Below are 72089 nucleotides of genomic sequence, written 5' to 3'. Positions count from 1 at the left end.
TATTTAAAGTGACCTTCATTTAATTTCACTAGGAAAATGTGCCCCTAACATTGGATTTCACTCTGCTACAGTGCGGTGAGGAAGAAATTAGTTAATGGCTTCAATCCATGAGGCCATTATTTGTCAAAGGAAATAATAGCTTTTAGCAGCATCTTTCTGTTCAATAACAGATGAACTGCAACCCGCCCTGTGTTTGAAGCATTGGTTATGATTTTTTTTGGGCTCGGTCTGTACATTCATTCCTGTTACATTTTCGAATTGCTGAGGACACATGCTGCTAAAATATTAATGGGAATGCAATTGAATAGGCCAACAGGACTTCCTGGAAACGGATTCTATAGCATTAATGTGATTTCTCGTCAAGTGTACTTCTAGTTCCTAAATTACAGTAGAATGAGTTCAAGCTATTGGAGGACATTTTACATGATGCTAAATGCCAACGGATGTCTGAGAGTTAAGCATGTTACAAGCTATAAGGCCAGACCAAAGTGGCCAGATTGATTTCTCTTACAATGAATTTTCACATATAAATATTGATTTTAAAACTGGATACTGTAAATGCATGAGATGTTTGTGCATCACGTCTCGTGATCTTCACTTACCAATCAGAAGAAGGAACCATGTGGAGGTTAAAAAAGAAAATCCACCATTTCTTACAGGTTTTTTTTCCAACGGGACATATGCACTTGTATATATTTCTCTTGTCACTTCCTGCTAGTTCTACATGGTGCAAGATTTAGCTTGTTTGGTTTGGCAATGGGCTTGATAACAGCCAAATACATTCAGAATTATGAACCAATTTTCAGTTTGAACACCTAACAACAACAACAACTTGTATTTATATAGCACCTTTAATATAATAAAACATCCCAAGGCACTTCACAGTCACAGGAGTGCTTCCAAAAAAAATGTAATTGACACCGAGGTACCTGAGATGTTAGGGCAGAAGACCAAAAGCTTGGTCGAAGAGGTAGGTTTTAAGGAGAGTCTTAAAGGAGGAAAGAGATGTGGCGAGGCGGAGAGATTTAGGGAGAGAATTCCAGAGCTTAGGACGTAGTCAGCAGAAGGCACGACCGCCAGTGGTGGAGCATTTAAAATTGGGGATGTTCAGAAGGCCAGAATAGGCAGAGCGCAGAGGTCTAGGGGGAGTATTGGGCTGGAGGAGATTACAGAGATAAGGAGGGGAGAGGCGTTGCTTAACTGGGAGCCAATGTAGGTCAACAAGCACAGGGGTGATGGGTGAGCGGGACTTGGTGCGAGTTAGCACACGGGTGGCAGAATTTGGGATGACCTCAAGTTTATGGAGGGTAGGACTAGGGAGGCTGGCCCGGTGTGAGTTGGTATAATCAAGTCTAGAGGTGATAAAGGCATGGATGAGGATTTCGGCAGCAGTTAAATTGAGGTAAGGGCTGAGACGGGCGATATTACCAAGGGGGAAATGGGCGGTCTTAATGCTGGAAGAAGTACCTATCAGCAAGTCATCCAAAGAATCCATGTCTCAACTTGAAATGGAGCTCATTAGACACGCTCAACCTGCTCTGGATTCCACTTTTTTTAATGACATCCCATCATTCTGGTTCCACAGTAACCCTTCTGTCAGCTATGGTTCAGTTGGTAGCACAAAATCCAGGTTGATGCTTCAGTGCAGTACAGAGGGAGTGCTGCACTGTCAGGGGTGCCATCTTTCAGATGAGATGTTAAACCGAGGCCCTGTCTCAGGTGGACGTAAAAGATCCCACGGCACTATTTGAAGAAGAGCAGGGGAGCTCCCCCTGGTGACCTGACCAATATTTAGTCCTCAACCTACATTACTAATACTATCAGATTACCTGGTCATTAACTCATTGCTGCTGTGCGCATGTTGGTGCCGCGTTTCATAAATTTGCAACAGTGACTGCGCTTCAAAAGTGTTTCATTGACTGCAAAGTGCTTTGGGGTGTCCTGAGGTTATGAAATGTATATAAATGAATGCCTTTTATCCTTTCATTGTATCCTTCAGTGTGAAGTTGAGTTTAAGCAGCAAAAGCTTAAGGTCAGAGATTTTTTTATTCTTTTGGTTCTATAATAGCTACCTCTATGAACTACAGCTAACTCTTCTTGTTTTTCTATAGCTCAGGGGCTATTTTTCACAGGAAAATATCTTCCCTGCTGTATTCTAAGAATCCAGCTATCAGCCTTGGCTCCCTGATGGCGCTCTCACCTCTGAGCCAGAAGGTTGTGGGTTGAAGCCCCAATCTAGTCCCGCACCAATGCGATTTTCTCTGAACTGCCCAACATACCACTCAGTTATATCAAACTAGAAATGGGCAATAAATGCCGACCATGCCAGCGATGCACACATCCCAGGAATTAATTTAAAAAATATTTCAATACATAATAAGATCTCCATTTTACTCTTCATTTAATTTTATGTGTATTTTTACATTGAATTTACTGAATGCCAGACATTTTCTGTAATCTGCATTTTTGGAAAAAAAACTTCACGTGTTTCCATAATGACAACTACAAGAGTGATGTCTAGGCTGACTCTCCAGTGCAGTGCTGAGGGAGTGCTGCACTGTCTGAGGTACCGTCTTTCGGGTGAGACGTTAAACCATTAAACTGTCCTCTCAGGTGGACGTAAAAGGTCCCATGGCACTATTTTGAAGAAATAGCAGAGGGGTCAAAAACCAGGGGGCACTGATTTAAAGTAATTGGGGGAAGGTTTAGAGGGGATTTGAGGGGAAATTTCTCCACCCATAGGGTTGTGGGTGTCTGGAACTCACTGCTTGAAAGGGTGGTAGAGGCAGAAACCCTAACCACATTTAAAAAGTACTTGGCTGTGCACTTGGGATGCTGTAACCTGCAGGGCTATGGACCAAGAGCTGGGAAGTGGGATTAGGCTGGATAGCTCTTTGTTGGCCGGCGCGGACACAATGGGCCGAAATGGCTTCCTTCTGTGCTGTAACTTTCTATGATTCTATGAAGAGCAGGGGAAGGTTGTTATTTCGGATTTCCAACATCTGCAGTATTTTGCTATCGGGGAGTTATCTCTGTTGTCCTAGCCAGTATTTATCCCTCAATCAACATCACATAAAAACAGATGATCTGGTCATTATCACGTTGCTGTTTGTGGAAGCTTGCTGTGTGAAAATTGGCTGTCGCGTTTCCCACATTACCACAGTAACTATATTCCAAAAGCACTTCATTGGCTGTAAAGCGCTTTGAGATGTCTGGTGGTCATGAAAGGCGCTGTATAAATGCAAGTCTTTCTTTCTTTCTATAAATTGCAAGGTGACCTAATTGAAGTCTTCACGGTTATGAATGGAATCGGCAAAGTTGACCCAAGCAAGTTGTCAATAATGTGTAAGGTCTCAAATACAAGGATGCTCAAATTAAAAATTAAGGAGGAAAAAGGGCAAATTACTACAGATGCTGGAAATCTGAAATATAAACAGAAAATGTTGGAAACACTCAGCAGGTCATCCATGGAGAGAGAAACAGAGTCAACGTTTCAGGTCGATGACCTTTCATCAGAACTTCATGCCAGATAGACAGAAATGAAATGGACAGAATAAATGAGTGGCAGTTAGATATGTTTCTGGAGAGAGAAAAGATGGAAGGATATAGAAGTATGTGAGGCTGACACGTCGATAATAGACAGACTCATTCAACATAATAGCCTTATCCTGTTCCAAAATTGTTGTCCTTGTGGCTTTATGTTCTAATGCTGAATATTATGAAGCAGAATGAATAAAATGCGCACACCACTCACTCTTTCTTAATCTACATTGGCCAGGTATCTTGTGCAAGTGAGCAATGAAAACGAGCTGAGATTGGCATTGTCGTTTATAATGTGAAATTACACATACAGTGCTCAAAGGGTTAAGGATGCTTCAATATACTGACAAAAGATCACATTTGAATTAGTAAATCTTTAAGAACTGGTGCCATTTTTGCAAAGCATAACTATTGTGATCGTCTAGAAGTGCATTATGAAACTGACAATGTTGTAATGTGACCTGGGAAAGAATATCCACTGCGCAGTTTGACCATGTTTTCAAAGTGAATTGGTAACGTGTCAGACAGCGCACTAAGCAGTGAAGACGTGCTGAGCATCATGTAAGAGTAAGAAACTAAAAGTAACTGCAATTGGCATTCGACCATATTTTTCTCACAATCACCCCAAAACCATGACTCAAACTGAGAATTTGGTAATACTTTCAGGACGAACCATTTTTCAGGACAAAATTTTGCAACAAAAATTTCTGATAAAACATTTTCTTTCCTCATTGTATTGAAAACAAGACTCAATGCAGCATCTCCTATTCTAAATCATGCTTTCTCAAAACTGTGGCGCTCTTTCGTGTGTTGGCTTTGATATGTTAACAAAGTTAATTGCAAAGCCATTAGTTTTGATTAGGGAGGGAGTTCCAGGATTTTGACTCGGCGACGATGAAGGATCGGCGATTATATTTCACAATCACGATGGTGTGTGACTTGGAGGGGAACTTGGAGGTGGCGGTGTTCCCATGCGCCTGCTGCCCTTGTCCTTCTAGGTGGAAGAGGTCGCAGGATTGGGAGGTTCTGCCGAAGAAGCCTTGGCGAGGTGCTGCAATGCATCTTGTAGAAGGTACACACTGCAGCCACGGTTAGACAAAAACTTACTGCCACATTTCACAATTTTTGCATAATCTTTCCACAGAAAGGATCTGGAAATAAGGATTTTAAATATTGGATTTTTAAAGCAAAGTATATCTCCAACAAGCGAGAGTCTAACCACCGCCCCATGACATTCAATGGCACTACCATCGCCGAATCCCCCACCATCGACATCCTGGAGGTGACCGTTGACCAGAAACTTAACTGGACCAGCCACATAAATACTGTGACAACAAGAGCAGGTCAGAGGCTGGGTATTCTGCGGCGAGTGTCTCACCTCCTGACTCCCCAAATACTTTCCACCATCTACAAGGCACATAAGAACATAAGAAATAGGAGCAGGAGTAGGCCATTCGGCCCTTCAAGCCTGCTCCGCCATTCAATGAGATCATGGCTGATCTTCTGCCTCAACTCCATTCACCGGCCCTATCGCCATATCCCTTGATGCCCTTACTAGTCAGAAATCTATCGACTTCTGTTTTGAATATACCCAATGACTGAGCCTCCACAGCCCTCTGGGGTAGAGAATTCCAAAGATTCACCACCCTCTGTGTGAAGAAATTTCTTCTCATCTCAGTCCTGAATGGCCTACCCTTTATCCTGAGGCTGTGGCCCCTGGTTCTAGGCTCCCCAGCCAAGGGAAACATTCTCCCAGCATCCACCCTATCAAGCCCTGTAATAATTTTGTTAGATTCAATGAGATCCCCTTCATTCTTCTGAATTCAAGAGAATACAGGCCTAGTTTACTCAATCTCTTCTCATACGACAGTCCCGCCATCCCAGGAATCAATCTCGTGAACCTTCATTGCACTCCCTCTATGGCAAGTGTATCCTTCCTTAGGTAAGGAGACCAAAATTGTACACAGTACTCCAGGTGTGGTCTCACCAAGGCCCTTTATAATTGGAGTAAAACATCTTTACTCCTGTACTCAAATCCTCTTGTAATGAAGGCCAGCATATCATTTGCCTTCCTAATGGCTTGCTGCACCTGCACATTCACTTTCAGTGACTCATGTACAAGGATACCCAGGTCCATTTGTGCATCTGCATTGCTGGTCATCTTCCAAAATTCTATAGACTCTGGCACAGTTCCCATGGATTGGAGGGTAGCTAATGTAACCCCACTATTTAAAAAAGGTGGTAGAGAGAAAACGGAGAATTATAGCCTGACATTGGTATTGGGGAAAATGCTAGAGTCCATTATAAAAGATGTAATAGCAGAACACTTGGAAAACAGTGACAGGATCAGACAAAGTCAACATGGATTTACAAAAGGTAAATCGTGCTTGACTAATCTACTGGAATTTTTTGAGGATGTAACTGGTAGAACAGATAAGGGAGAACCAGTGGATGTGGAGTACTTGGACTTTCAGAAGGCTTTCGATAAGGTCCCGCATAAGAGATTAACGTGCAAAGTTAATGCACATGGGATTGGGGGTAAGGTACTGACTTGGATAGAGAACTGGTTGGCAGACAGGAAGCAAAGAGTTGGAATAAACGGGTCTTTTTCCGAGTGGCAGGCAGTGACTAGTGGGGTACCGCAGGGATCGGTGCTAGGACCCCAGATATTCACAATATATATTAATGATCTAGATGAGGGAACTAGATGTAATATCTCCAAGTTTGCAGACGACACAAAGCTGGGTGGGCATGTGTGCTGCGAGGAGGGTGCAGAGAAACTCCAGTATGATTTGGACAGGTTGGGTGATTGGGCAGATGCATGGCAGATGCAGTATAATGTGGATAAATGCAAGGTTATCCACTTTGGTGACAAAAACAGGAAGGCAGATTATTATCTGAATGGCAATAGATTGGGAGAAGGGGAAGTGCAACGAGACCTGGGTGTCCTTGTGCACCAGTTGCTGAAGGTAAGCATGCAGGTGCAGCAGGCGGTTAAGAAGGCAAATGGTATATTGGCCTTCATAGTGAGAGGTTTCGAATACAGGAGCAAGGATGTCTTGCTGCAGTTGTACAGGGCCTTGGTGAGACCACACCTTGAGTATTGTGTGCAGCTTTGGTCACCTTATCTGAGGAAGGATGTTCTTGTCATAGAGGGAGTGCAGCGAAGATTCAGCAGACTGATACCTGGGATGGCAGGAATGACGTATGAGGAGAAATTGGGTCGATTGGGCTTATATTCGCTGGAGTTTAGAAGAATGAGAGAGGATCTCATTGAAATTTATAAAATTCTAACAGGACTAGACAGACTAGATGCAGGAAGGCTGTTCCCGATGGCAGAGGAGTCCAGAACCAGGGGTCACAGTCTAAGGATAAGGGGTAAGCCATTTAGGACAGAGATGAGGAGGAATTTCTTCACCCAGAGAGTGGTGCACCTGTGGAATTCTCTACCACAGAAGGCAGTTGAGGCCAATTCATTAAATATATTCAAGAAGGAGTTAGATATATTTCTTAAGGCTAAAGGGATCAAGGGATATGGGGAGAAAGCAGGGACAGGGTACTGAATTTGGATGATCAGCCATGATCTCACTAAATGGTGGAGCAGGCTCGAGGGGCCAAATGGCCTACTCCTGCTCCTATCTTCTATGTTTCTATGTTTCTTGTGTGGGACCTTATCGCAGGCCTTCTGAAAATCCAAATACACCAAATCTATCGGTTCCCCTTTGTCTACTCCACTAGTTACATCCTCAAAGAACTCCAATAGGTTTGTCAAACAGACTTCCCTTTCATAAATCCATGCTGACTCTGCCCAATCTTACTATTAGTTTCTAAGTGCCCAGTTATTGCATCCTTTATAATAGATTCCAGCATTTTCCCAACTACTGATGTGAGGCTAACAGGTCTGTAATTCCCCGTTTTCTGTCTCCCGCCTTTCTTAAATAGCGGGATTACATTTGCTATCCTCCAATCTGCAGGAACCGTTCCAGAATCTATAGAATTTTGGAAGATGACAAACAATGCATCCACTATCCCACAAGTCAGGAGTGTGATGGAATACTCTCAACTTGCTTGGATGAGTGGAGCTCCAACAACACTCAAGAAGTTTGACAGCATCCAGGACAAAGCAGCACGCTTGATTGGAACCCCATCCACCACCTTAAACATTCACTCCCTCCACCATCGGCATACCATGGCTGCAGTGTGTACCATCTACAAGATGCACTGCAGCAACTCGCCAAGGCTTCTTCGACAGCACCTCCCAAACCCGCAACCTCTTCCACCTAGGAGGACAAGGGCAGCAGGCACATGGGAACACCACCACCTCCAAGTTCCCCTCCAATTCACACACCATCCTGACTTGGGAGTATATCGTTGATCCTTCATCGTCGCTGGGTCAAACTCCTGGAACTCCCTCCCTAACAGCACTGTGGGAGTACCTTCACCGCACGGACTGCAACGGTTCAAGAAGGCGCCTCACCACCGCCTTCTCAAGGACAATCAGGGATCGACAATAAATGCAGGCCTTGCCAGCGATGCCCACATCCTGTACGAATAAATAAAAAAATTTACGCAAGTAAAAAAAAATGATCATAAGCTAAGCTTTGATATTGCTGCTCTGAAGATTGTAAACAATACTTACCTCTTCCACAAAGCAGTCCTCACCTCCCTGGGAAACCCGGCTGGCCAGGGAGAAACCTAGAAGACAGGTTAAATCTGAGGCACACAGCCACATTATATTTAAATGACCAACCCACCTCCTGGGAGCAGTTTGGTTGTCCGCCCCCCCTCCCGCCTCCGCTAAAACTGGAAGTGGGCGGGTTGGTTTTGAGATTTTTAAAATTTTCACATCTCACCCGACCCAAACTCACCAATTTTTGGGTGTTAAAATTCCGCCCTTTGTGTCCATTTGAGAAATCTATTACAGTAACAGGGTTTGTGTTCGATTCCTAGGCAATGTCACATTACCAGATATTGTGCATATTTAGTTACATTCTGGTTCATAGGAAGCGAGGGCTTGCTTACAGGTGTAGTCTTTGATAGTGAGCATGGATGAAAGATCTGATGGAAGCCCAAAGATATAACAGTGTGGTTTAGCTCCTTTAAGTCCCTGTTCATGCAGACGTGGGGAATCCTCTAGGGTGCAATCCAAAATGTTGAATGCTATTTTTTTTTAACCACTGTTTAAAGTTAGGAATAACAAGCTGATGCAGCACCTTGAGATAAAAGCACATTGTGTCATGACTAGGACTCGGGAGTTACTGACAGGAATTCCCACATGATGCTTCCCAGATCTTGGCTATATCAATAAATAGAAGGGCATGCATCCTCAGGAGCAACAACAACAACAACTTGTATTTATATAGCATCTTTAAAGTAGTAAAATGTCCCAAGGCACTTCACAGGAGCGTTATAAAACCAAATTTTGACACCGATAGGAGATATTAGGACAGATGACCAAAAGCTTGGTCAAAGAGGTAGGTATTAAGGAGCGTCTTAAAGGAGGAAAGAGAGGTCGAGGGGCGGACAGGTTTAGGGAGGGGATTCCAGAGCTTCGGGCCTAGGCAGCTGAAGGCACGGCCACCGATGGTTGAGCGATTATAATCAGGGATAGTCAAGAGGGCAGAATTTGAGGAGCGCAGATATCTCGGGGGGGTTGTGGGGCTGAAGGAGATTACAGAGCTAGGGAGAGGGGCGAGGCCATGGAGGGATTTGAAAACAAGGATGAGAACTTTAAAATCGAGGCGTTGCAGAGCAGAGAAAAAATGTCAGAGATCCTTAAAACCTACCTCTTTGACCAAGCTTCTGGTCAACTACCCTAATATCTCCTTAAGTGGCTCAGTGTCAGAATTTGGTTTTATAACGCTCCATGAAGTGCCTTGGGACATTTTACTACTTTAAAGATGCTATATAAATGTCAAATGTCACAAATCTAGTAACTGGTTAAACAGACATGGGCAGCTCACCTGCCCAGCCCTCAGTTGTGCAATAATCTATAGTGATCGAAAGATTTTTTTTTCCCAGTTGTGAAAAAGGTCAGTTGTGTGTGAGTCAGGTGACGTGACCTTTGCCGTGAGTCCCCTGTAAATGCTGCATTATATGTTTTGATCACCACTGCAGCAGCAACATTTGAGGAACATTATCCGATTTTTGACTGAAATGAAATCTCCGTTTGACATTTGGGAGGCATGTCCTGCTGAAAAGCACTCGCTGAAAGACTGCAGAGGCTTTTCCTGTATCTCCATGGCAACACCTGCAAATGACCGCAGCCAGAATAAAACATTCATCCTGTACCTGTCTTCCATTAAACTCAATGAACCCGAGAGTGTGCGGTAACAGTCATGTTGTAATTCTGAAGTAGATCGCATGTACTCAAGAGTCAACAGCATTGCTAGCAGCGGTAGGTAGTCGTCCCGCACTCTATTGATTCAACTTTTCATCTCAGTGTTACACTGTCAAGGCTGCTGTTCAGGATATTTTACGAATAAATTGTTGAAGGAATCCAGTTTGGTGCAAATCATGGTGCACTTAGAGCTACAGCATGTCTAGCAAACAAAAGACATGACATTATCAACTGATTATTGCAAACATTTTGAAAAATTACAGCAGCTGCTATTTCTTAGAGATGGGACTGGACTGGACAATTGCTCCCTTTTACTGTCCGCCTGGTTAATGCTTGCAGGGCAGGCAAGGAGTCATTGAGTTCATTCCAGTCAGCCCAGAATTTTACAGGTTTAATGTATTTTTCAAATATGATCAGCACTGCAAAGAGCAAGAAAATATCAGTAGAAAAAGATGCTAGAAATGTGAAAAAGGAAAAATAAAATGCTGAACATTAATAGCGATTTTGTCAGAATCTGAAAGATAGGCTAATATTTATAATAGGATTCTTCAGAGAGGAATAATCAGATAAATTGCCTCATTCTGATGGAATGCTTCATCTCAAGGAATAGAAGGCAAATCAAATTAATATGGAGATCCCCTGTCATCTGATATGGAGCAGTGTGAAGCACAGCAGTGGAAAGGTCACTCCAGGGAATACAATTCATTCTTTACTTTGAGCCGTTCCAGCCCTGATTTGAACCTAACCCTCCCGGAAGGAATGGGGCGAGATCCGACCAAATGCCCATCTTACAACCCGCCCAAATTTAGTCTCCATTGAAGTCGTGGAATCGGACGGTGTGTAAAACGGGTACCCGACACGAACCCGAACCCGCCCCCTTCCCAATGGACGGCTTAGCTTCAAATCCCGGCCTCATGTCCACCAATTTCATTGCTTTTTGCATCTGTACCTTGTTTTACTTTACATTTCCTTTTCACAGAAAGATTTCTTTCTCTCCTGAGACTTAGACCCATAATCGCATTAACATACAACTGGAAATCTGTCCCATTTCCTCCTCTGTGTCAGCTGTGGCTCAGTGGGCCGCACACTCGCCTGAGTCAGAAGATTGTGGGTTCTACAGTCCCACTCCAGGGACTTGGGCACGTAAAGCTAGGCTGACACTCCCAGTGCAGTGCTGAGGGAGTGCTGCACTGTCGGAGGTGCCGTCTTTCAGGTGGATGTAAAAGATCCCGCGGCACTATTTTGAAGAAGAGCAGTGAGTTCTCCCCGGTGTCCTGGCCAATACTTATCCCTCAATCAACATAACAAAAAACAGATTACCGGGTCATTATCACATTGCTGTTTGTGGGAGCTTGCTGTGCGCAAATTGGCTGCCGCGTTTCCCACATTACAACCGTGACTACACTCCAAAAGTACTTCATTGGCTGTAAAGTGCTTTGAGATGTCCGGTGGTTGTGAAAGGCGCTATAGAAATGTAAATCTTTCTTTCTTCAGCCTCCCCATCCTTCGATCCACAAAGGCTGCCTTGACCTCTGCTGCAGAGTTGTTTGCAGTGAAGTCACTTCTGAAGGTATAAGTTATTAAAGGAGCAAATAAGAGAGGAGTATTTGTTCCCGGCATAGTGCAAATTTGTTCTCTGCTATTAAATAAAAACAGATGGAGCTAAATGGTCTTTGCCTGGGAGAAAGAGGGGTCTGGGTTAGGGTTCAACATTTATAATCCCATAAGGGGTTTGCTTCCATCAATCAATGGTAAAAAAATGAAAAAAAAAATATTTTTAAACAGCTGGAAAGTACTTAGGAAAGGGATAGTGTATCCCAAGTATTTTATTGTATACATTTCCTGTGCCCAAGTCAATCGGAATACAGAAAACTTTTAGCATTTTTCCCATATTTAGTATTGACACACTTTTGAATTTTCTTGCGACTCAACACATCTCACAGGAAGAACAACCTTGTCATTTTTTTAGAAGTCCACCTGCAGTTCAAAGTCTTTTAGGACACAACCAGGAAACGTAATCTACATCAGTAAGCTCGCACTGCATGAGGGGCTGAGTCTCAGTGACCCCTCTGTGGAGTCAGCGCAAATTGGAGTGCTTCCAATTCCAGACACACTCATTCTAGTTTACAGTGAAAACAATAAATACACACAAACTGTCTGCAGAGCAGAATGGGTTCTCCTCGACCCGGCGATCAGCAGTGAGCTGCAGAATCAGCATTGGTTGGATCTGGAATCATGGCAGAATAAATGAGAAGGAAGGTGGACAGTGAACATCTCTTAAAGAAGCATCATTATGCTTCTGGGGAGTTTTCATTTAAAACAATCAGACGAACGCTTGCATTGAAAGAGTAGACGGAGCGATGTTGGCTGAATGCCTTAAATGTTCGTCCACTGACTTCCAGCCTTACATCTCAGAGACACCAATCAGGAACTGTTGCGATACACGTTTTTGTGGGAGTTTATTAAAAATACATTTTCCAGTAGTTTTCAGTGTAGATGTGATCAGTGTTACAATGACACCAATCCACTAATCAAGTCATTTTACAGGGACCGCAGCGGTTCAAGAAGGCGGCTCACCACCACCTTCTCAAGGGCAATTTAGGGATGGGCAATAAATGCTGGCTTTGCCAGCGACGCCCACATCCGTGAATGAATTAAAAAAAATCTGTTTGCATACCCTGTTACTGGGATAATGAGCCACTTTAATGCAGCACAAGGTGAGAAAATTGCTAGCTTTGTTTTAATTGAGGGAAAATGGACTTCTGTTCTCCGCAACTGAAATACTGAATAATTCAGATTGTATTGTCGTCCCTAATACAGTTCCGACAATCCAACAATGGGAGGTTTGTTTATAATGTGAGTTAGCACAAATTCAAAATTAATCAAAATATTTTACACTATTTCAGAAATGTTAACATTCAGATAAATACATGAATTAATAAGAGGTTTTTCTAAGTGAAAGTGGCAAATGAATATAATCTCTAGCAAAAAAACTTTGGAAAATGTGGTACTTCCTTTGCTGTATTTCAACACTGGGAACACTATCACCTCCCGCTGGTCAGATGTCTTGTTCTGACCGGGACTGGGCAGCTTTTTGGTCCTCTCTCAGGTTTCAGATATCTTAGATGGATGGTACCCTGGTGATGCAGCGTGTTGGAGCCACAATGTTGTGTTGTCCTGTGGAGTAGCAGGATGTAGATTCATGGCCTCAACCCTCCATGTGTTCAATTCTTTACTGCTGCTGAAGACTGGCATCTCCCTGACAGAGGTGCTGGATGGAGAGTAAACCCATGTCCCTGCGCACACCTCCTGGTACCTGGTATCAGAGTGGCATTGGTGGGCGGAGGTTGCTCAACCAGCGATGGCATGGGTTGGGGGGGTGCGGAACTCAAGATAAGAGAAACGCAGGGAACACCTTAAAAAAGGACTCCCTCTTTCAAAAAAAAATTGATACATTTAAAGACCCTATTTTAATTTATATTCATGCAAAGGTGGCATTAATAATTGGTTAAAAATTTAGTCTTCATAAACTAATTCATGTGTGATACGAACATTTCCCTTGAGCATGGTGTGAACCAGCCCACAGGTCAAGTGGTTGGCATGCCAACAGGCTGACCTATAGAAAAGAAGCAGCTGAACTCCGCCAGCTTGTGGATATACTCCTCCATCTCAAAAAACCACAGTAGGTACTCCACCTTGCCTTTCCCTGCCCCTTTTACCTAATTTTGAATAATAATAACAAAAAGAACGTTTTTTTATTTGTACCAATTTCCAAAATTGAAAAGAAAGAACTTAACCTCTGGAGTACATGATTCAATTTTGTAAATTTGAACTCAGGCAAGCTTAAAACGTCTGTAAAATCATATTAAGCATGAACGATTACATCGCTTCCAACACACTGCAAGAAGAAAACTAACCCAGACATTCGGGTCGGGGCTTCCCGCGGGCGCAAGCCCCCGACCTGCACTTACCTAGCGCGCCAGCCGTTGTGCTGTGGGCCCCCGTGGAATTCTGATCCGGGGCCTGCTCCAACTGCCGGCGCGCAGTGCTTGCGTATCCCAGGGGCGCAGTTAGTTCGATGCATCCCCTGGGATCATGTGGGCCACGGGGAGCCAATCGGAGCAGGGAATGCTCCATTCATAAGTCTGACAGGAAGAGCTGTCAAGCCTTATAAATACTACGGCCCCAAAACATCACTAAATCTTCAAATAAATTTTTAAAAAACATCAAATTTTTAAAATAAACTATAAATGACATGAAATAACTATTTTAAACAATAATTTAAATTTTTGAAAGAAGTAATTTTATTTTCTAACGGGGCTAAAAATAAACTTACCTTGCTTTAAAGTATTTAAAAATAATAAACCTGTGGAAAAAATGTTTTAATTTTAATTAATTCACCACTTACTTTGTAAAAAGCAGGCCTTACGCCTGCTTTTTAAATGTATAAATTCTGGAGACTTACACTCCTGGGAAAACCTGCAAAAAAAAACGAAGTTCAATGGCATGTGCTGCCTCTCCCGCGCACGCGTTCGAACTCTGAACCCCTTCATTCAGGGGAATAGAAGTGCCGGTTTCCCGCGCATGAGCAGTGCATGCAGGAAACCGGCACTTCCATTGGGCCTACGGGTGAGTACCCCGAGCGTACTCACCCGTGGAAACCCGAATTTCTGGGCCAATATTAAAATAAGGAAAATAAGGAATAAGACTCAATAATCTCTTAGAAACCAAACATCAGATTGGTTACGCTGACATGTTTAACTACCAAACAAATTTTAAACATTGTTTTGGTAAATCATCTATTAAAGGGGCATTTTCTTCTTAAAAACTATTGGCCTTGGGGAATGGATGGTGCAATGGGTTATGCATTGGCCTTTCAGTTCTGAGACCTGGATTTAATTCAAAATCCTTCATGAAAAGAACTGGAGCACTCTCTCAGCCCAATTCCACGGCATACAGACCTATCCAAATTGGTAAACTCCTTCATTGAATCTGCAGGATGGCTGGTGTGTGAAATGGAAAAGGTTTTTCCGCAGGGAAGTGTTCTTCTGAGGTTTGGGACGGGATGTTGGGGCACTGTAGAGGGAACTTTACATCCAACAGTGCTGCACCTGGCCCAGGAGTGTTTAATGCTGACACTGGGTCCCTGAAATGGAAAAAAAAGACGTATTCCCCAGTGCTAATATCCCTTACCTTGGAGAGCACTCACAGAAAACTTAGGCTAAACAAACGGGTATTAGCTGACAATGTAAAAGCACGACCCTGTAAACTACTCCATGAGCAGATTGTATCATGGATGAATGAATGCATTGCTGGCTGTGTTTTTCTTTGCCTTACCATTTTGATTGTTTGTCAGATTCTGCAATATGATGATGGAATTTGTGTCAAAATAGGTCAGGACAACAATGATGCACAGCTGTTCCAGATGCTCTCCCGCCTGCTAATACAGTACCGTTTTAATTGGAACTAGCAGCATTTATTAAGGTTGACAGCTCAACCCAGTTTGTGTGTAAATTGCAGTTCATTCTTCAATTGGTGCATTACACTTAATGGCGGCCGTGAAGCTCTTTTTGGTGGAAAACAATCAACAAATAAACTGTAAGTTAACAAAAAAAATTAAAGGAAACTTAACAACTTAAATTAAAATTTGGTTGCCGGGGGTGATGATGCACTCCAGTCCCTCCAGTGCCCATCGGCCGCGGAAGGCCTCGAGCGTGCCAGCGGACACTGCGTGCTCCATCTCCAGGGCAACCCGGGCGCAAACGTGGCCGCGGAAGAGAGGCAGGCAGTCGGGCCGAATGACCCCCTCGACCGCCCGCTGACTGGACCAGTTAATGGCTGCCTTGGCCAGGCCCAGGAGCAGTCCTACAAGGAGGTCCCCCGACCTGCCCACTCCCCTCCGCACCGGGTGACCAAAGATCAGGAGCGTGGGACTGAAGTGCAGCCAGAAATTGAAGAGCAGCCCCTTCAAATAATGGAAGAGGGAATGCAACCTTTCACACTCTACATAAACGTGGAACACGGACTCCTCCAGACCGCAGAAAAGGCAGGCAGCCTGGGAGTCCGTGAACCTACTTAAAACCTTATTGCACGGGACTGCTCTGTGCAACACCCTCCAGGCCAAGTCCCCAATAGATAAAGGGAGGACTCCCACGTAGAGAGTCCTCCATTGGGGACCCCCACCTCCGCCGGACGGCAAGATGTTGCGCCAAGGCGTGTCCGGACGGCAGGCGAGGATGGCAAAATGGAGGGTGTGCAAGAGCAGCCCGTACAGGAATCCCCTCTGTGCAGAATGAAAAGACACGGCAGGGATTTCCCGGAGACGGCTCAAGTTGTGAGGTGTCGGAAACCCGAGAGGATGGCAGCCGTGTAGTTTTTGTAAGTGATTATTTGTTTGGCATCTATTAGTCTAATAAAGGCCGCAGCCTTATTCCGATCGTTTTTTATTTTCTGCAATGATTAAGCGTAGAGGTCCAATAATCCTAGCTGGATACCAGCTAGAGTAACATTCTTTTAGCCAGGTGTCTACAAAATGAAGCAGGCATGGCTTGTGAGGATCCACAGAGAGCAGGGCCCTCGCTGCCAAAGCTGGATCTGGTTTGTTTCATTACAGTTAGAGTAACAGCAGCATTCCTGCATCAAGGGCTTTCAACGTCCCAAAGATAACAACTTATCAGCACCTTTTGGGACTTCAAGAGTATATACAAATGTCGGAGAATTAAGATACAACGGAGTTTCCAGGCAGCTGCTCCCTGCAGCCTCCAACAAAGAGAGAGACTCTCGCAGTGCAGCTCGCAGCTACAGACAGCTGAAGCAGAGAAAACTAATTGAGCACAAGAGAAAACAGAATGAAAGTTCCCTCTACTGCCCACATCACAATGCTGTCTCATGTTGCACAGTGCACCAATTACCATGCGTATTTTTAACATATGTAGCATGCTTTTAATACATGCAGTACTGTTTTTAATATATACAGCACTGCTTTAGTATATGCATCACTGCTTTTGATATAAGGAACACTGATTTTCATCTATTTAGCATTCATACATATCAACTATGCGTCTGCACTCACTCGGAGGTCGAACTCCAAACCATCGTCAACACCGTCACCGAAGCTTACGAGAGCATGGGCCTTACACTAAACATCCGTAAGACAAAGGTCCTCTACCAACCTGCCCCCGCCACACAGTGCTGCCCCCCCCGTTTATCAAAATCCACGACAAGGCCTTGGACAATGTGGACCACTTTCCATACCTCGGGAGCCTACTGTCAACAAGGGCAGACGTCGACGAGGAAGTCCAACACCACCTTCAGTGTGCCAGTGCAGCCTCCGGTCGCCTGAGGAAGAGAGTGTTTGAAGACCAGGACCTCAAACCCGGCACTATGCTCATGGTCTACAGGGCAGCAGTGATACCCACCCTGCTGTATGCCTCAGAGACATGGACCATATACAGCAGGCACCTCAAAGCACTGGAGAGGTACCACCAACGCTGCCTCCGCAAGATCCTGCAAATCCATTGGCAGGATAGGCGCACCAACGTCAGTGTTCTTGCTCAGGCCAACATCCCCAGCATCGAAGCTTTGACCATGCTCAATCAGCTCCGATGGATGGGTTACATTGTCCGCATGCCCGATACGAGACTCCCAAAACAAGCGCTCTACTCGGAGCTCCGGCACGGCAAGAGAGCCCCAGGTGGGCAGAGGAAACACTTCAAGGACACCCTCAAAGCCTCCTTGAAAAAGTGTAACATCCCCACCGACACCTGGGAATCCCTGGCTCAAGACCGCACAAAGTGGAGGAGAAGCATCCGGGAAGGCGCCAAACACCTCGAGTCTTTTCGCCGGGAGCAAGCGGAAGCCAAGCGCAGGCAGCGCAAGGAGCGCACGTCAACCCAAGCACCCCACCCACCCGCCCCTTCAACCACCGTCTGCCCCACCTGTGACAGAGACTGTAGGTCCTGCATTGGACTCATCAGTCACCTGTAAACTCATTTTTAATGTGGAAGCAAGTTATCCTCGGTTCCAAGGGACTGCCTAAGAAGAAGAAGCAGATATCAACTATCAGCATTTTACACTGACCATCATTGTTTCCCCAGCCTTGTTAATATATCCCGTGCAAGCGCAGGAGATGCAACACCTGCCCTTTTACCTCCTCCCTTCCCACTGTCCATGGCCCCAAACATCCCTTCCAGGTAAAACAGCAATTTACTTATACTTCTTGCAATTTAGTATACTGTATTTGCTGCTCACGATGCAGTCTCCTCTACATTGGGGAGACCAAACGCAGATTGGGCGACCGCTTTCTGGAACACCTCCGTTCAGTCCGTAAGGGTGACCCCGAGCTTCCGCTCGCCTGTCACTTTAATTCTCCGCTTCACTCCCACTCTGATCTCTCTGTCCTCGGCCTCTTACACTGTTCCAATGAAGCTCAACGTAAGCTCGAGGAACAGCACCTCATCTTTCGATTAGGCACTTTATGGCCTTCTGGACTCAACATTGAGTTCAACAATTTCAGACTATAACCCCTGCCCCCATTTTTCAGGCTGTATGATTCTGCCATCCCCATTTGCAACATTTAATCTTTCCTGCCTCCGACCCTAGCACAGGCTGTTCCTTCAGATCCTCCCCTCCACCCACCCCGCCACTCCTTGCCTCTGAACCTGCTTAAAATCTGTTACATCTCTAGCCTTTTCCAGTTCTGAAGAAGGGGCCCAGACCTGAAACGTCAACACTGTTTCTCTCTCCATGAATGCTGCCTGACCTTGTGGTGTATGTGCCTTTAAAAGCAATTGTGGTGTATGTGCCTTTAAGAGCCCCAGGTGTGCGCAATGCTGGTAATTGCCACTTGGGCTATATAAGCCTGTGTATTGTGTATATCCTTTAGAACCCCCCCCAGACTTGCTTAGTAAATACCTATGAACCAACTCCTGTCTTCAGTGTCTTTATCTACACACGGGCACTACAGTGGCGATGAAGTGGAAACGGACTTACCTGCAATTCGGCAGCACCTCAAGGACATCGATTCCTCCAGCGTCCAGAAGACTCAAGGAAGTAATAGAAACTGTGGTTTCACCAGCTGGCCAAGCTGGTGGCAGGTACTGCGCTAATCCTTCCTGGGTGTCAGGCTGGGGCTCCAGCGGCGGGCTCTACAGCTGAGACAGGCAGCGAAATCGGAGGCAAGCAATAACGGACTGGGAGGGTGCACTCGAGAGACGGCTGGCGCGGCAAGCAGGTCAGCGTTTAGACCTCCGTTGGGAACGAGTCTCCAACAGTGAATAAACAGAAACCACAGTAAAACAGCATTGTTATCGGTAGCAGCGGCGGGAAAGCGCAGGAAGCGCCATATCGTTGCTACAGAGAGAAAAAAAAAGCGCGGGAAGCGCCATATCTTTTTTTGAAATGCCTAAGTCTGGCAATATTGATGCTTTTGATAACGAAACAGAGCCTAACTTTGGCAATATTGATGTTTTTGATAACAAGATAGAGGATTGGACCACATATGTAGAAAGAGTGGAGGTGTTTTGCACCGCAAATGGAATAGAAGATGAAAAAAAAGCTTCAGTGCTTCTGGATCTAATGGGCGCAGAAACATACAAGCTGTTACGCAACTTAATCACTCCAGCCGAACCGATGGACAAGAATTTTGAGGAGATTGTTGATACCCTACACTGCCAATTCGAGGCAGGACTGGCAGATTCTCTGCAAGACAAATTCATCTGCGATCCCCTAAGTGTAGAAACACAAAAAAAGGTATCTTCTGGAAAAGATTTAACACTGGACAAGGCTTTCAGTGCAATAGGAGCGGCAAAGATACAGCAAAGGCCACAGGACTTCGGCACCCATGAAATGACACGGGGTTTCAAGAGATGTTATCGCTGCGGCAGATCCAACCATGACCAGAGGGATTGCTGGTTCAAAGAAAAAGCATGCAGGCGATGCGGAAAGATGGGACACATTCCACGTGTATGCCGATCTGAAAATAAAAAATCCACTAATGGGAAAAGAGTCAATAAGGAAAAGCACAGAAAGGTACAAATGATGACGGACAGTAGCTCCAAAGACCAGAAGAGCGATAGCGACTCCGGGAACAAGAGACTAAGCTCTCTCAAATTACATAATGTAATTGCCAATGAAGATTACCAGACCATTTGGGTTACCCTCATAATAGCAGGGTCCCCAGTTAAAATGGAGCTAGATACAGGATCAGCTCTAACCGTAATAAATCGACGAGATTACGAGAGGCTATTTTCGCATATACCTCTAAAAGACACATCCATTATCTTAAAAACATATACGGGGCAGAAAGTATACCCCAAAGGAAAAATAAAGGTTCCTGTGGTATACAACGGCAAAGAAATACAAAAGTTGTATTTATACATTCTACAAGATGGTGGTCCACCGTTGTTGGGACGTGAATGGATAAGGAAGATACGTTTAGACTGGCACTCCATTCAGGCACTGACGGTGACCAGTAAGGAAAAAAACAATGATGACATCATACCTGAACGATTAAAAGACATCTTGGCCAACGCCAAAGAAGTGTTTCAAGAGAAACTAGGAACCTTGAAAGGCATCACCGCCTCAATAAAAGTGGAAGATGCAGCAATACCAAAATTTTTTAAGGCAAGACCGGTGCCATACGCAATACGTCCGGCAGTCGAGGCAGAGCTGGAGAATTTGGAAAAGGCAGGCGTATTATCCAAAATAGATTGGAGCGAATGGGCAACGCCCATCGTTCCAGTCATGAAAAGAGCATTGAAAAATAACTCTGAGGAACAGAGAAAAATTCGCATCTGTGGGGACTTTAAGGTGACTGTAAACCCGGTCCTTCACACGGTACAGTATCCTCTTCCGAGGATAGAAGATATTTTCGCCTCACTATCCGGAGGAAAACGTTTCACAAAAATTGACTTGGCCCAGGCATATCTACAGATGGAGGTTGAGGAGACCTCTAAAAAGTATCTCACAATAAACACACACAAAGGCCTGTACCAGTACAATCGACTGGTTTTTGGAGTAGCATCAGCTCCAGCTATCTGGCAAAGAGCTATGGAGCAAGTCCTGCAAGGGATTCCGGGGACTCAGTGTTACCTAGACGACATCCTTATAACAGGAGAAAACGACAACGAGCACCTTGCCAATTTGGAGCAGGTGCTCACTAGGCTGAAAGAACGGGGCCTACGAGCAAATCGCCCCAAGTGCGAATTTTTCCAAAATCAGATATCATATTGTGGCCACATAATTAATAAGGAAGGGTTGCATAAGTCACCTGAAAAAATTGAAGCAGTTATAAAAGCCCCAGCACCTGAAAATGTTTCACAATTGAGGTCATTCCTGGGATTAATAAATTACTATCATAAATTTTTACCGAACTTATCAACTATTCTACACCCTCTTAATGATCTTCTACGCACAGGAGTGATTTGGAAATGGAACGAAGACTGTAAACGTGCCTTCCATAAATGTAAAGACTTAATCACATCCGAGAAAGTTTTGGCTCATTACAACCCATCACTACCAATCAGACTGGCGTGCGATGCATCCCCTTACGGCATAGGAGCGGTATTGTCCCATAGATTCCCTGATGGCTCGGAACGGCCGATAGCTTTTGCGTCACGCTCATTGAACTCAGCTGAGCGTAACTATTCCCAGATAGACAGGGAAGCCCTCAGCCTGGTATGGGGAGTGAAGAAATTCAACCATTACCTACACGGACAAAAATTTACCTTGCTGACTGACCATCAACCCCTCATCTCCATATTCAACCCTAAGAAAGGTGTCCCCATTATGACGGCACAAAGACTACAGAGGTGGTCCCTTTTTCTAGGGGCACACCAATACAACATTGAATACAAAGGGTCAAAACAGCATGGGAATGCTGACGGTTTATCGCGCCTGCCATTGCCAACGATAGAAGAGGCACCTACAGTAGACCCAGTAGAGATATTCCACTCTACCATAGTGGAATGTCTACCGGTGACAAATTCTGCCATTGAAAGGGAGACCAGAAATGACCCTACTCTCTCACGGGTCTACGATTTAACAATGAAGGGATGGCCAGCACACGGCGAACCACTGTTGCCAGCATTCTCGCAAAGAAGAGAACAGCTGTCAGTGTGCCGAGGAACCTTGATGTGTGGATCCAGAGTGGTGATTCCACCCAAACTCCAGGATAAAGTGCTAAAGGAGCTTCACGAGGGGCATCTGGGTGGAGTGAAAATGAAGAACCTAGCTAGGGCGTTTGTATGGTGGCCAGGTATCGATGGAGACATCGAAGACATGACCAAGAGCTGCCTAGGATGCCAGAAGGTCCAAAATGCTCCGCCACAGGCCCCTCTACATCCATGGGAGTGGCCCTCATCTCCCTGGCAAAGGGTGCACATCGACTTTGCTGGTCCATTTATGGACTCAATGTTCTTAATCGCAGTTGATGCACACTCCAAGTGGCCGGAGGTAATAAAGATGTCCTCCACCACCACGGAAAAAACCATCACAGTATTAAGGACCATATTTACCAGGAATGGGCTGCCGGAACAGATATGTTCTGATAATGGACCGCAATTTGTGTCCGAAGAATTCAGAAAGTTCTTAAAGAACAATGGGGTAAAGCACTACACGTCCGCCCCATACCATCCCACCACCAATGGATTGGCTGAAAGGTTTGTCCAGACCTTTAAGAAGGCCATAAAGGCCATGGGTAATGAAAACATAAAACTTCAGCACAAGGTGGATAACTTCTTATTTGCATATAGGAATGCAACACATATGGTTACAAACCAAACTCCCGCCATGATGTTCTACAATAGAAACCTAAGATGCCGGCTGGATTTGGTCAAGCCCAACATCCGAAGGGACGTGGAGAACCGGCAGTTTCAGGGCATGAATGAAAGGCCAACTAGGGCCTTCCAGATAGGCCAACCGGTTTTGGCCCGGGACTACCGTACCGAGAAATGGCAGCCTGGAACTATCTGCACACGACTAGGACCACTGATGTATACCGTGGACATCGGAGAAAGCATAATAAGGCGCCATGCTGACCAAATCATCAAGTCATCCGAAAAGGGACAACCTACACCACCACGCTATACATCTAACGATGAAGTAGAGATACCCATATCTACCTCCGATCCGGTGATACTGGAACCCGATGAACCCGACACTGGCCTTCAAGCTGAATCAGCCTTACCAGAAGAGCCTACTACACCACCAGAAACTACTACACCCCCGAGGCGTTATCCGGACCGAGTCAGGAAGCCTCCTGAGAGACTAACTTATAATTAATTAATACAGCAATGTATATTATTTTGCATATAACATGTAATTAATAATTACTTAAAATATGATGTACTAGTTAGCTAGAAGGGGAGGAATTGTGGTGTATGTGCCTTTAAAAGCAATTGTGGGGTATGTGCCTTTAAGAGCCCCAGGTGTGCGCAATGCCGGTAATTGCCACTTGGGCTATATAAGCCTGTGTATTGTGTATATCCTTTAGAACCCCCCCCAGACTTGCTTAGTAAATACCTATGAACCAACTCCTGTCTTCAGTGTCTTTATCTACACACGGACACTACAGACCTGCTGAGTGTTTTCAGCATTTTCTGTTGTTATTTCTGGTTAATATGTCAGTGTTTGCTGACAGAAACCAGTGGTTTTACTGTCTGAGGCACTTTCGGTTAACTCACTAAGCAGCTTCTTCTGCACACGTCCCCCCCTGGTTCTGGTTCTCTACCGGTTGTTGCAAGCCAGCTTCTCCCGCACCAAGAGTGGAGGGTGAGCTGGTGTGTGTGGTTCTTGTTAAGGGTCTGTGGAGATGTGTGAGGCAGCTTCCTATAGTGTGCATGCTGAGAGGGAGAAGCAGCAAGCTGTGAGCAGGATGGGGAGATGGGTCATGTGCAAAAAAAAAAGAAGTGGCTCCAGAGTGAAAGCGGTCGGCGGAGGAGTGAAATACTTTCCAGTTTGTTACCAGGTAAAGGCAGAATGCTGGTTGTGCCTGTTCTGAGGGCGGCAGCAACAGCAGGTGAGTATGTGAATATAACAAGTAGGAGAGTTGGTGCAGTGTCTCCTTGTGATCGGAGGAGAATTTCTACAGCTCCATTGGAGAACCGGGCCATTCCATAAACGAATCCACTCCTTGTTGCCTCTTTTAGTGCTCCGAAGCTTGCTGCTTTGCAATTTTCCAAATAATTGGTTTCCTGCCCCTTGTAAGCTGCTACCAGACTTTAAATCCTGCAGTGAGGCATGGATTCCCAACCCGCAATGGGCGAGCTCCCAATGAGAGGTCGTTTCCCATGCCTGGAGCTCGTCCATCACATTTAACAGAGGCTGACCCTGAAATACATGTGGGGCTGGCCAGGTGCGATTTGTGCCATGCGCCTAACGACCAGTTGAAAATCGAGGCTATTGTGTCTCCGGAATAGCTAAACATGCTAGTCTGGGTTCCAGCTGCAGAATGTGCTCTTGGATATCACGGCAGGTGACTGAGGGTAGAGCAAGAATGAAAATGACCACCCACACCAACTAACCACAGGGAGTAGTTGAGACGATTAGCATAGATGCATTTAAGGGGAAGCTAGATAAACACATGAAGGAACAAAGAAAGACTTGCATTTGTACGGCGCCTTTCACGACCACCGGACGTCCCAAAGCGCTTTACAGCCAATGAAGTAATTTTGAACCTCCGTTCAGTTCGTACGGGTGACCCGAGCTTCCGGTCGCCTGTCATTTTAATTCGCCGCCCCATTCCCACTCAGACCTCACCATACTCGGGCCCTTGCATTGTTCCACGGAAACCCAGCGTAAGCTTGAGGAACAGCACCTCATCTTCCGATTAGGCACTTTACAGCCTTCTGGACTCAATATCGAGTTCAACAATTTCAGATCAGAACCTCGGCCCCTATTACATTTTTATATATATTTTTTATCCACGCCTTTGTTTTGTGCCCTTCCCCCTTTTTTTCTCTCCCACATGGCAGCTGTCTCCCATTCTGCCTGCGCATTTCACACCTAATCTAGAGCCGTTTTTTGTCTCTTTACTTGTCCTATCACCATCTCGTCTGGTTTTGAATACCTCTTAATGTCTCTTCACTTCTCTTTTGTTCTTTCATACCCATTTCCCAGCCCCCAAACTGGCCTTTTCATCTGTTTCGTTTCCTGTGTTTCTTCAGTCCTGATGAAGGGTATCGACCTGAAACGTTGACTCTGTTTTTTTTCACACGGATGTTGCCCTGGCCTGCTGAGTTTTTCCAGCATTTTCTGTTGTTAAGTAATTTTGAACCTTAGTCACTGTTGTAATCAACATCTCTAAGGAGAAAGGAACAGAAGGTTATGTTGATAGGGTTAGATGAAGTAGGGTGGGAGGAGACTCATGTGGAACACAAACACCAGCATGGAACAGTTGGGCCGAATGGCCTGTTTCTGTGCTGTAAATTCTATGTAATTTTATGCAACCATGGAGCCACGCACCCAGGACAAACAACAGCTACTAACGGCAGAGCTTTAGCTGAGTGCAATGACTAAGGACTAAGGTTACCGGCTTCTGCCATCTCTTGAACAATGAGTTCCAGGGACAGTCTTCAGCCAGCACTAATGCCAGTCAATAAAATGGCAGCCGTCACTTTTTATTCCGCTGGTAGCATTCCGGAAATACTCAATTGTCCTCGTGTTGCTAGTCAGGCTCCATGTTGCACTGCAGGGAACAAATACTGTATATTGAAAGGCCTTTCATGCCTTTATTGTCCAGATGGTACGTGAGCACCAAGTTAGAATTGTGCATGTTAATGTCTGCTTCCCCAGGAATGTCCATGATTCACACATCTTGCACCAGTCCAACTTTTGCCGAGTTCTTCCAAGAGGTGGAAAGACTCGACGAATGGTGCCTGGAAGATGTGGCTCGTGTGGTGCATTCGCTTCCTTTGGCCTCCCTCCTCAGACACATCTGAGAGAAGGCTCAAAGTGCCTGGGCCTTTGTTCCTCACCTCAGAACCTTTCTAAAGACTTCCCATGTTCAGCCCCTTGCCAATTGTGCTGCGAACTTACCAAGGGACTGCTCTCTGCTGTGTGAATTAGGTAAGTGTGACTTAGTGTCAGCTGTGGCTCAGTGGGTAGCACTCTCTAACTAGGAGGGGCTAGGAGTGAGCAGGTGCTGCTGGTTGCTTGATTACTGCAGGGAGTTGGTGTGAGTTTGTAAAAAGTTGTTGGTGTTTTTTTTCAGGTTTTAGGGCCTTTTTGGTCCATAAACAGTAGCCAGATGGCTGCTGAGGGGTCCAGAGTGCCGGGTCCCTCAGAAGACAATGTTCCCATAGGAATTTAATCAGAGAGAAAATGTTGGGGGAAGGGAGCAAAAAAGGCCCAAAGATTTGGGCCGGGACCCCAGGAGGTTTGGAAAAGAAAACACGGTGGTGGTTCAGTGCGACGATAAGGAGATACGAGCTTGGTATATTATCCAGGCGGTACATGAGGACTGTGGCGAGGGAAGCTGCTTTGCCTGCCGACCAAAGCCGAATGTTGAGTTCGAGGTGACGGTCAGTGGCAGAGAGGAGGTGGAAAGACTTTTACTCAGTTTGAAGGTTGGTGATAAGTTCTCTGCTATATTCTGAAGAGGCGGTGGTCTCATTCTTAAACCTGCCAGTTTATATTGAGGACGGTGTGCTTATCAAAAAGTTGGCGTCGTGGGGCATTAAAATTTGCTCGGCATAAAGAGGGTACTATCCAGGAACACGGGTAGCAGATGGAACCCGTTACGTAAAGGTGCGGTTCCCAGAGGGGGTGAAGTCATTGCCGTATAGCATGAAATTTGAGGTAATGGAAGGAGTACTGCATGATAACCAGGTGAAAGTTTGTTATTATTGTCTTGGACACGACCATCTTGTAAGAAACTGAAAGGGAGGTTATGGGCTGGATTTTCATTCAGGTGCGGGTTGGTGTCGTGTAATCTGCATTTCGTGTTATCCACACGAATCTAAATGGATGTGAGAGACTGATGCAATTTTAACTTAATTGTCCAATTGACTTCCAATGTGCAGGAACCCTTGGCAAATGAGTTTCTCCAGACAGAAAATTGCCTCCGATGACTGTTATGTTCATTAATAAATAGACATTCTTATTATGAACACAACTAGCTTTTGCTAGTTACTTTATTGAGCACATGTGGACTTGTACAGCATCTTGTAGAGGCTTCCATCTTGACTGTTGCCTTGTGGGCAGCCTAGCCTCATGGGTAATGTAGTCTTAATATATATACAGCTGGGTAGTGTAGTCTTAATACATACAGCTATATACAGCTCTACACAGCTCTATGGCTCCACCTAGTGTCCACTATAGAATGACATGTTATTGATCGTTACATCCCCCTTTCTTTGAGGTTTAACAAAATCAATATCAATCAACTTTCAAGAAAACAATAAAGATAATATCAGTAACACTTTTGTTAGTGCTCTATAAACATAAACATTTTCAAAACAGTCAACACATTTTCAAAGCTTTACATTGTACTCAAAGATTAAGTCTATCAGGCTTTTTTACTTCACGTGTAGATCTTCTCAACACGGGTAAGTCTGATGTGTCTTCATGAGATTGTTCTGGCGGTGAATGACAAGATGCAGTTGCGGCATTGTCATCAATCTGCTCTTGTATAGATCGAGGTCTCCTTGCGATCTTTGCTTGGAGAGGGTTTCAGTGTTTCCTTCACTCTTCATGCCATAACTCTCAATGTAATCAATGCACTCTCGAAAAACTGCTGGCAGCTGGATCCCATCATACAGCATAGTCCTCTCAGCAGCCTGCTTCCTGCTCTGGTGCAGGCTTCTTCTTTTTCTTTTTCTCTTTCCACTGCTTAACAACATCTGCTGCGGTTATATCTTTGGACTTTTTCTCCTTGTGTTTTTCCTCTTTGTGCTTTTCTTCCTTTGGCTTCTCTTTGACCTTAAAGTCTTTTTCTTTCTTCTTGGAGAAACTAGGCTTTTTGAAGACATGGATACCCTTTGGCCTTTTCACCCTTGATGGGCTCCCTGCTTCATCACCTGAGTCATCTGGTCTGCTTATGGCACAGTTTATATGGTAGACTCTCTTGACCAGTTCTAAGTCTTCACAAGCTTTGTCACCTAGTATCGAATCAAGTCTTTCATCCACAACAGAAAACATGAGATAATGCACTTTGTCTTTGACTGTCACTTTAAGTCTGCATACACCTAAGCTATCTATTTTCTGTCCATTATAGCTCTTCAGTAGTACTGACTTTTTCTGTATTTTGGGCTTTTCTTTCATATTTTTTATGTCACTCATACTGATTAAGTTTGCTTTTGCCCCAGTGTCCAGTTTCAATGTAACTAATGCTCCATTTATCTGCAGTGGGATCATCCATTTGTCCACTTTTACTGCATTGACTTTATGTTCAGCATTGTCCATTTCTGAGGGCTGCACATTTTCTGTATCTTTTTTGATATCGTCACATGACACCATTCCTACAAAAAATGTCTCACTTAAATCAGTGTCCTCAATCACATTAACTTGTTGTCCTTTCGTTGTTTTTACTTTCAAAAAGCATTGTTTGGCAAAGTGATTCTTTCCATTACACTTTGTGCACATTTTTCCAAATGCTGGGCATTGTCTTAACTGGTGTTTGTAACCACAGCGTTTACAATTAAAAATTTCATCCTCTGATTGCTTTTCATTTCTGTTCTGCCCATGTCTCTTCCCCTTATAGGACACAGCACTGACAGCAGCATTATCACTCATTACAATCGCATCATTATTGATTTCACTGAAAGTCTGCGCGTGCTTTCAAGCTAGCTTGCTGGCTTGGCATATTTTCACCGCATTTTCCAAATTTAGTTTGGTTTCTCTCAACAGACGTTCCCTGACTTTTTTATCCTGAATACCAAACACAATCTGGTCACGAATCATGGATGCTTTGAGCTCAGAGAAATTACATGTCTGTGCTTTCAGTTTCAGATCAGTTATAAAGCTATCAAAAGTCTCATTTTGTTGCTGTGTCCGAGAACGGAAGATGTATCTTTCATACGTCTCATTCTTTTTGGGAGAACAATGTGCATCAAATTTCTGTAGCACATCGTCTAATTTGTCTCTGTTCTCCGCTGGATTAAATACAAATGTATTAAATACCTCTATCGCCTGTGGGCCTGCAACCGTAAGCAGCAACGCTATCTTCCTTGCGTCTGGCTTCGTACCGAATCCGATGGCTGCAATGTAGAGTTCGAATTGCTGTTTAAAAGTCTGCCAATTGTAGTCGATTTTTTCTGTGAGTTTCAAACGCTCTGGTGTCTTCAAATTCTCCATGTCGCTTTTCACAATTTTCAGCAGATCTTCACCACCCTGGTACCATGTTATGTTTATTAATAACTAGACATTCTTATTATGAACACAGCTAGCTTTGCTAGTTACTTTATTGAGCACATGTCAACTTGTACAGCATCTTGTAGAGGCTTCCATCTTGACTGTTGCCTTGTGGGCAGCCTAGCCTCATGGGTAATGTAGTCTTAATATATATACAGCTGGGTAGTGTAGTCTTAATACATACAGCTATATACAGCTCTACACAGCTCTACGGCTCCACCTAGTGTCCACTATAGAATGACATGTTTTTGATCGTTACAATGATGTCATCATTGTTGCTGCATTTAAGGTGTACAGCAAGACTTGCGTCTTCTGCAGACTGCCAAGCTTTTTGACTGTGGAATGAGAGGGACCTGGAGGCACCATGAGCAGCGGGAGACCCAGATCAGCTCCTCGTTTTGACGAGGTGGCCTTGCAGGCTTTAGTAGATGGGGCTGCAGCCAACAGGGAGGTGCTCTTCCCTTCTACAGGGAGGAAGAGACCTCCCAAGCAGACCAAGGCAGTGTGGATGCAGGTAGCTGAGGAGGTCAACTCCTTGGGAGTCACCCGCAGAACTTGGATCCAGTGCCGCAAGAGATTTCATGACTTTCTCTGCACTGGAAAAGTGGGTATGATTTTCCCATCACCCTCAATCTGATCCCCATTGCCTTTCCTCACCAGCACTCAGCTTCAGCAATCGCTTCCTCCACATCCCACTTGACACCGACATCCATGCACCATTACCCATTCTCTTTCTCTCTATGGTCACATTCACATAACTATTCGACTATGCAGCCCTCACACTCCCTATCACTCTGATGCTTTGCGAACAACTGACAACACACAGTGAGGGCCCTTGGTCTTGCCACCTCACTCCATCTTTGTCTCCTTCTAAGTATTGATGCTATGGAATCTCTACACTCACTCCTTCATTCTCACTTTGTTACAGCATTGCGCAGATTCACTCACTACCTCTCACGAAAGTCGGAGCCGCCTTTGGCACTGCTGCTCAGACATGTTGAGGTAGCTGACCCTGTGTCTGTAGACCCTGTTTGGGGGGTATCTCCTGCGCCGACGGGCTTCCAAGTGCTGGCCCCTTCTGGCCTGTGCAGCTTCAGGTGGGTGAGCAGCAGCCTGGTTCTCCTGTTGGTGCTGCTGCTGTTGGTGCTGCTGTTGTTCCTGGTTCTGCTGGTGCCACGGCTGGTGCTCGAGCTAATCTAATGCCCAGAAGGAAAGGAAATAAATGGCTCCCATGCTTCTGGTATATGCCTCAGTTGAGGAAGCGCTCAGTGAGGGTGGCGAGAGGGATTTCCCAGGAGTTCACACTGGAGATGGGTGTCAGGCTCCAAACTTCCACAGCTATGGTTATGCCTTCTAAAAGTTCCCCCAGACCTGAGACAACAAAGTCCTGCCACCTGCAAATGATGGCTGATCAAATCTCCTCTTTAATGGTTGACCTGCAGCTGATAGTCAGCAATCCAATAGTGCTCCCACCAGGTTTCACCATCGTGTTTCCCACCAGGCATGTTTCATGTGGGAAAAAGGTTAAATTCGCAAGGGCCTTTCAAAATAGGATTATAGAGGCTATTTAGTACTTGTTAAGGGCCTTAATGACCTATCCCGCCTGTTGGAGGCGGGACGGAGTCGGGACCATTAGACACGACTGAGTTAAAGTTGCTCGGAGTCGGGAACCAGGCGGGGGGGGGGGTTCCGACCACCAGTTTTCGCAATTTTAACCCCCCACACGCCTCCAATCATGCCTCCACGGCCCAATAAAAATCCTGGCCTATGTATCTGACGGGGAGCAGGAACAGAAGGTTACAGAAGAGCTCGAGAGTTAGGAATCAGAGGGGGACAGAGACATGGAAGTGGGGGGTGGGGTGGTATCATGTAGAAAGGGAGGGACAGAAGGAGGGGAAGGGGCAGCTCCTCGGCCCAAACCTAATGCAAGGAAGAGGCTGAAACAGCAGGGAAGGTTCAAACAGGAGGTGAAAAAGAGCCAGAGGCTGCAGGAAAAAGCAACAGCTGCCCGAAAAGTTGGGAAGGAGCATGAGAGGAGGGAAGGGCCAGAGATTAAAAGATGGGCAGATTATCAGGCATACTTCTCATATTCAGAGCCATGATTACATTGGTCTCGATTAATGTGAACGGACTGAGAGGTGAGAAGAAATTGCAGCAATTGTTGCAGTGTTTTAAAGGCACTGACTTGTTGGGCTCGATTTTGTCATTGGGGAACTTTTGGAGGCGGGACTCCCACTTTTTGGGTTGTAGTCCCGCCTCCATCGACTTGTGGCCAACCCACGCTACTTTCCCTTGATTGACCTTGTTAAGCCCGCCCAGCGGGCTCAGCAGGCCAATTAAGGGACACCTGGTTACTGGTGACTGTCAAGAGCTTTTACCCGTAGAGGGGTGGCTGTTTTGGTGAGTCCGTCCGTAAAAGAGAACGTTGCCTTGGTGGGCAAGGACACCGAGGGGAGATTTTTACAGCTAAAAGTAAAAATGGCGGAATTTAATTGCGATCCCTTTAATATCTATGCACCAAACAACCATTGCAAGCGTCGCAAGTTTTTTCGGTGGTTATTCACTGAAGTGGCAGAGGTGGAAAACCCTTGTATAGTGGGGGATTTTAAAGTATTTTTATCTCGGATAGACATTTCAGCCCAGATGACCTTTAAGGATAACTCCAGAGGGATGATTGTAAAAATGATGGTAAATTTAAATTTGAGAGACTTAAGGAGGGATCGGAACCCCATAAAAAGGGAGTTCTCCAGAACATGTTGGGTGGGTGATGTTTTAAAACAGAGCCGAATAGATTTTGTGTTAATGCGGGAAGGGTTAATTTCTGAGGTGATGGAAATTTATTACAAAAAAGTATTTTTTAGTGACCACTCGGCATTGACTCTTAGAATTAGTAACAGCAGAGTTAAGATCGGTCCAGGGGTGTGGAGTTTAAACAATCAATAAAGAAGGGATTTTAAATATAATAAAGAATGCTCGGAAGGAACCTTTGTTCTTGCAAGAAAGAAGAGTTTGGTGGGACAATTTCAAATATGAGGTAAAAGTTTTTTCGGTACATTATGGGAAAGAGAGAGCAGCAACTAACCGGCGTCGAGAAGAGAATATAAACAAAAGGTTTACGGATGTCTGTAAAGCAGTTGATGGAGGGGATAGGGGAGCTGAGACTAAGGCCCTAATTTTCTGGCAGCCGTCGGGCGGCTTTTCATGCGGCCGGGGGCCGAAAATCGCCGAAAAAGCGGGTCGCAACCACCGCCCCCGCCTGATTCCTCACCCCGTCCGACTTTCGGACCGCTGTTTCTCCGCGACCCGCTTCAGTCCCACCCGCCACTGGCGGGACTGGCCGTCGGAACAGTAATGATCAATTATCACCTTGTTTAAGCCGATTTTAGGGTGCCCTTGCGACGTTCAGGGGTTCCCCACGCTAAACACGCCTACGGGGAACCCCGCTGATGAAACCTGGCGTGAAGCTTGCTGGCTTGCTAGCTGTCAGCTGCAGGTCAGGGAAAGCTGCGATTTAAAGGGACAGCATTTGTATGTTGAAGGACCTTGTTGTTGCAGGTTTGGGGCTACTTCTTCAAGGCTTGGGCACAGCTGTGGAAGGTTGGAGCCTCACACACTTCTCCAATGCGATCTCCTGGGAAGCCCCTCTCGCCACCCTCACTCAGCGCTTCCTCAGCGGAGGCATCTACGAGAAGCATGGGACGCCTTTTTTTCCTTCCCTTCTTGCCATTAGAGGATCTCCAGCAGCAGAGGCGGCAGCAGCAGAACCAGGAACAGCATGATGAGCACCAGGAGCACCAGGCTGCTGCTCACTCACCTGAAGCTGCACAGGCCAGAAGGGACCAGCGCTTGGAAGTGGCTTGAGAGCACCTTGCTGCGCTTTAGGGGGCCATGGGGACCTGTTTCTGCACTGGCAGTCCTACTCAGAAGGACTTCCATGAAGATCTGGTTTCTCTGTTCAATAGATGGCCAACGCTGCTCAAGAGATGTCATTCTCTTATGAGCACTCGCCATGTTTTCTGTACCCTGGCGAGTTATCTCTTCCATGGAGGTTGCCAACCTTTCCATAGTGATGCGTTCATGCGCCAATGACTCCACAAAGGCTCTGCTCATGGTCGCTATGGACTCCTCCATTCGCTCCACACTCGCAGCGACCCTGGAGACAAAACCTGCCAGAGACTCCTGCATCTGTGCATGGAGATCCATCACCTCTTCTCTTGTGGATGGACCCAGAGGCAGAGGGTCGACATGCAGCGCAGCTGAGCTGAGCTGGCAGAGTCCTGCGCCCTCCGATGAGGACTCTCCACTGCTGTCCTTGTCTCCAGAATCTGCTGAGGCTCACTTGTGAGCTGTGAAACACCAGGTGACAACACTACTCTATGTCCCGAAGGTCCCCCCGAGGTGTGAGTGTCTGCACTGGTGCTGGGTGCGCTTACTTCTGCTGACGCTGCGCCCTCAGAGGTTGGAGCTTCCTCTGAGGAGTCTGGCTGCACAGCCTCTTCCTCCTCCACAGTGAGAACGGGGGCTCTGGATGGTACTGTGGGGGAGTAAAGGAAGGAGTTAGAGATGTAATGCCAAGGTTCTTCTGGTGACTCCCAGCGAGTTGGCATCTGCTGACACCTGCATCCATGCAGCATTGGTCTCAGTGGGAGGCCTCTTCCTCCCTGACCTAGGGAAGAGGACCTCCCTGTGGGCCCTAACCCCATCCAATAATGCCTGCAGTGAAGCCTCGTCGAATTTGAAGGCAGCTCGGGGTCTGGCACTGGCCACAGCTGCTGCAGGCTCCTCTGCCATCCTGTATGGTTCGTTTGGAAGCCCTCAGAGGATGCAGTGCTTGCTATGGACTTTGAAAGCACCACGAATGATGACATCATACTGTGGGGCTTTCTGACTAGAAATGGACAATTAGCAAGGCTGCCCACATGCTAGGAATTAATTGGCCACTTGAGGGAAAATTGCGTGGAGCTGGCTGACGCATTTTTATGTGTGTCAGAAACCCCACATTCGGGGAAACCCGACCATTTCCCACACAAGCCGAAAATCGGGGCCTAAGTTCCTGGTTTTAAAGGAAGAGTGGGAATTATTGCAAGCTGAAAAATGCAAGGGGCCATTCTCCCTGCAAAGGCTAAAGATGCATTGGAGGGCGAAAGATGCACTAGATATTTTCTAGAGCAAGAGAAGCTGCGACAGAGATTATCATTAATTGGAGAGTTGAAGGTTGGGGAGAAGATCATTAATGAAAGTGGGGAGATTTTAGAGGCGGCTAGCAGCTTTTATCAAGAGTTATATACAAAAGAAGACGTTTCCAAATTGGCGGTGGAGAAGGTTAGTGCTTTTATTGAAGAGGGTTTAAAGGAGGATGAGAGAAGCATGTGTGACAAAGAAGTAAAAGTAGCAATAAGTGGAATGAAGGGGTGGTGGGCGAAGCCCAGGGTCCGATGGACTAAGTGCAGAATTTTATAAAGAACTTTGAGGGATTTTAAGTCCATTGCTCTTAGAGGTTTTTAAGGAGATTAAAATTGAGGGAAGCCTGGCCCCATCTATGAGGAGCGGTGTAATAAGCTTAGCTTATAAAAATAAAGGGGATAGAAGGGATCTGAAGAATTGGAGGCCCATCACATTATTAAATGTGGATTGTAAGGTTTTAGCGAGGGTTATGGCAAATCGTATGAAGGAGGTGATGCCGCAGATAGTTTTGCCCTTTCAGTCCCATGGAGTAATAGGCCGGGACATCGCAGACTCTGTGGTCTCAATCCGAGATGCGATAGAGCTCATGGAAGAGAGTGGGAGGGAGGCTTATGTATTAAAGATAGATCAAGAGAAAGCCTTTGATAGGGTCTCTCATGAGCTTTTAATGATGGTTTTGGAAGCATTTGGTTTTGGGGGAAAATTTAATTCAGTGGATAAGGATTTTTTATTCAAACATATTTAGCTGTGTTAAATGTAATGGGCCTAGAAATTCAGTTTGGGGCGGCCAGCTCGCTCGCGCCCAGAAAGTACCGCTGCGCGCGGAGCCACTTGCGCCCGCCGGAAATTCAGTTTCAGCGCCCCAACTCGAAGGCGGCCACTATTCAAGGGTTTCGGCGCCCCCGCTTGGGGTGCTGAAACTGAATATCGGCGCGCTAGGTGCCGCAGCGCCACCCGCTGCGGAGCGGCAGGCTGCGGTACTGCAGGCCTTCCTCCCTCTCTTAAGGGGGAGGTGCCTGCAACAGCGAGATCGCCGCTCGCTAGTGCCGGCAAATGAGCCCGGCACCACGGAGAAGTGCCGGGCTCCCGGAAAACAGCCGGCAATGCCGCGGGGGGGGGGGGGTGGCGTGGAGGAGGCCGGGGAAGGAGGTGCGGGCAGGCGGCCGCCGAAAAAGCGGCCGACCGCACCTCCGCCTTAACTCGCCCCACTAACGCTACAGGACGGCCCCGTTTTCTGATCGCTGTTTGCGGCCGCTGCGGAAGAGGCGGCCGCAACTAAATATGGCGGTCGGGCCGGTAGTGGGGCGGTAGCGGGGCACTGCGCACACCGATGACGTCACCGGTGGCGGCGCAGCGCTACTGGCTAACGCCGCCATTACCGCAGCGCTGAATATCGGCGAAAGCTCAGCAAGTGGCGCAAAAGCCCTCTTTGGGCGAAAACTGGGCGCAAAGCCTACTGAATTTCTTATCCAAGTATTTTCCGATACAGAGATCAGTGAGACAGGGTTGTCCCCTGTCCCCATTGTGTACACATTGGTAGCAGAACCATTAGGTTACATGATGCAAAAGAAACAAGGTGTAGTTGGGATTGCGGTTCCCAGTTCTGGGCTGGTGTCGGTGATACACCAATATGCAGATGACACAATCTTAACATTGAGAAATGGAGAGTCAGTGAGGAAAGCTATGGATGTAGTGGAGGAATATTGTAGAGCTTCAGGAGCCAGAGTGAATTATAGTAAGTCCCAATGCCTGGTTGCAGGGAGGGGTAGGGGGGAATGGTTGGAGGAATGTCCCTTTAAGGTGGTGGAGGTTTTGGAAGTTCCAGAGGTGCATATGGGGTGCAAGAAAGACAGGGATGAAGTGGATCAATTAAATTGGGAACCGAAGGTTATGAAAATTAAAAAGATTTTGGGAAGATGGGAAAGAAGGTGGTTGAAAGTGCAAGGAAGAGTGACAGTGGTGTCCGCTCTCTTGCTATCTAAGCTATGTTACGTATTGACGGTGGAGGATATTCCTGATTGGTGGAAGAGTCCATCCGAGAGGCTTGTGTGAGGTTTTTATGGGAAAGGAAACCAGCCTTGGTGGCTTACAATACCATCATTGGACAGAGAAATCAGGGAGGACTCAATTTCCCAGATATTGATTTGAAGAAAAAATCCTTTAGAATCAAGTGGATTTCTTCAGAAGTCAAATACAAGTTTTTGGAAGAGTTGTTTTGAGCATTTTTTAAAATGAAGTGGGATAGGAGGGCAGGGGATATTGTATATGGAATACAATAATATGTTTTTGAAATCAATTAAACCTCTCCCTAGGTTTTATAAGGGGATTGTAGAGACTTGGGCCCAATTTTTAAAAAGTGTGCAGTTTATGCCCAAGGGTGCTGAGGAATTTTTAGAACAGCCCTTATTTTTGAACAGGTGGGTCAACATTGAAGGAGAGGTATTATTTAATCAAGCTTTTATAAAAGCTGGTATTATATGTGTGAAAGATGTATTATACGAGGTAATTCCAGGTTGGTTGCCGGAAGCGATAGTGAGGGGCATGGTGTGGGAGGAGGATCAGGAGGTAGAGGAAAAAGCAATTATGATCATGTATGAGAAGATTGTGAGGGCAATGTCACAGGATTGGATGGAAGAAATAAATGCGGAAATCTCCAAAGGAAGTAAAATGCGTCCCGCTATTCCAAGCTTTCTGCTGGAGAAAGGGGGAGAGTTGGTCCAATTTGACAACTGTAATACTCGAGATTTCTATGGGGTATTTAGAGAATGGAGGTTCAAGACACCTGCTGGTCAGGAGTTTTGGCAGAGTATATACCCACAGCTGGACTTCAACAGGATTTGGAAGGGAGTGTGGGCGAATTTTAAATGTCCAGAATGGATTGAACTGGATTTCAAATTGGCTCATAACCGGATTTTTACCATGACGGTCTTGTGTAAGATTGGGCGAGTGGAGGCGGCAACTTGCCCAGTGTGTGGGACACGGGATGAGACTGTGTCCCATTTACTGGTGTTATGTCCGCAGTTAAATGATTTTAAGTACTACGTTCGACAGTTGTGTGAGTTTTTTTTGCTGGGTGGGGACCGAAGAGCGAGAATGGGAATCCCGTGGGACTCAATTTTGAGATGGGGATTGCAGGAGAGTCTGCCCGAGTCTAGCGGAGCGGCAATTAATTTAATGTTCAGTTTCGCTAGATTCGTGATTGTGCAAAGAAGGAATGCTCTGTTTTTTAAGGGGAGGGGAATCGATCTAAAAGAGTATTTTAAATATAAGCTGAAAGATCATTATAAGGCTCTGTGGATGTTTTATTCAGAAAGGAATTTAAAGATAGTATTTTATGATCAATTTTTAAAGTACAATCGATTAATATATGTTATGTGAAGCAAATTAAACTTCAGGTTTTAATGTAACTTTGTGGTGGAGGAATGGCTGTGCAGAGTGGCAGAATGGATTTGAATGATACAATGGAATGATCATGATGTTGTAAATGTTCTTAATGTTCAATAAATAATATAATACAAAAAAAAGTGGGTAGCACTCTCGCCTCTGAGTAAGAAGGTTGTGGGTTCAAGTCCCACTCCAGAGTCTTGACCACAGAAAGTCTAGGCTGACACTCCAGTGCAGTAATGAGGGAGTGCTGCACTGCCAGAGGTGCTGTCTTTTGGATGAGACGTTAAACTGAAACCGCCTATGAAGGAATAAGCAATATAACCTATTCAGAAAAAGACACCATTCTATGAAAGACTTCTGGCCTTATTAAAACATGACAAACTGGGTCTGAAAATCTAGAAACCTAATGAGGAAAAAGCTGTGATAGCATTCTGGCTACAGAGATAAGATAAGTTGTTGACACTGAATCAATAACCCTATTGAAACAGAAGGTTAAAGGCTCCTGACAGTCTGAATATTTGGGAACAAGACAATAGTTACCCGGTACAAGGTGTTCTAATTTACACCTCGTAAAGAAGCACATAAAAGCAACAAACACCTGCCTTTATAAAAATGATACCAAGTAAAGCGCACCTGCTGATTACACCATTTTTTATGATAAGCTTAGCACACCTAGAGGAGAGACACGGTTCTGTAGTGGTACCAGCTGAGGTGACTAAGAACTGCAGGGGTCAGCAGAAAAATGACTGGAGATAATTAGCTTACATCAGCAGAAAACCTTAAAGGAAATACCACTGTAAAAGGGTGTAAATATTGAACTCTCAAATGGGATAATAGACTCGCTTAAAGGGGCAAAGCGATTCTTGGCTTCAGAGCTAGCTCTGTAAGTCTACAACTCTTGGGGATCAAGGTACTGTATTTGATTTTGGTGGATATCCTGAATAAACTTTAAGAACTGTAAAACTATAGCGAAGTTAAGATTTGAAAGTAAGGATCTCTGATAAGATTGTAAAGCTTTCTCTTTTTGGAACTGTTAATGTTGCAATTGACTCACCAACTGTAAATTATATGTCGGTTCTTTAATAAATCTATATATTTTTAGAATTGTCTCACATAATACTTCTGTATCAAACTCGCGAACTCAATCTCTGTACACTCTTTGGTGAGGAGTTGCAGAATTCTGGGGGAGTTTTCTGGACCCTCATAATATTCATAACGTTACAGTCTAGCTAAACTTATTAAAACTGCTATCTGGAGGATGGTAACATTTTCAGGTTGTTCCTTTCCTTTAGGGAGAGATAGTCCAGACCTTTAGACCCAATTAAGTGTCTTTAGGATTCAAACTTTAGTTGAAAGTGAACGCCTGAGGAATACGCCTGATCCGGGGTAGCCCTAAAGGGGCTAGGACTAGTAATTATCCTTTCATGCCCTCTCAGGTAGACATGAAAAAATCCCATGCCACTATTTTGAAGAAGAGCAGGGGAGATATCCCCGGTGTCCTGGCCAATATTTATCCCTCAATCAACATCACTAAAACAGATTATCTGGTCATTATCACGTTGCTGTTTGTGGAAGCTTGCTGCATGTAAATTGACTGCTGCGTTTCCTACATTACAACAGTGACTATACTGGAAAAGTACTTCATTGGCTGTAAAGCGCTTTGGAATGTCTTGAGATCATGAAAGGCGCTATATAGATGCAAATCTTTCTTTATTTCTAGGTCTACACCACTAGAATGTATGGAGGAGAATCGTTCTTGTTGCTCTTGCTCCTCCACCATCTGCCATTTGGATCTTTCATCTGTGAAGGCAGCAACTGTGGGAAGAGAGAGCATGTTAATATTATTGTGTCACCACGGCACTACAAGCTGCATGGAATTTTTTCTGTGATACTTGCCATTTTCTTGCCCGGCATATGACTAGCAGGTACACAAGAAGCTCGACACCATCCAGGACAAAGCAGCCTGCCTGACTGGCACCCCATCCACCACCTTAAACAGTCACTTCCTCCACCACCGGCATACCGTGGCTGCAGTGTGTACCATCTACACGATGCACTGCAGCAACTCGCCAAGGCTTCTTCGGCAGCACCTCCCAAACCCGCGACCTCTTCCACCTAGAAGGAGAAGGGCAGCAGGCGCATGGGAACACCTCCAAGTTCCCCTCCAAATCACACACCATCCTGACTTGGAAATATATCGCCGTTCCTTCATCGTCGCTGGGTCAAAATCCTGGAACTCCCTCCCTAACAGCACTGTGGGAGTACCTTCACCACAAGGACTGCAGCGGTTCAAGAAGGCAGCTCACCAGCACCTTCGCAAGGGCAACTAGGAATGGACAATAAATGCTGGCCTTGCCAGCGACGCCCACATCCCAGCAACGAATTAAAAAAAACACTAGAGCATATCAATGTAGTGGTTGGATTTAATAACATTTTGAAGATCTCAATGCTTCTCACTGAGGGATTTAATTCCCTCGGGTGTGCTATTTTTAGCAACGGTTAAGAACATAAGAACATAAGAAATAGGAGCAGGAGTAGGCCAATTGGCCCCTCGAGCCTGCTCCGCCATTCAATACTTCGTCACTCTTCTATTTTAATGCAGTTGGCAATTTATTTACTTTAAGTGTGTTCATGACTGTTAAGACAGCGAAAATATATTAACCTGTCTGCAATAAAAAATAGCACACACAGCAAATTAAACCCCTGAGAGTTTTCCATTTTGATTCTTCAATTCTGTTGGGCTGCACACTGTTCATCACAAATTTACAGTGTCAATAATCTTCAGTTTAAAGCTGTGAGCTTAGGATTTGCTTCATGCCAAGCTAGTTGTTGGCACAGTAAAGCAACCCTGCCCACTGGTGCCCCTACAAAAACTGATGTACGCTCATGTAAATGTGGGACGCCCGGCTTGGCCTTGATGGACCTGAAACGTACAGGGTCAGAACTAACATTTTTATAAATATGAACTTGGAAAAATCCGCTTCTGGAATATTACCATTACAGTAATCATGGTTACTAAAACTGCAGAGAGTCAAATATCTTGTTTACTTTATATGAAACTTAGTAGCAGTAAAATAAGCAAATATTTGTAATATTTGGAGATGGTGCAGCAAAAATATTTAGCCAAAGTGTAAAAAGAGCACCATATAAAGATTAGAAGAGAAGTACTTTGTTTGTGTGACACTAGTTTACATAGGCTGAAATATACAAAGGATCTGGTCTCCGATGTTTTTAACATTTCACCATATTTTTAATGTTAATTATCTTGTATATTTTTGCATTCATGTTCTTGCTGACTCCAGTTTTTTTCTTATAAAATCCCTGCCACCTATATATAGTAAAGGAGGTAATGAAGTGGACTCCAGAATATCTATCCATACTGGTATCTCCAGAGCCAACAGCCCTCACCCACCCCTTGCTCCAGCAGCATGGGAACCGACGTAACCTGTGGGGCAACGCGGCTGGGAATCTCTTCAGAGCTGTACCCGCTCCGCCGCCGTAACTTTGCCGGAAGCTTGTGCGTGTAAGCGGGGTTTCCGCCGCACTTACGGCAAAGTTACGGTGACAGAGAGGGAGCGGCTCTTAAGAAATTCCCGGCCACGATCATCTTAGTCTACACGACAAATCCCGTTGCCAAGATATATATCCCCAGCTCCTTTTGTTTTATACGAATTAGTTAACATGCTATCATCTGCTTTTGTTGAGAATCCTCACACATCCACTGCTGTGCGGGGGACAGAATCTAATCTCTACTCTCGCTTCAGGCTGTTAACTGTGAATCTGGGTTCTCTCACTCTACGCTAACAGTTCAAGTCAAACAGTCTGCTTACACACACGTCAAGTTTGCCGCTTCTAATTTTTAAAAAAAGATTTGAATCATGTGCCACTTCACTTTCTTTTCTCCAATAAAAACGAGTTCAGCGGTTTTTTTTACCACAAGGGTGAGGAAAGACCATCGAGCTCATCAACCCCACCCACTCAGACAGCACTGCAACCTCATTCATCACTGACCCACTCTCTAACCATTCAATCTCCTGGGACACGGAATTCCAGAGAAGGAACCTGGAAAAACTCAGGGAAATTCTTCTTCAATTCTACTCCATATCTCCTGTAGTCACAGCTACTTAATAACCCAGAGGCCAGATTAATAATCCAGAGAATGTGATATCAATTCAAAGAATCATAGAATGGTTACAGCACAGAAGGAGGCCATTCAGCCCTTCAAGCCCTTACCGGTTCTCTGCAAGAGCACTTCAGCTAGTCCCACTCCCCTGCCCTTTCCCCGTAGCCCTGCAAAAAATGTTTTCCTTCAGGTACTTATCCAATTCCCTTCAAAAGCCACGATTGAATCTGCCTCAACCACCCTTTCAGGCAGTGCATTCCAGATGATAACTACTCGCTGTGTAAACAGCTTTTCCTCATATCGCCTTTGATTCTTTTGCTAATCACCTTAAATCTGTGTCCTCTGGTTCTTGACCCTTCCACCAATGGGAACAGTTTCTCTCTATCTACTCTGTCCAGACCCCTCATGATTTTGAACACTTCTATCAAATCTCCTCTCAACCTTCTCTGCTCTAAGGAGAACAACCCCAGCTTCTCCAGTCTATCCACGTAACTGAAGCCCCTCATCCCTGGAATCATTCTCGTAAATTTTTTCTGCACTCTCTCTAAGGCCTTCACATCCTTCCTAAATTGCTGTGCCCAGAATTGGACACAGTACTGCAGTTTTATACAGGTTCATCAGATTCATGAAGCCCAGGATCCCGTATGCTTTTTTAACTGCTTTCTCAACCTGCCCTGCCACCTTCAACGATTTGTGCACACATACCCCCAGGTCTCTCTGTTCATGCACCCCCTTTAGGATTGTACCCTTTAGTTTATATTGCCTCTCCTCGTTCTTCCTACCAAAATGTATCACTTCGCACTTTTCGGCGTTAAATTTCATCTGCCAGGTGTCCGCCCATTCCACCAGCCTGTCTATGTCCTCTTGAAGTCTATCACTATCCTCCTCACTGTTCACTATACTTCCAAGTTTTGTGTCATCTGCAAATTTTGAAATTGTGCCCTGTACACCCACATCCAAGTCATTAATATATATCAAGAAAAGCAGTGATCCTAGAACCGGCCCCTGGGGAACACCACTGTGTACCTTCCTTCAGTCCAAAAAACAACCGTTTGTGGCGGAGCCACTGAATGACTCTGGGCAACTGTACATAATTCCCTTTAACGATGTTCTAACACCAGCCTAAGTCTGCACCATTGTGTTGGACATTACTGCATTTTGTATATAGTGTTTATATGCACGGGGCGTGGCCCCTTTAAGAGCGCGGGAAAATGCAGGTAAACGCGATGATGTCATGTCGCAAACCACGTGACTGCCCAGGCAGTCCTCGTGGAAGCTCCATCTTGTACAGACCTGTTTTCGTGGTTCTCCTGTATCGATCTTAACAAACTGTTTAAACTCGTTTAGTTTTACATTAAAAGCCTATTTGTTTGATCGCCTGAGTCGACCTCAGTTCTTAGTTAGGAATTCGTCAATTCCTACATTGGTGACCCCGTCTTTTGTGAATGTTTTTCGCAAAAAGAACACAACATGGAGGCCAACGCCGTTTCGTTGAAGCTACCGCAGTTCTGGGAGCAGCAAGCAACCTCGTGGTTCATTCAGGTCGAGGCACAATTCGCACTGAGGGACATCGTTGCGAATCAGACCCGATATCTCTATGTGGTCTCCGCCCTCGACGGCTCTACCGCCTCACGGATTGTCAGCCTTCTCGAGAACCCTCCAACAGAGCGCAAGTACGAAACCCTCAAGGCGCAGTTGCTGCAAGTTTTCGGGCTCACTAAATCGGAGCGCGCCCATCGACTGCTCGCTATGCCCGGGCTTGGGGACTCCAAGCCTTTGGAGTTAATGAGCCAAATGCTCGCCCTCCTTGTTAGGTCCGTGTGTTAATGGAGACACGGAATGCAGGAGTTGATTTAACAAGTGTTTACTGAACAAAGTCTGGAGGTGAACTAACTACACAAGACGCTATACAGGCTTATATACCCGAGTGGTTACTACCGGTACTACAGTATACAGGGGCTTCAAAAACATAGTTCCTCTTAAAGGTACATACACTACAATTCCTCCCCTTTTAGATAAATAGTACATAACATTTTAAGTAATCATTAAATAACATTTTTACAAGAACAATAATATACACATTTGCTGAAGTTAATCAATTACAAATTCAGTCTCTCTGGAGGCTTCCTGACTCGGTCCGGATAACGCCTCGGTGGTGTAGTAGGTTCTTTTGGCAAGGTCGATTCGGCTTCAATGCCAGTGTCGGGTTCATCTGGTTCCAGTATCACCGGATCGGAGGTAGATACTATGGGTATCTCTGTTTCATCACTAGGCGTATAGAGTTGTGGTGTAGGTTGTCCTTTTTCGGATGACTCTATGATCTGGTCAGCATGGCGCCTTATTATGCTTTCTCTAATGTCCACGGTATACATCAGCGGTCCTAGTCGTGTGCAAGTAGTTCCAGGCTGCCATTTCTTGGTACGGTAGTCCCGGGCCAAAACTGGTTGACCTATCTGGAGAGAGTATCGGTGATAAACAGCAGCTTGCCCGCATTGCCGATCGCCATCTCGGCCGCGGGGCGCCCGTTAGACCCGGTCCTCAGTGGTCGTAGTTGTTTTTTTGGGGGGGAAACTGCAGGGAGGGCGGCAACGTCTCGCTTTTGCGCCGAACCGCGCATGGTAGGGACACAGCTCAGCAGGCTGACGAGCTGGGGCGGCGTCTGTGGGGGATGGACGCCTCGTGGCGGTGCAGTACTGCTGAGTAACGGCGAATATTTTGTCCGCCTCTGCCGTGAGTGCTGCGCAGTCCTCAACTTCGGATCTGGCCAGGGCAGCTTGCACCTGTTCCGGTAGCTGGCTGAGGAATAATTCCCGGAATAGGAAGCATTCCAGTTCGGAGCCAAGGAGTGTAGTGTATGTACCTTTAAGAGGCGGACAAAATATTCGCCGTTACTCAGCAGTACTGCACCGCCATGAGGGATTCACGGTCTCGCCCTTGAAGTGGCCAATGGCGCGGCAATTCAGACCTTTGGCAGATGGCGGGTGCAGTTGTGTTTCGGAGGCCAGCGTTTCCACTGGGAGTTTGTGACGGCCAAGGTTTCGCAACCCATTCTCGGCACGGATTTCCTGTGCGCCAACAGCCTCCTGGTTGACGTGAGGAACCGGCAGCTGATCAACGCGGCAACTTTTCATTCTATCCCTTGTTAACGCAGCAACACTACGTTGCACACCGTTCCCTGTGCTTTTCCGGCTCTGGATGAGTTTGCTCGCCTGCTCGGCGAATTCCCCGACCTGACAAGGCCCACTTTCTCCTCCACAGCCACGAAACATGGTGTTGAACACCACATCACCACCAACGGCCCCCCGGTCTACGCGCGGGCCCGACGCCTGGAACCTGGCAAGCTGGCGGTCGCGAAAGCGGAGTTCGTGACCATGGAACGGTTAGGGATTATTCGCTGGTCGAATAGTCCCTGGTCTTCACCCCTCCACATCGTCCCGAAGCCTGGCGGCGGATGGCGGCCATGCGGCGACTATCGACGCCTAAACGACGCCTAAACGACGCCACCACTCCTGATCGGTACCCGATCCCCCATATTCAGGATTTCTCCGCCCATTTGGCAGGGAACACTGTTTTCTCGAAATTCGACCTCGTCCGGGGCTACCACTAGGTCCCCGTTCATCCCCAAGACGTTCAGAAGACCGCAGTCATCACCCCATTCGGCCTTTTCAAGTTCTTAAGAATGCCATTTGGCTTAAAGAACGCCGCCCAGGCTTTCCAACGCCTGATGGACTCCATGCTGCGGGACCTCAAGTTCCTCTTTGTCCACTTAGACGACATCCTCATTTCCAGTCCCACCAAAGCAGAACACATCTGTCACCTACGCACCCTTTTTCAGCGTCTCAGCCAACACGGCGTGATTATCAACCTGGCCAAGTGTCAGTTTGGCCTGCAGCAAATTGATTTCCTGGGGCATCGCATCACTTCACAGGGAGCGGTTCCTTTACAAGCGAAGGTAGAGGCGGTGACATCCTTTCCACGCCCGCAAACCATTAAGGCCCTGCAGGAATTCCTAGGCATGGTAAACTTTTACCACCGTTTCGTGCCTAAGGCAGCACTGCTCATGCAGCCCCTGTACGAGGCCCTCAAGGGCAGGACTGGCAAAGATATGGTAGACTGGACGGAGGACATGGCCCGGGCGTTCACCGACACAAAAAGAGCCTTGGCCAATGCGACTATGCTGGCGCACCCGCTGCCAGGAGCCACCATCGCCCTCACCACCGACGCATCAGACTACGCAATCGGCGCCGTGCAAGAGCAGTGGGTGAATGGGACCTGGCAGCCATTGGCATTCTTCAGCTGTCAACTACGGCGGAACGAGAGGAAGTATAGCACATTCGACCGGGAGTTGCTCGCTCTTTTTCTGGCCATCCGACATTTTCGCTTCCTCCTGGAAGGACGTCCCTTCACCGCCTTCGTGGACCATAAGCCGCTCACCTTCGCCATGTCCAAGACCGCCGAACCGTGGTCATCCCGACAGCAACATCACCTGACGTACATATCCGAGTTCACCACGGATATACAGCACGTGGCTGGTAAGGACAACCTGGTGGCCGACTGTCTCTCCTGCGCGACCGTCAATACGGTTCATTTAGGCATCGATTACGTCCTCATGGCAGCGGATCAAGCCTCGGACCCAGAAGTCCAAGCCTACAGAACCACCGTCACTGGCCTCCAGTTGGCCGACGTCAAGTTCCATGCGGCAGGTGCCACGCTCTTGTGTGACGTCTCCATTCAGGACCCTCGCCCTGTCGTACCGGCCGTCTGGCGCCGCAAATTGTTCGACACCATACATGGGTTATCACACCCAGGAATGAAGGCCTCCCAGAAGCTGATGTCGAGGAAATTCGTATGGCACAGCATGCACAAGGATGTCCGCGACTGGACCAAAACCTGCGCGGTCTGCCAAAAGGCCAAAGTACAGCGTCACATCAAAGCTCCGTTGGCCACCTTCACAGTGCCGGAGCGACGGTTTGACCATGTCAATGTGGACCTGATGGGTCCACTCCCACCCTCCCATGGTTGTTCACACATCCTGACCATGGTTGACCGCACCACCAGATGGCCGGAGGCGGTTTCCCTATCATCCACTACTTCGGCGGACGTGGCCAGGACGTTCATTTCCACCTGGGTCACCCGTTTCGGAGTGCCCGCTGATATTTCTTCAGACAGGGACCACAGTTTTCCTCCGAACTCTGGAATGCAGTGGCCCAAGGGCTCGGTGTCAAATTACACCGCACCACAGCCTACCACCCACAGGCGAATGGTCTCTGTGAACGTTTCCACTGGTCACTAAAAGCCTCTCTGAGGGCCAGCCTCCAGGACGCTGGATGGGCAGACAAGCTACCATGGGTCCTGTTGGGCCTTCGCACGGCCCCCAAAGAAGACCTTCACTCTTCATCCGCGGAGCTGGTGTACGGACAACCGTTGCGAGTCCCAGGAGACTTCCTACCAGAATCAACGAAGCCTTGGTCCACATCTGACCAGCTGACTAGTCACCGGGAGGCGGCCAGCTGTTTCGCGCCGGTGCCCACTTTGCACCACGGGCTGCAGAGTTCGCACGTTCCAACGGGGCTTCACAAGGCAGAATATGTCTTTATTCGCCACGATGCTCACCGGAATCCACTCAAGGCCCCATATACTGGTCCCTTCCGCGTGTTGGAAGCAGGGGACAAAACCTTCACCGTAGATGTCAGTGGTAAGCCGGACCACATTTCAGTCGATCGATTGAAGCCGGCGCATCTGGACCTCGACCGCCCCATCGAGACAGCACTACCACCGAGACGAGGTTGGCCACCCAGCGCCATTCCGGCAGACCAAGCGCAACCGCCCGCCAGACCGCCAGCTGCCCAGCAGCCTCCACCTCAGGAGTACAGGAGTCGTTCCGACAGGCTGATCAGACCCCCTCGCCATTTGACTTTGTCTGTTAAAGCGAATCCTGGGGGGGCGCATGTGGCAGAGCCACTGAATGACTCTGGGCAACTGTATATAATTCCCTTTAACGATGTTCTAACACCAGCCTAAGTCTGTACCATTGTGTTAGACATTAATTCGTAGTGTTTGTATGCACGGGGCGTGGCCCCTTTAAGAGCGCGGGAAAACGCGGGTAAACGCGATGACGTCATGTCGCAAACCATGTGACTGCCCAGGCAGTCCTCGTGGAAGCTCCATCTTGTACAGACCTGTTTTCGTGGTTCTTGTTGTATCCGTGTGTTAATGGAGACACGGAATGCAGGAGTTGATTTAACAAGTGTTTACTGAACAAAGTCTGGAGGTGAACTAAAACATACAAGACGCTATACAGGCTTATATACCCGAGTGGTCACTACCGGTACTACAGTACACAAGGGCTTAAAAAAAAGCATAGTTCCTCTTAAAGGTACATACACTACAGTTCTCCTGTATCGATCTTAACAAACTGTTTAAACTCGTTTAGTTTTACATTAAAAGCCTGTTTGTTTGATCGCCTGAGTCAACCTCAGTTCTTAGGTAGGAATTCGTCAATTCCTATACGTTCACCACTACTCTCTGCTTCCTGTCACTTAGCCAATTTCTTATCCATACTGCCACTGTCCCTTTTATTCCATGGGCTTCAACTTTGCTGGCAAGCCTATTAAGTGGCACTTTGTCGAATGCCTTTTGGAAATCCATGTACACCACGTCAATCGCATTACCCTCATCAACCCTCTCTGCTACCTCATCAAAAAATTCAATCAAGTTGGTTAAACACGATTTGCCTTTAACAAATCTGTGCTGGATTTCCTTAATTAATCCACACTTGCCCAAGTGACTGTTAATTTTGTCCCTGATTATTGTTTCTAAAAGCTTCCCCACTACCGAGGTTAAACTGACTGGCCTGTAGTTGCTGGGTTTATCTTTGCACCCTTTTTTGAACAAGGGTGTAACATTTGCAATTCTCCAGTCCTCTGGTACCACCCCTGTAGTGTATGTACTTTGCAGAAGGAACTATATTCTGCAGCCCCTGTATACTGCAGTACCAGTAGTGACCACCCCTGTATATAAGCCTGTGTAGTAACTTTTGCATAGTAGTTCCAGGTTGTCTCCACTCAGTAAAGACCTGTTATAACCAACTCCTGCAGTCCGTGTCTCAATTACACACGGACATAATACTGGCGACGAGCAGATCCGAACTTACCTACAGTCTGCACCACCTCATGGGGATCCATCCCTGAAGCGAAGTTATCAGAGGTCGAGGCCAGAAGAAAAAAAAAATCAAATGAACAGAAGAAATGGGCGTCGACCGTGGGCATCCGCCTCTGATTCATCAGAGTTGAAGATTTGCAGGAGAGGCTGTCGAGAGCGGGGCTTGGTTATCCTGTCGATGGTGTTTCAGCTAATCGGGCTGGTGGCAGGTAGTACACTGATCCTTCCTGGGCTGCGGCGGTCTAGAGCTTGATCAGGTGGCTTTTCAACGGGGCCGAGCAGCGTTGTCGGGAAGAGGAGAGAGAGAGAGGGTGGAGCACACAGGGCGCAGCCGGTACTACGAAGCCGGGCAGTGTACAGACCCGAGAAGAGGGAGGCAAGTGTCCCACAGGGTTGCTCCGACGACGGGGAAATAATAAAAATTAGAAGCACAGAAAGCCGCGAGGAGCTGCAGTTTGCTACGGGAACCGCGGAGAGTGGCGTTAGCAGCAGCACGGGGGGAAGTGCGCGAAGACCATAGGGCGTCACCATCAAGGCATAAAACGCCAGCAACAGCGCTAGCAGCAGCGGAGAAGACAGAAAGCGCGGGAGGCGCCATCTTAATCCAGCAGGGAAGAAGGCAAAGCGCAGGAGGCGCCATTTTGTTAAATCAGGGAAGAAGGCAAAGCGTGGGAGGCGCCATCTTAGATTTCCAAGATGCCGAAGACTGGCAATATCACTGCCTTTGATAATGCAATAGAAGGCTGGACCACGTATGTGGAAAGAGTCGAGGTATATTGCGAGGCAAACGAAGTAGCCGATGAGAAAAAGGCATCGGTACTACTAAACTTAATGGGCGCAAGAACGTACGGCCTATTGCGGAACCTGATTACTCCAGCCAAACCGAAGGTGAAGAGTTTTAACGAAATTGTTGATATCCTACAGGAACACCTAAATCCTACACCACTGCTGATAGCAGAAAGATTTAAATTCCACAGGAGAAATCAGCATAAAGATGAGAGCAATGCTGATTACCTTACGGAACTACGCAAGCTATCAAAGCACTGTCAGTTCGGAGCAGGACTGGCAGATACCCTACGGGACAAATTTGTCTGTGGACTCCTGAGTGAAGGAACCCAGAAGAGGTTACTCTCAGAAAAAGAGCTGACGCTAGATAAGGCTTTCAGCGTGGCAGTATCGTATGAAGCAGCAGCAAGGGGAGCTGCGGAAATTCAGCAAAAGCCACAGGAATACAGCACCCACGAAATGACACGGGGATTTGAAAAATGTTATCGCTGCGGCAGAACAACCCATGACCAGAAGGACTGCTGGTCCAAGGACAAAATATGCAGGCAATGCGGAAAGATGGGACACATTGCACGAGTTTGCAGGTCTGGGAAGAAGACTAACGACAACAAAAAGGCTACTAAGGAACAGTACAGGAAAGTACAAAAGATGACGGACAGTAGTTCCGAAGACCAGGTTAGCGATAGTGAATCCGGGAACAAGAGACTAAGCTGTCTCAAACTTCACAACGTAATCGCAAAAGAGGATCACCGAACCATTTGGGTCACCCTCACGATAGCAGGGTCCCAAGTCAAAATGGAATTGGATACAGGATCAGCTCTGACCGTCATGAATCAACGAGACTACGAGCGGCTATTCTCACACATACCCTTGAAAGAGACATCCATTGTCTTGAAGACGTATACGGGGCAAAAAGTATACCCCAGAGGAAAAATAAGGCTGCCTGTCGAATACAACGGCAAGGAAATACAGAAATTGTATCTGTACATACTGCAAGATGGTGGACCACCGTTATTGGGACGTGAATGGATCAGAAAGATAAGTTTAGACTGGCACTCCATTCAGGCACTGACGGTGGCTGGTAAAAAGGATGACAACGTCACTCCTGGACGATTGTCAACAATCTTAGCTAACGCCAAAGAGGTATTTCAACAAGAACTGGGAACTCTTAAAGGCATAACCGCCTCGATAAAAATAGAAGAGAATGCAATTCCCAAGTTTTTCAAAGCAAGACCGGTACCATATGCAATTCGCCCAGCTGTCGAGGCAGAGCTGGAGAATCTGGAGAATGCAGCCATGTTATCTAAGGTAGACTGGAGCGAGTGGGCAACACCCATCATTCCTGTCATGAAGAAAACGTTAAACAATAAGTCTGAGGAGCCAAGGAAGGTTCGCATCTGTGGGGACTTCAAGGTGACGGTGAATCCAGTCCTTCACACAGTACAATATCCTCTTCCGAGGATAGAAGATATTTTCGCCTCACTATCTGGAGGGAAGCGTTTTACAAAAATTGACCTAGCACAAGCATATTTGCAGATGGAGGTTCAAGAATCCTCTAGGAAGTATCTCACGATAAACACTCACAAAGGTCTTTACCAGTATAATCGACTGGCATTCGGAGTAGCATCAGCTCTGGCGATATGGCAAAGAGCAATGGAACAAGTCCTGCAAGGGATTCCGGGGACTCAGTGTTACTTGGACGACATCCTAGTGACAGGTGAAGATAACAGTGAACACCTTGCCAAACTAGAGCAGGTGCTCACTAGACTAAGAGAACATGGGCTACGAGCCAATCGCCCTAAGTGTGAGTTTTTTAAGAAACAGATATCGTATTGTGGCCGCGTGATTGATGAAGAGGGGTTACATAAGTCCCCTGACAAAATTGAAGCGGTAGTTAAGGCTCCAGCACCTGAAAATGTGTCGCAACTGAGGTCATTCCTCGGATTGGTGAATTACTACCATAAGTTTTTGCCGAATTTCCCCGAACGCCCTACTACAAACTGGAGTAGCATGGAAATGGAGCGATGAATGTAAGTGGGCCTTTCAGAAGAGTAAGGACCTCATCACTTCAAGAGAAGTATTGGCTCACTACAACCCATCACTACCGATAAGACTGGCGTGTGATGCGTCTCCCTACGGCATTGGAGCGGTACTGTCACATAAATTCCTTGATGGTTCAGAGAGGCCGATAGCTTTTGCGTCACGCTCGTTAACTTCAGCCGAGCGTAACTATGCCCAGATTGACAGAAAGGCCCTCAGCCTGGTGTGGGGGGTGAAGAAGTTCAATCACTACCTGCACGGTCAGAAATTTACTCTACTAACTGATCATCAACCTCTTGTCTCCATTTTCAACCCTCAGAAGGGCGTACCGATAATGACAGCACAATGGCTACAGAGGTGGTCCCTTTTCCTAGGGGCACACCAATATGACATCGAGTACAAAGGAACTAAACAGCATGGGAATGCTGATGGATTGTCATGCCTACCGTTGCCAACGGTGGAAGAAGCACCTGCAGTGGATCCAGTGGAGATATTCCACTCGACCATAGTCGAATGTCTCCCTGTGACGAATGCAAACATAGAAAAGGAAACACGAAATGACCCGACACTCTCCTGGGTCTATGATTTAACGGTGAAGGGATGGCCAGCACATGGCGAACCACTGCTGCCAGCATTCTCGCCAAGAAGAGAACAGCTGTCAGTGTGCAGAGGAACCTTGATGTGTAGATCCAGAGTAGTAATTCCACCCAAATTGAAGGATAGAGTGCTCAATGAGCTTCATGAGGGTCATCTGGGAGGGGTAAAAATGAAGAACTTAGCCAGAGCGTTTGTGTGGTGGCCGGGAATCGATAGAGAAATCGAAGAGATGACCAAGAGCTGTACAGGATGCCAGAAGGTCCAAAACGCCCCACCACAAAGCCCTCTACATCCATGGGAGTGGCCCTCATCTCCATGGCAAAGGGTGCACATTGATTTTGCTGGTCCATTTATGGACTCGATGTTTTTAATTGCGGTGGATGCACATTCAAAGTGGCCAGAGGTAATAAAAATGTCCTCAACCACCACAGAAAAAACTATCACAGTCTTACGAACCATATTCGCCAGAAATGGGCTGCCTGAACAGATTTGCTCCGACAATGGACCACAGTTTGTGTCTGAAGAGTTCTGGAGGTTCTTAAAGAACAATGGTGTTAAGCATTATACATCCGCCCCATATCATCCAGCCACCAATGGATTGGCTGAGAGGTTCGTTCAAACATTCAAGAAGGCTATCAAGGCAATGTGTAATGAAGACATACCCCTACAACACAAGGTGGACAACTTCTTGTTTGCCTACCGGAATGCGACACATGCGGTTACCAACCAAACTCCAGCCATGATGTTCTTCAATCGAAGACTACGATGCTGCTTGGATTTGGTTAAGCCAAACATCAGAAGAGATGTGGAGAACAGGCAGTTTCAGAATATGAATGAAAGGACGACCAGGAGTTTTAAGATAGGTCAACCAGTTTTGGCCCGGGACTACCGCACAGAGAAATGGCAGCCAGGAACGATCTGTACACGGCAAGGACCTCTAATGTATACCGTGGACGTTGGAGAGAGCATTGTAAGACGCCATCCTGACCAGATTGTAGAGTCACTGGAAAACGTCAATTCCACACCACGATCCGATACACCTGGTGATGAAACCGAAGTACCAATTGCATCTACCTCAGAATCGGTGGCATTAGAAGCAGACGAACCAAACAACGACGTTAATCCCGAATCAACTTTGCCAGAAGAACCTGATACCCCAAAGGGGCGTTATCCAGACAGAATCAGGAAGCCTCCTCAAAGACTGAACTTATAATTGCTTAACTTCAACTAATGTATCTAGCAACTGTAATTGTAAATATGTTATTTAATTGTTAATCGAATGTTATGTACTGTTTAGCTAAAAGGGGAGGAATTGTAGTGTATGTACTTTGCAGAAGCAACTATATTCTGCAGCCCCTGTATACTGCAGTACCAGTAGTGACCACCCCTGTATATAAGCCTGTGTAGTAACTTTTGCATAGTAGTTCCAGGTTGTCTCCACTCAGTAAAGACCTGTTATAACCAACTCCTGCAGTCCGTGTCTCAATTATACACGGACATAATAACCCCCGCCTTCTAAGGAGGATTGGAAGATTATGGCCAGTACCTCTGCGATTTACATAGAAACATAGAAGATAGGAGCAGGAGTAGGCCATTCGGCCCCTCGAGCCTGTTCCGCCATTTAATGAGATCATGGCTGATCATCCAAATTCAGTACGCTGTCCTTGCTTTCTCCCCATATCCCTAGATCCCTTTAGCCTTAAGCCTTCTTGAATATATTTAATGAATTGGCCTCAACTGCCTTCTGTGGTAGAGAATTCCACAGGTTCACCACTCTCTGGGTGAAGAAATTCCTCCTCGTCTCAGTCCTAAATGGCTTACCCCTTATCCTTAGACTGTGACCCCTGGTTCTGGACTCCATGGCCATTGGGAACATCCTTCCTGCATCTAGTCTGTCTAGTCCTGTTAGAATTTTATAAGTTTCAATGAGATCCCCTCTCATTCTTCTAAACTCCAGCGAGTATAAGCCTAATCGACCCAACCGCTCCTCATATGTCATTCCTGCCATCCCAGGTATCAGTCTGGTGTATCTTCGCTGCACTCTCCCAATGGCAAGAACATCCTTCCTCAGATAAGGCGACTAAAACTGCACAGAATATTCAAGGTGTGGTCTCACCAAGGCCCTGTACAACTGCAGCAAGACATCCTTGCTCCTGTACTCGAATCCTCTCGCTATGAAGGCCAACATACCATTTGCCTTCTTAACCGCCTGTCGCACCTGCATGCTTACCTTCAGCGACTGGTGCACAAGGACACCCAGGTCACGTTGCACTTCCCCTTTTCCCAATCTATTGCCGTTCAGATAATAATCTGTCTTCCTGTTTTTGCCACCGAAGTGGATAACCTCGCATTTATCCACATTTTACTGCATCTGCCATGCATCTACCCAATCACCCAACCTGTCCAAATCATACTGAAGTTTCTCTGCATCCTCCTCACAGCACACATGCCCACCCAGCTTTGTGTCATCTGCAAACTTGGAGATATTACATGTAGTCCCCTTGTCTAGATCATTAATATATATTGTGAATAGCTGGGGTCCTAGCACTGTAGTGGCGCTTCTTAGTTTCCAAACAGGCAGCCGCTGAGCTGTGGGGCTGTTAACAACGAGTAGACGTGTGTCGAAATAAAACGTTCCCAAACGTAGCTTTGTCTTTTAAACTGTTTACTATAACACTTCACAAACGGAATTACAAAGCAAACACGTATAAACGAACACGGTCAAAAACTGTATTGCTCCAAACCTCACAACTTCTGCCTCCTTCAGCCACGTGGAGTTTAAACTGTAAAATGGCTGCATACCATGTGTGGCTTAGGGACTGTACCATTGTGGCAAGAATGAAGGGGGTGTCTCGGACTATACTACTGGAGCAAGAAAATAGGGGGTTTCTTAATACAATAAGTCAATCAGGTAAATTAACTGTATTATGCTATTTAACCAATATTTTAAAGTATTTTCTTAAGCTTTTATGGCTCTTACATTCCAGCCCCTAATTGACTAGGCACATGAAGCGTATCAATTACTCAAACATTAAGAGTCATAAACTAATGAGTTCAACATATTTACAATATAAGTGTCCACTTTTTTCGTTCAGGAGCTTTTCACGCTGCTTCTTGTAGCAGGCAGAGCTTTGTGATCGGTCTTTCCAGGGTACTGGTCTTGGTTTGCAAACAAACGCGACGAACGACGCCTCTGGAGTCTGGCATGGTCTTAATTATTTTTCCCATCAACCAAGAATTTCTAGGGGCTGAATCATCCACGATTAAGACAATGTCTCCGACAATGAAGTTCCTCTTTATTTTGGACCATTTTTGACGCTCCTGTAGCAGAGGTAAGTATTCTCTTGTCCATCTGGTCCAGAAAAGGTCTGACATATACTGAACTTGCCTCCACTTCCGACGGGCATACAGATCTTCCTTTTTGAAGACTCCCAGGGGCATGGCTGGCTGTGTTTTCAACAACAACAGGTGGTTCGGAGTCAGGGCTTCGAGGTCATTGGGATCATCTGATGTCTTAGTTATCGGTCGGTCATTAATGATGGCTTCGACCTCGCACAGAACGGTTTGGAGTCCCTCGTCGTCGAGCGCTTGCTGCTTCAGTACAGAACTGAGTAGTTTTCTTACGGTGCGTATCTGTCTTTCCCAGACACCTCCATGGTGGGATGCAGCCGGAGGATTGAAGATCCACTTAATTCCTGTTTGCATCATGGCTTCCTGTATTTTAAGCCGATTCCAACCTTCAATAGCTTCCCGTAGTTCTGTCTCCGCTCCGACGAAATTAGTGCCATTATCAGAACGCATAATGGACACCTGACCTCTTCTACAGACAAAGCGCCGCAAGGCGTTAATACAGGAATCAGTGTCAAGCGTGTGTGCCACCTCAATATGAACTGCTCTGATGGTCAAACAAGTGAAAAGCACACCATATCTCTTGACAAGGCTCCGTCCTCGCTTTACCTCGAAAGGCCCGAAATAGTCCACCCCTACGTTTGTAAATGGGGGCTTGTCTGGTAACAAACGGTCTTCAGGCAGGTCTGCCATTTTCTGCTCCCCAGCTCTAGCGTGTAACCGTCTGCAAACAATGCATTCAGAGAGTATTTTTCTTATTACAGAATTAGCTCCTGGAATCCAGTATCTTTGTCTTAGCTTCGCAAGCACGTGATTCCTCCCACTGTGTCCAATACTCTGGTGTATATGCTGAAGAATGAGAGTAGTAACCCGGAGGTCCTTAGAAGGGATAGCAGGATGCTTGGCCTCCTCTGGCATAGCAGATTTGTTTAGTCTCCCTCCCACCCTCAGTACTCCATCTTGCAGTGTAGGATCCAGCTTGTAGATATGACTACCTTTCTTGATTGGAGTATTTCGCTGTAAAGCTTCGATTTCTTCTAGGTATCTTTGTCTTTGACTGAAGCAAACTATCTCCATCTCAGCCTTGGCCAAATCCTCCACGGTCAATGAATTCTTACCCAATGTGGTCTTGTGCTGATGCATATACTGCTGTAGAAGCATTCTCTGCTTATCGGGGTTACTTTCAGACTGACTGATAGTGGCTCGGTACTCTTTTCTCTTACCGCTCAGGTGTAGCAGCAACTCTTTCAACCTTAGAAACCATGCAACTGCTTTCCTCAACTGGTGCCATCCTGAGAAATGGTTAACAAGCTTGTTCACTGTGTCAAAGTTCTCTTTCGTAGTTATGAGATTTACTGTGACTGATCTCTTGACTTCGACGTCGTCTTCAGCAATCTGACTTGGCATATCTGGTCTTTCTGGCCATGATCTCTCTGTTTCCAGCAGATAACTTGGGCCTTGTATCCAAGTTTCACTCCTCATGAAGTTTTCAGCCTTCAATCCCCGTGAGGCTTGATCTGCTGGGTTTAATGAGGTGTTTACATACCTCCATTGAGATGGTTGTGTAGCTTCTCTAATGGATGAGATTCTGTTTGCTACGAAGGTCTTGAAGCGTATCTTCTCATTCTCTATATACTTCAGCACCGTCGTGCTATCCGTCCAGAAGACAGATTCTTCTAGTGGGAGCTGTAACTCTTTCCGCATCGCCTGGTCAACTTTAACTGCAACAACTGCTGCCGTCAATTCCAGTCTCGGGATGGTGACCTGCTTCAGCGGAGCCACCCTGGATTTCCCCATGAGGAAGGCACAATGTTTCTGGCCCTGTTGATTTGTCAGCAAGAGGTAAGTAGCCGTGCCATAGCCGTCCTCACTGGCGTCCGAGAAATGATGCAGTTGAGCCGTCTTTGTAACTCCAAAACTCACGGGCTTGATGCATCTACTGACGTTGAAGCTAGAAAGTTGTTGCAAATCTGTCAACCATCTGTGCCATCTCTGAGCTTGACCCTCTGGGATATCTTCATCCCATCCTCTCTTGTCTCTACACAGCTCTCGTAGCATCAGCTTCACCGGCAGAATGAGTGGTGCCAGGAATCCAAGAGGGTCGTAGATGGAACTGACCACGGAGAGAATCCCTCGTCTTGTGGATGGTCTTTCGTTCGCCATTATCCTGAAGTTGAACGTGTCTGACTCAATGCACCATTGTACACCAAGAGCTCTCTCGATAGGAAGGACATCGTGGCTCAGGTCCAGATCTTTGACTTCAGTGGCTCTTTCCTTTTCTGGGATAGAAGCTAGAGCTGCTCTGCTGTTGCTTATCCACTTAGTCAGATGGAATCCTCCATTCGAACACAGAGTTCTAAGGTCTCTTGACAGTGCGATGGCATCGTCTTCTGTTGACACGGACTTCAGACAGTCATCGACATAAAAGTTTCTGAAGATTGTCTCCACAGCCTCTGATGGTGCTTTGCCTTTGCCATCTTCTGCAGTTTTTCTGAGAGTGTAGCTTGCACAGCTGGGAGATGATGTGGCTCCGAACAAGTGTACGGCCATTCTACATTCCACCATCGCTTGACTAACGTCGCCATCTGGCCACCAAAGGAAACGCAGAAGATCAGCATCTTCATCAGGGATTCTGACTTGGTAGAACATTGATTCTATGTCTGCCATCATGGCAACGAGCTCTTGTCTAAACCTAGTCAAGACGCCAATGAGGGTATTAGTAAGATCAGGACCTTGAAGCAGCTGGTCATTCAGTGAAGTTCCTCTGAATGAGGCGGCGCAGTCAAACACTACACGGATCTTTTTCTTCTTTGGGTGATACACACCGTGATGAGGAATGTACCAGACCCTTCCATCGTCTCTGTTCAACTGTTCCTCGGGCACTTTTACAGCATAGCCTTTCGCTATGATGTTTCTCATGAAGCCTTTGTAGTCTTCGTGAAAGTCGGGGTTCTTGTTCAGCTTTCTCTTTAGACTGATGGCGCGTTGCTCTGCTATGCAGCGATTGTTCGGCATCTTCGCGGTCTGTCTTCTCAGTGGCAAACCAATGTGATAGTGGCTATCAATGAACTGTGTAGACCTTGTCATCAAATCCATGAACTGATGGTCTTCTTGTGACATCTCTGTCTTTTCCTCACAGCTGCGTTCTGAAAAGTCTGCGTTGAACTGCTGTATCAACAGCTCTTCAATGCTTGCGATAGAGATGCGATTAACTGTGACATTTTGTCGTTCCTCCTTGTTCGACTTGTTGCCATCATCTCTCCTTACCGGTCCATTGACTACCCATCCAAGGGCTGTCCTGACGGCGTAGGGTCCGTCATCCTTGCTGTTTATCACCTGCCATGGCTCCATAGTTTTGTAGGCATTGGTTCCAATTAATAGGCCAATTTCTGCTTCAATGTATGGGAGACGCACCTTTTCTAGGTAAGGCCATCTATCCACATCCTTCTGCAGGGCTAAGTTCCCTATTCTAACAGGAATCTCCCTCTGTGTGAAAACATTAGGCAGGTCTATGAAGTCCTTCTCTTCAAGTCCACACACTTCTAAGTCTGACAGGATATAACTTTGCATTGACTTCTCATGACCCATGGTGCGTAATAGGATTTCTGTTCTTCTGCCTCTAACGTTCAGCTGTCGCATGAGTGATTCTGTGCAGAACGTTGCTGAACTACCTGGATCCATGAAGGCGTAAGTCTCCACAAGCTTCTCGCTCCTCTTAGACTTGATCTTTACTGGTACGATGGCAAGAATACAATCACTGTCACCGGCCCCAGTGAGTCCACAAGTCTCTGGTTCTAGCGACACCAGAGCACTTGAAACAACCTTCTCGTCGGTATTGTTTTCTTCACTCTTCTTAGAGACTTGTTCTTCTTTATGGATATGCAGCAGACTGGGATGTTTCCGAGTGCACTCTCTGCATGTTGTTCTTTGCTTACAGTTTCTACTCAGGTGCCCCTGAGAGAGACATCCAAAACATAGGCCGTTGTACTTCAGCATTTCGATTCTGTCCTTATGTGGCTGTGCTTTGATGTCGCTGCAGAAATCCAATGTATGATTCTTCTGGCAGAATAAGCATGGCTTCTGAAAGGCATTAGCAGGCGTCACTGTGCTGCTCTTTTTGGGAGATGAGTTCTGGGGCCTTTCTTCCTCGGCCTGAGTGACGATAGTTGCAAAGCTGCTTCCCCTGGAACCACCTTTCCTGAGAGTCTTTGATTCAACAGGCTTGGCTTTCACTCTTCCATCGGTGGTCGGGCTGGCATCCTGGATGTTTCCAAACAATGGGTCCCTAGCAATTTTAGCCTGTTTGTCTATGAAATTCACTAAGTCTGCAAACCTGGCTCTACTTTTCCGTCTCTCCATTATCTCAAAGGCTGTTCTTCTCCATTGTTCTCTCATCCTGTAAGGAAGCTTAGAGATGATGATTCTCATAGTCGTAGGATTGTCCATCTCTTCCATGAATTCAACATCCTCCATGGTGTTGCGACATCCTATGAGGAAAAGAACATATGCGTTCAATGCCTCTCCGTCCTCCGATCTGATCTGTGGCCACTTGGTAGCCTTTTCAATATATGCAGTGGCTATCTTCAGCTCGTTACCATAGTGCTCCTGCAGCAACTTCCTGGCTTCTATGTATCCCCGGTCCGGTCTCATGTGTTCACAGCTTCTGACCAGGTCTTGTGGTTTACCACTGGTGTACTGTCCCAGGTAGTACAACTTATCACTGCTGCTCTCTGTTTTGGAGTCAATGGCTTGTTCAAAGGATCTGATGAAGGGCTTATACTTGAGTGGGTCGCCTTGGAACACTGGTATGTCTCTTTGAGGGAGTCGAAACAGATTCTGTTGTTTTACAAGCATCTCTGTAATTTCGTTCTGACATTGCATCACTCGGTATAGGCTTCTCCCTGTGTCTTCAGGCCTCTGGTGGTCATCAGCAGGGTCTAGTCTAGACCGTCTGACGTCTGGGGTAGCATCACGTGCTCCTGTTAGTGGAGAGGCCACTCTTCCACGCTGTAATGCCAGGGGATTGCCTTCGGACTCTCTTGTAACTCTTGAAGGTGCCCTGGATCCAACTCTATGTGACAACATTGACTGGCAGTATTCGCTCCCGCCGTCCCATGAGCCTTCATAATCTTCATACGCACTCAACCTGGCGTCTGAGACCGCGATAGCTGTTTTTATCTCCAGCTGTTCTTTCTTTGCCTGCACCTGGGCCTGTTGGGCCTGCAGTTGGGCCTGTTGGGCCTGCACTTGGGCCTGCAGTTGGGCCTGTTGGGCCTCTTGGACCTGCAGTTGGGCCTCTTCCCGTTCAAGAGCTTGCTTCTCCGCTAAAGATGCTGCGCGCGCCATCAACGCCGCCCGTTCAACCTCCTCTCTCATGCGTCGCGACGAGCTTGTGGTAGAAGCGACTGACCTGCATCCAGAAACAGAGCTACCTTCTTTTCGATTTTTGCTCGGTCTGGCGGAAGTCTCTGAAATGCTATCGTCTGGTCCGACTTCATCGTCAACCTTATCTTTCTCTGCTGTATCAGCATCTTGACGAATCTTTAACATCCACTGTTCTGTGGCCTTGATATAGTCCTTAATGCTGGTTGATTTAAGATCAAACCAGTTGTGCTGATCAGCGTTTCCCTCTTCTTCAGACAGAAGTGCTAATACATCTTCATTGAGTACATTAAATTCTTCATGCAGCTTGGAGAAATCGTAATACATTATGTCTTCAGCTTTCTTAATATTAGCATTATCTTCCATGAGACGATCAATTATCTTCATTTTTCCAGTTATCTGAGCTAATTTAGCCTTCCTTGCACCTATGCTTCTATGTAACTTCTCTTCCATTGCCTTTGGGGGGAGCTTTATTTCCCTCTTTTGGCCAGCAATCCTTCTGGCTGGGGGAAGCTCCTGGCTCCGTAAGGCCTCGGCCATTTTACCCGCAGCTCTTATTTAGCTTCTCAATAGAATGAACAAAGCAAGTAACAGTCACTGTACCTTCGCTTTCTTATATTGTCGTCTGGCTCCGTGACCATTCATGTATACGTTCGCCGACGATTCCGTCCTTTCCTTCTTAGGGAGCAAGTTTTTGACTAATGTAGTGGCGCTTCTTAGTTTCCAAACAGGCAGCCACTGAGCTGTGGGGCTGTTAACAACGAGTAGACACGTGTCGAAATAAAACGTTCCCAAACGTAGCTTTGTCTTTTAAACTGTTTACTATAACACTCCACAAACGGAATTACAAAGCAAACACGTATAAACGAACACGGTCAAAAACTGTATTGCTCCAAACCTCACAACTTCTGCCTCCTTCAGCCACGTGGAGTTTAAACTGTAAAATGGCTGCATACCATGTGTGGCTTAGGGACTGTACCATTGTGGCAAGAATGAAGGGGGTGTCTCGGACTATACTACTGGAGCAAGAAAATAGGGGGTTTCTTAATACAATAAGTCAATCAGGTAAATTAACTGTATTATGCTATTTAACCAATATTTTAAAGTATTTTCTTAAGCTTTTATGGCTCTTACAAGCACCGATACCTGCAGTACCCCACTAGTCACTGCCTGCCACTCGGAAAAAGACCCATTTATTCCAACTCTTTGCTTCCTGTCTGCCAACCAGTTCTCTATCCAAGTCAGTACCTTACCCCCAATCCCATGTGCTTTAACTTTACATGCTAATCTCTTATGCGGGACCTTATCGAAAGCCTTCTGAAAGTCCAAATACACCACATCCACTGGTTCTCCCTTATCTATTCTACCAGTTACATCCTCAAAATATACCAGTAGATTAGTCAAGCATGATTTACCTTTCAATTCAATTTTATTTGCCATATGTAACCAGTACAAGTAAAATTACAATGGAATGCTTACTCCGCGTAGGGACGCGTCAGCTATTCATACAGCGCCGCGTTCAGAAAGTCAATACAATGGCTTCCAGTGGCAGTGGGAGCACGATGTCCCTCAGCCGCTCCGTCCTCCTTGTCACTGCGGCCTCCTCCTCACTGTTGCCGGCACCAAGTGGTGGCCTGCTTTCCCGCTCATGCTCCGACCTCTGGCCGCCATGCCCGGCTCCCCTCCTCCCAGTCGGACTGCGAGCTTCCCGCCATGGAGCTGCCGGCCGACGTGCTGCAGCGGGACATCGTGGCTGCTGCTGCTGCTCGTTGCGCTGCGCTGCGCTGCCTCCGCCCGACTCGCCGAACACATCGTCGGGATGTGCATGCTCCGGTCGCCGCGGCCTCCTCCTCACCGTCGCCGGCTCCACAGTCCAACGGCCCGGGGCCCGCTTCTCCCTCTCACGGTTCAGCCTCTGGCCGCCATGCTCGGCTCCCCTCCTCCCAGTCGGAATGCCTTCCCGCCGAGGAGCTGCCGGCCGACGTGCTCCAGCGGGTCGTGGTGGCTGCTTTTGTAAATCCATGTTGACTTTGTCCGATCCGGTCACTGTTTTCCAAGTGCTCTGCTATTATATCTTTTATAATGGACTCTAGCATTTTCCCCACTACCGATGTCAGGCTTACCAGTCTATAATTCCCCGTTTTCTCTCTACCACCTTTTTTAAATAGTGGGGTTACATTAGCTATCCTCCAATCCATGGGAACTGTTCCAGAGTCTATCGAATTTTGGAAGATGACCAGCAATGCATCTACTATTTCTAGGGCCACTTCCTTAAGTACTCTAGGATGTCGATTATCAGGCCCTGGGGATTTATTGGCCTTCAATCCCATCAATTTCCCTAACACCATTTCCCTACAAATACTGATTTCATTCAATTCCTCCCTCTCATTAGACCCTATGTTCCCCGACATCTCTGGGAGGTTATTTCTGTCCTCCTTTGTGAAGGCAGAACCAAAGCATGTATTTAATTGGTCTGCCTTTCTTTGTTCCCCATTATAAATTCCCCTGATTCTAACTGCAAGGGACCTACACTTGACTTCACCACTATTTTTCTCTTCACATATCTATAGAAGCTTTTACAGTCAGTTTTTATGTTCCCTCCAAGCTTACTCCCAAAATCTATTTCCCCCCTCTTAATTAATCCCTTTGTCCTCCTTTGTGCATTCTAAACTGCTCCCAATCCTCAGGTTTACTGTTTTTTCTGGCCAAATTATATGTCCTCTCCTTGGATCTTTTGCTATCCCTAATTTCCCTTGTTAGCCACGATTGAGTCACCTTTTTTGTTTTATTTTTATGCCAAACAGGGATGAACAAATTCTGTCATTCATCCATGCGATCTTTAACTGTAAGCCATTGCCTATCCACCGTCAACCCTTTAAGTAACATTCCCCAATCTATCCTAGCCAACTCGTGCCTCATACCATCGTAGTTTCCTTTATTTAATTTCAGGACCCTAGTCTCTGAGTCAACTACTTCACTCTCCATCTTAATGAAGAATTCTATCATATTATGATTGCTCCTCCCCAAGGGGCCTCACACAACAAGATTGCTAATTAATCCTTTCTCATTACATAATACCCAGTCTAAGATGGCCTGATCTCTAGTTGGTTCCTCGACATATTAGTCCACTCTAGGAATTCCTCCTCCACAGTATTGTTACTAATTTGGTTAGCCCAATCTATATGTAGATTAAAGTCACCCATGATAACTGCCGTGTCCTTATTGTACTCATCTCTAATTTCCCATTTAATGCCATCCCCAACCTCAGCATTACTGTTTGGGGGTCTGTATACAACTCCCACTAACGTTTTCTCAGCTCTGCCCATACAGATTCCACATCATCAGTGCAAATATCCTTCCTTACTATTGTGTTAATCTCCTCTTTAACCAGCAATGCTACCCCACCTCCTTTCCCTTTTTTCCTGTCCTTCCTGAATATTGAATACCCCTGGATGTTGAATTTCCAGTCTTGTTAACCCTGGAGCCATGTCTCCGTAATCCCAATTATATCATATCCGTTTACATCTATTTGCGCAGCTAATTCATCCACCTTATTATGAATGCTCCTTGCATTAAGACACAAAGGGGGAGAAATTTGGTTGGTTGCGCCACCGATTAACGCCTAAAGAGGCCGAGAAGTGGGGCGCTAGCCAATTTCCGGGCAGGCGCAGGGAGCCTAGTGCCTCGCTCCATATTGAGCATGCATCTAGCGCCGGCGCAAACTCTTAGCGTCCGCTCACGGGCGCAGGTTGATCATGACGTCATTTCAGTGTGCAACGCCTTTTTGGCGCCCCGGACCGGAAATTGAGTGGCGCCCGCCTCCGTTCCGCCTGGCGCTAATAGTGACAGCTCACTGGAACGTTCCCCAGGCACTCTCGGGCTAGGGGGGGGTGCTCTTTAAAGGGGACTGCACTGTTATCAAAGCGTCAGCTATTTCGAGAGCGCAACTTGTTGGTTGGTTTCAGAGAGTTGCAGAGCTGCAGTGGGAGGGCCTTATTGCCATTCAGCCAGCGGTGCCAGAGGACCGTCAGCCCTGTGAACATTACCTTGCTGCTGGTGAGACATTACAACCTTTACCTTGTTCGCTCTTATTATGGGGGCTGCTCTGGAGGGGAACGTCCTGCTGGTCGCCTCCAGAGTCAGTGGCACTGGCAGCTTGAGGGCCCGTCTCCTGAGCTGGTGATGCAGCATCTGAAAGCAGGGAGGTTGAAGAGTGGCTTTAGCGAAAGGACAGGGTGGCAGCAAGGGATGCAAGATTGCTGCAATGCTATGACATGGGTCCAGAGTGAAAAGCATGCTGGTGGGGGGAACAAGTGGAAGGAGACAGATCAAAAAGGTGATGACCTTACCATCGCTGTGCACAATGGGGTCGGCAGCTCCAGTGGTGACAGGTCCAGTCATCCGGCCTCCAACAATCTGGTGAACTCTCTCCTCGAGGTCCGTGAGGGTCTGGAGGCGAGGAGGTTCTCCTCCGGTCCGAAGCTGCTCTTTGCGGTTCCTGGCCAACTTGGCCTGCAGGAGAAAGGACGGGAAGTGATGATACATGATGCCCTGAGCTGTCATCTCATGCCCCCCATGGTGGACTAGCCCTTACATGATGCCCTGAGTTTAATGTGCATGTGTGTTCCCAGAAAGGGCCATGGGTGCTTGCTGACAGATGGCCAATGGGGCACCACGCACCCTCTGGCCATAAACTCAGGATCAGATGGAGGGATGAAGAAGATTGCCGAAACACCACTCACCCTGACGACCAGAAGGCAGAGAGTTGGGATAAATGGTTCATTCTCAGACTGGCAATCAGTAACTAGTGGTGTTCCGCAGGGGTCAGTGCTGGGTCCCCAACTCTTTACAATCTATATTAACGATTTGGAGGAGGGGACCGAGTGTAACATATCAAAGTTTGCAGATGATACTAAGATGGGAGGGAAAGTAGTGAGTGAGGAGGACATAAAAAACCTGCAAGGGGACATAGACAGGCTAAGTAAGTGGGCAGAGATTTGGCAGATGGAATACAATACTGGAAAGTGTGAGGTTATGCACTTTGGCAGGAAAAATCGTAGAGCAAGTTATTATCTTAATGGCAAGAAACTGGAAAGTACTGAAGTACAAAGGGATCTGGGGGTCCTGGTGCACAAAACTCAAAAGGTTAGTATGCAGGTGCAGCAAGTGATTAAGAAGGCCAATGGAATGTTGGCTTTCATTGCTAGGGGGATAGAATATAAAAATAGGGAGGTATTGCTTCAGTTGTACAAGGTATTGGTGAGACCGCACCTGGAATACTGCGTACAGTTTTGGTGTCCATACTTAAGAAAGGACATACTTGCTCTCGAGTCAGTACAAAGAAGGTTCACTCGGTTAATCCCGGGGATGAGGGGATGGACATATGAGGAGAGGTTGAGTAGATTGGGACTCTACTCATTGGAGTTCAGGAGAATGAGAGGCGATCTTATTGAAACATATAAGATTGTGAAGGGGTTGGATCGGGTGGATGCGGGGAGGATGTTCCCAATGATGGGTGAAACTAGAACTGGGGGCATAGTCTTAGAATAAGGGGCTGCTCTTTCAAAACTGAGATGAGGAGGAACTACTTCGCTCAGAGGGTGGTAGGTCCATGGAATATGCTGCCCCAAAAAGCTGTAGAAGCTACATCATTACATAAATTTAAAACAGAAATAGACAGTTTCCTAGAAGTAAAGGGAATTAAGGGTTATGGGGAGCGGGCAGGAATTTGGACATGAGTCTAGGTTCGGATCGGTCATGGCCCTGTGGGTAGCGGAGCGGGCCCAGGGGCCGTATAGCCTGATCCTGCTCCTATTTCATGTGTCTAATTCTGTTAGATTCAGGAGATGGTACTGTGATAGTGGATTGGCGGTTAGGATCAGATCAGCCATGATCTTATTGAATGGCGGAGCAGGCTCGAGGGGCCGATTGGACTACTCCTGCTCCTATTTCTTATGTTCTTATGTTCTTATGACCCGAGTGTGGTCGTTGAATTTCTTCCTGCATTACACAGGGCTCCTGGTCACCATGCTGTTGGAGTTGACCTTTTGAGAAACTTCCCTCCAAGCTCTGCGGTATTCCTTCTGATTAGGCCTCCTGCCATTGTCGGGGTACAGCACAGCTCGCCGGCGCTCCACTGCGCCCACCAAAGCATCCAATGCCCCATTGGTAAAGCGCTCCGTTCTCTGCCTCACCCTCTCCATCTTCTCAAAGTTTTTAACGCCACAGAATGCCCAGCGCCGATTTTGAGGCCTACAAGTCACAGAGTGTGGCTGCTGATCCTTACTGACCCACCCCTTTAAGAGCTGGCCGGCGCCTGAAAGTCTCGTGGTCATCGATTATTGACAGCACCTGCGCTGCGCCCGCCCGTGCCGATATTGAGTAGCGCCGCCGAGTTAGCGCCTTAGGAGCCCCGTGTAACGCCTGATTTTGCGCCGCAATCACCTTTAGGGACGCTGCAACCCAATATCGCGCGAGGTGGCGATAAGTTGCGTCTGGCTATAAAATTTGTGCAGCACCAATTCTACCGCCCCAAGCGGGGCTATACCCAATTTCTAGGCCAAAGCCTTCAGGCTTGTTTTTTTTTTAACACTCTTAGACCTTTTAGAATTATTATTTACTGTAGCCCTGTTTGATTTACTGTAGCCCTGGGAAATTAGGGATAGCATAAGGTCCAAGGAGAGGGCATATAAATTGGCCAGAAAAAGCATTAATCCTGATGATTGGGAGCAGTTTAGGATTCAACAAAGGAGGACAAAGGGATTCATTAAGAAAGGGAAAATAGAATATGAGAGTAAGCTTTCAGGGAACATAAAAACTGACTGTAAAAGCTTTTATAGATATGTGAAGAGAAAAAGATTGGTGAAGTCAAGCGTAGGTCCCTTGCAGTCAGAATCGGGGGAATTTATAATGGGGAACAAAGCAATGGCAGACCAACTAAATACATATTTTGGTTCTGTCTTCACAAAGGAGGGCACAAATAACCTCCCAGAGATGCCGGGGAACATAGGGTCTGATGAAAGGGTGGAACTGAAAGAAATCAGTATTTGTAGGGAAATGGTGTTCGGAAAATTGATGGGACTGAAGGCCGATAAATCCCCAGGGCCTGATAATCTACTTCCCAGGGTACTAAAGGAAGTGCCCTAGAAATAGTAGGTGCATTGTGTTGAATCCGTGTGTTAATGGAGACACGGAATGCAGGAGTTGATTTAACAAGTGTTTACTGAACAAAGTCTGGAGGTGAACTAACTATACAAGACGCAATACAGGCTTATATACCCGAGTGGTCACTACCGGTACTACAGTACACAGGGGCTTCAAAAAAACATAGTTCCTCTTAAAGGTACATACACTACAATTCCTCCCCTTTTAGATAAATAATACATAACATTTTAAGTAATCATTAAATAACATTTTTACGAGAACAATAATCTACACATTTGCTGAAGTTAATCAATTACAAATTCAGTCTCTCTGGAGGCTTCCTGGCTCGGTCCGGATAATGCCTCGGTGGTGTAGTAGGTTTCAGTGGTGTAGTAGGTTCTCTTGGCAAGGTCGATTCGGCTTGAATGCCAGTGTCGGGTTCATCTGGTTCCAGTATCACCGGATCGGAGGTAGATACTATGGGTATCTCTGCTTCATCACTAGGCGTATAGAGTTGTGGTGTAGTTTGTCCCTTTTCGGATGACTCTATGATCTGGTCAGCATGGCGCCTTATTATGCTTTCTCCAATGTCCACGGTATACATCAGCGGTCCTAGTCGTGTGCAAATAGTTCCAGGCTGCCATTTCTCGGTACGGTAGTCCCGGGCCAAAACCTGTTGACCAATCTGGAAGGTTCTAGTTGGCCTTTCATTCATGCTTTGAAATTGTCGGTTCTCTACGTCCCTTCTGATGTTTGGCTTGATCAAATCCAGCCGGCATCTTAGTCTTCTATTGAAAAACATCATGGCGGGGGTTTGGTTTGTAACCACATGTGTTGCATTCCTGTACGCAAACAAGAAGTTATCTACCTTATGTTGTAGATTTATGTCTTCATTACCCATGGCCTTTATGGCCTTCTTGAAAGTCTGGACAAACCTTTCAGCTAATCCATTGGTGGCGGGATGGTATGGGGCGGACGTGTAGTGCTTAACCCCATTGTTTTTTAAGAACTTCCTGAATTCTTCGGATACAAATTGCGGTCCATTATCAGAACAGATCTGTTCAGGCAGCCCATTCCTGATGAATATGGTCCTTAATACTGTGATGGTTTTTCCCGTGGTGGTGGAGGACACCTTTATTACCTCCGGCCACTTGGAGTGTGCATCCACCGCGATTAAGAACATTGAGTCCATAAATGGACCAGCAAAGTCGATATGTACCCTTTGCCATGGAGATGAGGGCCACTCCCATGGATGTAGAGGGGCTTGTGGTGGGGCGTTTTGGACCTTCTGGCATCCTAGACAGCTCTTGGTCATTTCTTCGATGTCTCCGTCGATACCTGGCCACCACACAAATGCTCTGGCTACGTTCTTCATTTTCACTCCACCCAGATGCCCCTCGTGAAGCTCCTTTAGCACTTTATCCTGGAGTTTGGGTGGAATCACCACTCTGGATCCACACATCAAGGTTCCTCGGCACACTGACAGCTGTTCTCTTCTTTGCGAGAATGCTGGCAACAGTGGTTCGCCATGTGCTGGCCATCCCTTCACCGTTAAATCGTAGACTCGTGAGAGAGTCGGGTCATTTCTCGTTTCCTTTTCAATGGTAGAATTTGTCACTGGTAGACATTCCACTATGGTCGAGTGGAACATCTCCACTGGGTCCACTGTAGGTGCCTCTTCTACCGTTGGCAACGGTAGGCGCGATAACCCGTCAGCATTCCCATGCTGTTTTGTTCCTTTGTATTCTATGTTGTATTGGTGTGCCCCTAGGAAAAGGGACCACCTCTGTAGCCTTTGCGCTGTCATAATGGGAACGCCCTTTTTAGGGTTGAATATGGAGACGAGGGGTTGATGGTTAGTCAACAAGGTAAATTTTTGTCCGTGTAGGTAATGGTTGAATTTCTTCACCCCCCACACCAGGCTGAGTGCCTCCCTGTCGATCTGGGCATAGTTACGCTCAGCTGAGTTCAATGAGCGTGACGCAAAAGCTATCGGCCGCTCCGAGCCATCAGGGAATCTATGCGATAATACCGCTCCCACGCCGTAAGGGGATGCATCGCACGCCAGTCTGATTGGCAGTGATGGGTTGTAATGAGCCAACAATTCCTTGGATGTGATCAAGCCTTTGCATTTATGGAAGGCATGTTTACAGTCTTCGCTCCATTTCCAAATTACTCCCGTTTGTAGCAGTGCGTTAAGAGGGTGCAGAACCGTTGACAAGTTTGGTAAAAATTTATGATAGTAATTTATTAATCCCAGGAACGACCTTAATTGTGAGACATTTTCAGGCGCTGGGGCTTTTACGACCGCTTCAATTTTTTCAGGTGACTTATGCAACCCTTCTTCGTTAATGACATGGCCACAATATGATATTTGTTTCTGGAAAAATTCGCACTTGGGGCGATTTGCTCGTAGGCCCCGTTCTTTCAGCCTCATGAGCACCTTCTCCAAATTGGCAAGGTGCTCGTTGTCGTTTTCTCCTGTTACAAGGATGTCGTCTAGGTAGCATTGAGTCCCTGGAATCCCTTGCAGGACTTGCTCCATAGCTCTTTGCCAGATAGCTGGAGCTGATGCTACTCTGAAAACCAGTCGATTGTACTGGTACAGGCCTTTGTGTGTGTTTATCGTGAGATACTTTTTAGAGGCCTCCTCAACCTCCATCTGTAGATATGCCTGTGCCAAGTCAATTTTGGTGAAACGTTTCCCTCCGGATAGTGAGGCGAAAATATCTTCTATCCTCAGAAGAGGATACTGTATCATGTGAAGAACCGGGTTTACAGTCACCTTGAAGTCCCCACAGATGCGAATTTTTCTCTGTTCTTCAGATTTATCATTATTCAACGTTTTCTTCATGACCGGGATGATGGGTGTTGCCCACTCGCTCCAATCTACCTTGGATAACACGCCTGCTTTTTCCAAATTCTCCAGCTCTGCCTCGACTGCTGGACGAATTGCGTATGGCACCGGCCTTGCCTTAAAAAACTTGGGAATTGCCGCATCTTCCACTTTTATTGAGGTGGTGGCGCCTTTCAGGGTTCCTAGTTCCTGTTGAAACACTTCTTTGGCGTTAGCCAAGATTTCTTTTAATCGTCCAGGTATGACGTCATCATCATTTTTTTTCCTACTGGTCACCGTCAGTGCCTGAATAGAGTGCCAGTCTAAACGTATCTTTCTGATCCATTCACGTCGCAACAGCGGTGGACCACCATCTTGTAGAACGTATAAATACAACTTCTGTATTTCCTTGCCGTTGTATACAACAGGCACCCTTATTTTCCCTCTGGGGTATACTTTCTGCCCCGTATATGTCTTCAAGATAATGGAGGTGTCTTTCAAAGGTATATGCGGAAATAGCCGCTCGTAATCCCGTCGATTTATGACAGTCAGAGCTGATCCTGTATCTAGCTCCATTTTAACTGGGGACCCCGCTATCGTGAGGGTAACCCAAATGGTCTGGTAATCTTCTTTGGCAATTACATTATGTAATTTGAGACAGCTTAGTCTCTTGTTTCCGGAGTCGCTATCGCTCTTCTGGTCTTTGGAGCTACTATCCGTCATCATTTGTAACTTTCTGTACTTTTCCTTATTGACCTTTTTACTGTCAGCGGATTTTTTCCAGATCTGCATACACGTGCAATGTGTCCCATCTTTCCGCATTGCCTGCATGCTTTGTCCTTGAACCAGCAGTCCCTCTGGTCATGGGTGGA

The sequence above is a fragment of the Somniosus microcephalus genome, chromosome 7 (assembly GCF_052327205.1).
Source record: "Somniosus microcephalus isolate GS21.2 chromosome 7, FLI_Smic_1.0, whole genome shotgun sequence".
NCBI classification, from domain to species: Eukaryota; Metazoa; Chordata; class Chondrichthyes; order Squaliformes; family Somniosidae; genus Somniosus; species Somniosus microcephalus.
The sequence above is the reverse complement of the archived record's forward strand: the minus strand, read 5'-3'. Positions refer to the sequence as shown.